This window comes from Marmota monax, unplaced genomic scaffold, assembly GCF_021218885.2.
Source record: "Marmota monax isolate L192 unplaced genomic scaffold, Marmota_monax_Labrador192_F-V1.1 WCK01_AAM20220418_F8-fsc00160, whole genome shotgun sequence".
Lineage (NCBI taxonomy): Eukaryota > Metazoa > Chordata > Mammalia > Rodentia > Sciuridae > Marmota > Marmota monax.
Window position 1 is genome coordinate 751,173 of NW_026694183.1, and position 68,133 is coordinate 819,305.

The window sequence follows — 68,133 nt, forward strand, 5'->3', positions numbered from 1 at the left end:
TTTTCTTAAATAATCTTAGTGTGTATTTTATTAAATAACTTTAGGAGCCCTGAAGAATTGATATCAGGTCAGGGACACTTCTCTTTTTACTACTGAGCTCATAAAGAAGGAATTATTCCTCTCCCTTGTCGACCTTCCCACCAACTCTGTTTTTACCCCAGGATTTCTCTGCAGACATGAGCACACCTGCAGACTTTCTTTCCTTACTGAATCTGCTAAAACAAAAGACCGAAATAGAAAACTCACTGTGCTTCTTGTGTGCAAGGTTCTGGGCTCAGTGTGAGGTCCTGACAGCCAGCATGGAGGGAGGGAGGCAGCTGCACCCTGAGATAAAGGTCTGTGCTCCTGTGACCTCACTTCCCCTCAGGGCTGCAATTATCACTTCACCTGGAGAGGCAATGACAGTGCAGGCCTGGGGAGCCCAGGACAAGGATGAAATACTTTCTCCACACTTGTTAATTAGTAATGCAATTATGAGTTCCTTGTTAGTAAATTCAGAATAAGGGCTGGGGTTGTAGCTCCAAGGTAGGGCACTGGCCAACCATGTGTGAGGCACTGGGTTAGATCCTCAGCACCACATAAAAATAAATAACTAAATAAAGTTTTTAAAAAATTAACAAAAGTTTTGAGTTTTTCAGAAGCTATTGCTTTGGCTTGATCCATTGAAGCTGATAGGCTCTCCTATGGAAGGATAAGGCAATAGAGACGTGTGATCTATATGGGACTCACAGAGGGTTTGTGTGTCTCACTGGACTCCAGGCTTTCCTGACTTGACCCAGGCTTTCCTTGACCCAAAGGATACAAATTCTGCCTTCTTGCTCATACTTCTTTATCCCCATCCTCAGTGGGAGAGCCTGGGATATGGATCCAGGCCTATCAGGTGGCCCTGTGGGCTCATCTCCAGGCAGGATGGGGTAAGGAGAGTGTAGATCATATTCAGGGCCAGTGATCCTGATTGTGACATCAGATGCTGTCATCACAACCATGTCTTAGTGATGGAGCTTGTCACTAGGAAGGAAGACTCAGTTGGGGAGTAGCCAACAGGATGGGTTACTTGGAGAATTTACTGAGGGGCACTGTGTGGAGGCATCAGGGCTGGAGCCTTGTGAAGAGGAAATCTGCCCCAAACACTAGAAAGGACCTGGGTTTCGCTGATGAGGACTTGAGTATGCTGTAACCAGCTCACAGGAGGATGGGTACAAAGGCCCTGTCCACTATTGTTCATGGAGTCTGAAAAGAACCTGTATATGATCCTGTAGATGCTCAAAGATGAGTTGCCAAACAATGACTGCATGAAACACCTGTGTTTCATGTACAGCAGCAGCAGACATGCACGGCAGATCTGCAGAAGACATCAGTCGGAGCTACACATCCATCATACATTTGTGCAATCTGCAGGGCCAATTCCAACTTTCAAACCTGCAGGAGAGGATGGAATACATGGAGTTCCTGGAGTGGGTGGAGGCTCTTCAGCCAGTCATAGTTACCCGCTGGGAAGGATGATCTGGACCCCTGGGCTGTGCTCCAGGCTGTGATCAATCACCACTTGGGGAAGAATGTCTGTCCTGCTTCTATTGTCAATGGACAGTAGAATTCCAAGAACATGGTAGACGAGGGTTTGCCACACTAGACACGAGACAGATAAACACCCTACTGTGAGAACTACATGGCCAGGAGCATTCCTGGCAAGCAGGCTGCTGTCCCGTTGGCCTGTGCCCACCAGCCTGTTGTGATGGCCTGGTGGGGAATAGCGGGGCTCGTCATGATATTTGCATGGTGTGGAGGAGGTACAAGAGAGCTGGATCAGCCATCAGGAGGAGAGGGACATGGATAAAGCCCACCCCTCAGGGAGCTGGGCCTTGAGGCCCCACTCTCCTTCATGCCTCTCCTGAGCCTGAGCCGCTCCTCTCCCTGTTCTTCTAGCACTGAATGGCCCTGAAGTCCTTTGCTCAGCCTTTCAAGGGGGAAACCCAGGGTCCTGCTTTTTGCAGTATTTCTTCCCCTATGAGTCTGGGTGGGAAAGTCAACATCTTTGTATTTTCCTGCCTAGGGTCCCTGGCTCCAGGTGTTTTCAGAAAGCAGAAGAGGATTTATTTTCCTCAGAGGATCGGGATGGATGAGGAATCTCTAATCACCCCTCTCCTCCAAAACCAGGGCAACAGAGCAGGCTGCCTGTGGATTCAAGCCTCACTCTCTGGGGTCAGACGTCCAGAAGAAGTGTTAAGGGTGGAACCAAAACATAGAAGTAAACAGTGAGCCCAGTCATAGGTCACCTTAGAGCTCTAAAGGTGAGTTTAGGCCTCTGGGACAGGCGCATCCCTGTTCAGACTACATTAAATGTGCAGGCTCCACTGGTTCTGCAGGTGCACAGGTTGTAATGCCAAAGACTCCTAGATGAGCCCCTCTCCCACTTCCTCATAATGAGGGTGGCAGGGTGTGGGTGGGCTTTGACTGAGGTTCAAGTGCTTGTCAAGAAGCTGCTCTCTGGCTTTTGCTGAAAAGACACTGCCTCTTGTGGCATGCCCATACTACCACCATAGACCCCTCTGCAGCCTGTGTTTCATTTCGAAATTATCTATTTTTATAAAGTCTTTGGACTTTTAAAAATTGGTTCTTTTTAGTTATTCATTATAGTAGAATCCATTTTCAATAAATATAAAACCATGGATTATATCTTGCTCTATTCAGTCCCCAGTGCCTCCCCTTCCCCTTTCCTCTCCCTAAACCTTGCTTTCTTTACTGCTTTCTGCCATTTTCTCATACTTTTTTAAAAAAGTCATTTCCCATATTCATATATGTATGTAGCAAAGTTATGTCAGATTCATTCCACTGTCTTTTCTTGTTCCACCCCCTCCTTTCCTTCATTCCACTGTCTACTCCACTGAACTTGTATTCTTCTCCCCTGCACCTTTATGGTGGGTTAGCCTCCACATATCAGGGAAAACATTTGGCCTTGGTTTGGGGGATTTTCATATTTCTCTTAGAATCATAGTCTCCAGATCCATTCATCCATTCACTGGCAAATGTCCTAAAGTGATTCTTCTCTACGGGTGAGATACACACCACTGTGTTTGTATACACCACATTTTCTTTAAACATTCACCTGTTGAAGGGCCCCTATATTGGTTCCATGTCTTATTTATTTTCAATTGAGCTGCTATAAATATTGTGTGGTGTGACACTGTAGACTGCTGATTTTAAATTATTTGGATATATACCAAGGAGTGAGAGAACTGGGTTAAATTGTGGTTCCTTTCTTAGTATTTTTGAGAAATATTGAGAAAACACTCCATAGTATCTGCACCAATACAATGTCCTACCAACAACGTATGCATTCCCTAGACTGCTTTTGTGTATACAAGCACCATCTCTTCCCCACTATTATTTTCTTAGAATGGCTTTGTTACATCTCCCCTCCTTGCTATCCTAGTCACATTAGTGGCAACTTAATCACTTAATTATTTTAAGAGATCAAAAAGAAAAAAATATCCACAAAAATTTTGTTCATTTTTAATTTCACATTCCTAAGTGGTATCATTTTGTAATGTTCAGCAAACAAACAAACAAACAAAAAAACAACAAAACAGAAAAATAGAATCACTCAAAGTATCTGAGAAGAACGTCTAATGAGGGGAGAGTAAAAGGAAGGTCATAGAGTCAAAGTTTAATTAGATGTCATTGTTTTCATTTCTATAATGGGATGTAAGTTACTTTGGAAATCATAGTATCAGACTATTTTACAAAAATGACTTTATGTGTATTGCCCAGCAGTGGTAGACGTCTAAACAGAACACTATCACTAGCAGAGAGTTGTTCCTCAGAAGTAAAAAGACCAGCATTATCTGGATCAACCAGCAAACTCTACCATTTTTATCAAGCATCACTTTACCAAATGGTGCCTTCCCAGCCCACAGGATGGTTATCAGAATTACCTAAACTTGCAGGGAGGTGGCCCTAGAGAGTCTGCTGGTTTTGAGAAGGCCTTGGCACCAGTGAGCTGAGAGGGGTCTATGAGAACCACTGATCCTCACTAGAAGCATCCATGTGGACTATGATGGGAATATTAAATGGAAGTCTTCTAGGTTATCCATCTCTTTTACAGAATTGAGGGGCACTTCAGAAAGCATGGCACAGGTAAAGATTTACTGAAGAACATTGACAGAATTTGCACTGGAAGTATGGACAGCCCTTGTCTCAAAAGGTGAGGGAGGTGCCCAGCTGTGAGCTTTCTATGGATGATTGTTGAGGGTGTGCTGGGGCCCTAAATGGAGGAGCCATTGTTGGTTTTTCCTGGTGTGAAAAGCGTTTAGAGGCCACTGTGGAGATCTAGTCACCTCACAATCACATCGTGTGGTGATCATCTTATGTGAGGGTCAGAATGTACCTTGTCTAACCATCTAACCATGCATAACTTCCTGGCACATTCTGTAACTTTCTCAGTGGTGATGTTCTAATTAATGTCTGATCTTTGGTAAGCATACCTTGAATGTTCTGTTTGTCTTGAAGTGAAGAAGCAGCTCAACATAACTTGTTTTGTTTTCAGAGGTCTCCATTTCCTAAGGGTCTGTCCCTTTACTAAGGTCCTGGGACTCTGGGCCTCAGGGCCTCAGTGATGTGGGTCTTGAGAATCAAAGAGAAGGTGTGTGGGGTTGATGGGGAATTTGTGGTGTCAGCAACCTTGGGGTATCTGAAATTGGTAAATGGGAGAATATTCAGGTCACAGATGGAGAAAACATGGGAACAATTATGAATTGGAAGCCTATGGGGTCGAAATTAGGTACTTGGGGGACAAAAGGCCCTGTAATGTCCCCTTTGTGATAGATAATATATTCACAGGTTCTGGGCATTGGGATGTGCACATCTTTGGGGTCATTATCTGGTCTGTCACAACTTCTATATTCAGTGTAATGTTTTTGAGTTATCTGTTCACTTCATGTATCAGCCCTAATTTCTATATGTGAATGGTATTCCAGTGTATGAATGAATACACAATAATTTATTTCATTTTCTTCCTAATGGATACTTGGACCATTATTAATTACACCATTCACAAAAAAAAAAAACTTAATCCAAATGCACCATAGAATTAAATGTAAAACAAAAGCCTTATAAAAAGTCTAGGAGATGACATAGTGACTTTGATTTTGGCAATGCCTTTGCAGGTATACAAACCAAGAACTGTTCACAAAAGAAAAATAGTCAGCTGAACTTTGTTTCAATTAAATATGATCTGTGAAATATACCTTTTTTTGTATTTTGAAATTTATTTATTAGTTTTAATCAGTTATATATGACAGTAGAAATCTCTTCCATTCATTGTACACAAATGGAACAGAATATTTCACTTCTCTGGTTGTGCATGAAGTAGAGTCACACCATTTATGCAATCATGTGTGTACCTAGGATAATGATGTCTCTCTCATTACACTATCTTTCCTACCTCTTTGTCCTCTCCCCATCCCCTTTGCCCCATCCAAAGTTCCTCCACTTATCCCATGCCCCACATGGATTGGCATCCACTTATCAGAGAAAACATTTGGACCCTGGTTTGATGGGATTGGCTTACTTTCCTTATCATGATACTCTTCAATGCCCTTCATTTACCTTCAAATGCCATAATTTTATTCTCTTTTATTGCTGAGTAATATTTCTTTGTGCATATGTACCACAGTTTCTTTATCCATTCATCTATTGAAGGGCATCTAGGTTGTTTCCAGTTTAGCAACTGTGAATTGTACTGCTATAAAAATTAAAGTAGCTGCATTAGTATAGTATGCTGTTTTAAGTCTTTAGGGTATAGCCCAAGGAGTGGGATAACTGTCTGGGTCAAAGGATTGTTTCATCCCAAGAAATCTCCATACTGATTTCCAGAGTGGTTGCACCAATTTGCAGTAGAGTAATGTGAAATACACTCTTAAGAGAAAGACAAGCCACCCACAGAATGAGAGAAAATATTTGCAAAATATATATAAGATAAAAGCCTTTTATACAAGACTTATTATAAGATCTATCAAAACTAATCAAGAAAAAAAACTACTAAGATTAAAAATTGGCAAAAATCACCAAAGGGATAAGCAGATGGCAAAAGATCATGAGAAAAGAGGATCATCGTATGTAATTAGGGACAAGAACTTCTCATCCCAAAGGTTCTGTATTTAATAATTTTTGCTTTAAACCACAAGCTTGACCCAGGGCATCCTAAAGGCCCAAGCTATCACCTGGCACCTGGGCAGATGGTCTGCTATGGGATGATTCTCCTCCTCTGCATCTGGGCCTCAGCTGGGTGCAGTTGGTACAGCTCATGCCATTCTCAGGTGTCCCCGCCATGTGCAAAGAGAAGCAGTGCAACAGAGCCATGCTCAGGGTCAGAAAGAGAGTCAGGAGGCCTGTGATGTTTTGTCCATTAATGTACCCTGTGACATCCTTCATCTCTCCACCCCTGTGACCTTTAGAGCCACCAAACATCTATCATGCCTCACTTGCATTCACCTCTTCCACTCTGTAGGGTGCCCAAATATCCCATGCCCTGAACATTACAAGGACCACCCACTTCACCTTCATCTGCCCCCACACATGCCACCACAAGGGTCTTCCCTCTCCTGGCCTTGTATCTACTCCCAGAACCAACATTTCAGACCCTTCCCTGTGTTCTCTGCCCAACCAGCTCAGTCTCACAGTGGTCAGCTTCCAGGCATCGTCAGATCCGCAGTGAACTAGGTACCTGCTCTTGATCCATTCCCTGTCATGCTGTCCCAGCCTTTTCTCCCATATTTTTTAGCCCACCCATGCCCGTGGCTCTCCCTAACTCCTCCCCACACTTTCTGTGCATCTCTTTCCTCTGTCTGTCTTCTCCCCAGACTTCACCTCCTACACTTACACTGTGTGTCTGCTTTGATCCATTATCGTCCAAGACCCCCCTGCTCCATCTCTATCCTCTCCTCGCAGCATGCCCTTGTCATGTTTTCCACAGAACCTTTACTTCCCTTTGCCCTTTAACTCTACATTGCCAGGTTCTCTTTTGTTCCTGGAACACCTGAAACTTTTATCCTCCTAGAACCCAATATGTTTATACCTTAACTTCCTTGTACATGGTCCCCTTGGTACTCTTAAGCCTGGCATTGCTTTATCCCATGCACAACCTGTACTCGGGTTTACGCTTACTGTTCTGCAAGCCCTTTTCTTCTTTCCTGGATCCTTCTTTAGGCTCTGCACCACCATTTTGTGCCTGTGGTCCCACTTTCCATGTGCCCTCTTGTGTCATGTGTCATGCAGTCATACACTGTCACTCCCTCGTTCTCCACTGTTCAAAATGACTGCTGGTGTTCATTGACAAATGGCTCTTGAGTTAGAGTGTTCACATTTTTATCAAGTTTTAAGTCAGGTAAAAATATTAAAAATGTGTATCAACAAGCTGTCAGTTAAAGTGTAGAAATGCTCTGTGTGTGTGTGTGTATTTTTCAGGGCATATCATTGTCATTTTGATCCCTTCAGTCTCTGCTAGGGTGCTGATTTTCACTGTGCTATAGCTGCACAGAGGTTGCCTTCAGGTCAGCCTTGGAGCTGAGGAAATGGGTATTGGCTAAGCTAAGTTAAAATGAAAGCAGTCTCTTTTATGTGGATTTAATGAGCTGCTCTAGATGGGAAATTACCTTGCTTCTATTTGCCTACATGATGATAGCATTGGGTATGCAGTGCACCATCACAGTGCCAGTTATCAGTGGTCAACTTCAGTTTAAATGGAGAATCCCAGAGAGCAGAGCACTTTCACCCCACTCTCATTAGAATATAGTTTTGTAACTGTTCTACTTTATTGAAAGTTACTGTTATTAATTAATATCTTTCTACCCCTAAAGATAACCTGATCTTGATCATATGTATATATACATATATAGGAAAACAGTGAATGTAGTTCCGTAGTATGTATGTATTTAGGAATGCATCCAAGATGTTTGATTGCATCTGCTGTATAAGGAAAAAGTAATGCATGAGACCCTCCATTGTTCAATGCAGCAGATCTTAATGTGAACAGCCAGGTCCACTACCTACTCTGCTCTGGACCACTCTTTATTTCATCTCTTTTGTCTAAGCATACAAAAGACATATATTAGAAAAAAATCTATTTATTCCACAAATGTTGCAAGTACTTTCTAAGTCTAGTTTCTCCCCTTGAAGATCTTACTTTTACCATATCATTCTGATAACCTGGAAATACTAGCATTTTCCATGGAATTTATGCTAATACTTAAGTTGTTCACTTATCTGGATCTCTTCTATGCTCAATTCAGCATTTTCCATAAGCTAAGATTCTCTTACATAAGCTAAGATTATAAAAAAATTGTAGCTCTCTCAAATATTCCTCATAGATGCATTCACAAAAAATACTTTCTTCTGTGGCATTTTTAGAAGATATAATATGGGTGATAAGAATAGATTTATCAGGGCAATCAAGGGAAAATAAATTTATATCCTGTATAATAATGAGTTTTACTTCCAAAGGTCCTCTAGGAATGTGTGCCCATTAGGACTCTCTCATCACCCACTTGTCAAGAGGCAATGTTCCACCCATTGTTCCTGCTGTGATTCGTCTCATATTCCTACTGCCACCAACAACTTACATTCTACTGAACACTGTCTGCTGTGCAAGGATCTTTTTGTCTTCCTGTGTACAACCCAGCCTAACTACATAAGATGACTGTGATTTAGAAAGTAACAAATACAAGATTTGGAGGGAATAGCTAAGCATCTCTCTACTTATTTTGTATCATAGTTGTGTTTTATTGCCCAGAGTTTGAAAGTGTGAGATCATGCTGCAACTCTTGTATAGATGCCAGTAGAGAGGTGCAATCTCTAGGGAAGACCCCAGGCACTTCTTCCTTTCTTGTGGCATAGAAGGCAGCAGGAGCACTGTTCTGCCAACCAACTTCAGTCTGGGTGGTGTGGAGTGGCCGAGGGGGATGCTGCACAGGAAAGGAGTTTGGCCACACCTGAGGTTCCCTGCACGTAGGGAAACAGAACAGCTAAAAAAAAAAACAAAAAAAAAAACGCCTCACCATTTTCCCTAGAGAGGGATGTTACCTTTATTTCCATTTGTAAAAAATAATTCTGTTACAGAAATGTAAACTGTATATCCTAATCTCCCAAGGCTCTTGCTGCAACAAACTTCAAGTTAACAACAGAACCTTTCAATAAGATGAAACATTCATTATAAATACATGAAGAATTGTCATTTAGCAATATCCACCACTCATTTTTCCTCTGTATTTGTGTCTGGCAGAGTTTGGAGCAGTCCAACCCTTGTTTAACAATTGTGATTTAACTCACTTTGAAGGACAGAAAATAAATTCATTTAGTGTGCCCCAGCATCATAAATAATGGTTACTCTCAAAGGATTGTTGCATCAGGATGAGAACACAAGGTCAATCCCCTCCATTATGCTCACATATGTCCCATAGTCAGACAGCTGTCCCATAGTCAGCCAGCTGAGGACTCCAATATCCATTAGGGTTACAATAGAGAGACAGTGACTCTTCAGGTTTCTCTGTTGTGAGGGTCATGTATAACTAAAAATTAGGCATTTCACAAAAATTTAAAATTTATGTACTTAAGACAAAAGTATTTTTCTTCTTTATCCAGTTGAAACAGTCCTTGGATACTGTGGAGTCATGTATCATGAGAAGAAAGGGACTCACAGTGGGAAAACACAGGGAAATGATGCTGGTGATCCTCCACAACCACCAGTTGAGATTAGAAGAAAGGGCAATATAAACATTTAATAGGGAGGAGAGGGTGTGGAAAGTCACAAAGGTGCCCACCAGGACAAGGATTCTCTGGGTAGCTCTGGACTCAGGGCAGGACCTGGGGGAAACTTTGATGCTGTGAATGTGCCAAACACGCTGCTTGTGCCTGTGCAGAAGGAGAACCATGGAGCCACTGGACCAGATTATGAGCATAGAAAAGACAACTTCAGGAAATACAAATAAGGCTGCATATAATGACTCTATGATTTTGTCTCGACCCACAATAGAACAATACCCATAATCTGTTTTCTCTGTTGTGTTTTCAGTACTGCATTTGCTAAGCACATAAAGAGGAAACATGGAATTTACCATCATGTAAAGTATCCAGCAGAGGGATACAGAGAAGCTAATGTGCTTTGGGGCTATTACTTTAAGATCCCTCCAACAGGAGTTCCTGGGGCTGACCGTGATGTTTTGGAAGATACTCAAGAGGCAGATGATGCTAATGGAAACACTCCTGCCTACTCGCTGAATACATGAAATAAGTTTGCATCCAAGATCATTCAAGAAATATTTTATCCCCAAGGCTGCCATTGTCTGGGGAACTCCATTAGAGAGAATAACAAGGGAATTGGCTATACTCAGATGCTTGAGGATCAAATCCTTGGACCTTAATGGGCACTTGTTGCAGGAGAGGACTAGATAGTAGTAAAGAAGAAAGTAATTTCCCAGAATTCCAACTGTGGTTTGTGATAAGAACATCAATCCTATTGCCATGTCCCTGTAGGCCATTCTGTCATCCATCACAGTACAGTTTGGTTTCTATGAGTGAAATGACTCATTTAAATTTTTGTAGCCAGACACTGTGGTGTGCACCAGTAGACACCAGTGGCTCAGGAGGCTGAGGCAGGAGGAACTCTTGAGCTAGGAGATTGAGATCATCCTGGGAAACACAGCAACAGCCATGGGGATTGGCAAAGACAAGAAGATGCATATGTTCATGGGGAAAAATCCCACCCTATTTTCTTAGAGAAGTTGTCATTAAAGCTCAGATGGTGATACCCTGGGAGAAGCAATGAAAAGTGAGCAGTGGACAGAATGCATAAATCAATCATTTTTCAGGATCAACTAGTATATCCTGATCATATTGAAGAAGAGACAACATCAATCACCATCTACACCATATAAAAATTCAGTTCTTGTTTAAATCTGAAAGAAAATGAATGGAACATGTTCAACAACAAAAGAATATTTTTGTACTACTTGGTAACAAATTGTACATCAAACATCAGACATTCCTGAAGAATACGATTGAAATGACAAATTTTATCTAGTTAAACTAAGATCAATTTGCACATGGTGTTGCAAAGGAGATTAATGTACCAAGTGGGAATAACTTATACAGAATGAACAACAGAATTGAAATAAGCATTATGTTCCAACAAAAACCACAGGAAATCACTATTCAATGAATAACAAATATGGGGAAGATTTTAGTCTAGTATGACCTTTGCATTTGGTTTAAAGTCTTAGTATATAGAGAAATATGAATTAGAAATGAGATTTTATAGATCCTAATAAAATGTAGTGCACTAATCACAGTCAACTCTCTGGATTCAATCAAAGCAAGAGGCACTCAATATTTAGATTGGCAATATAAATATCATTCCAGAGGCAAAAATATACTGGAAGGTATATATAGTTGAACAATCGTACTTAGTCTCTAAACCATGAAACATGATATTGTAGTTTGTGATAAAATGGTGTAGGATAGAAATTTAGTTGTCATTCATCTCAGGTGAAAAGCTTATGTGTACCAACACCTATGAAACCGTTGGTAAAAAGCAAGGTTTTGAAAGGCACTTTGCAAGAAATAATAAAATAGAATCTCTATACTATGAATTTCTGGGCGTTCTATGAATAGAAACACAAAGAAATACATTCCATGGGATTGGAATTAAAATGAAAATGTTAATAACCCAGAGGAAACAAAAAAGACACCTTTGGTTCTGACAACCAATGTTTAATACTCATAAAGTTACTTCCCTTATGTGTTGTGTTCCCAAGTTCATCAGGAGAAGAATTCTCACTACAAGCATCACACCATAAGTGATTCACAATTTCTGTCTCCTCTGAATGAATTGGATACAGATGTTGGTTTGGATTTCTGTTCAGGATAAGGTTATTCTGCCCTTAATCCTCATCTTTATTGTAGGCATGAAGGCATTATAAACACAGCTCCAATAATATGTATGATTTATTCTATGATTTATGTAGTGTCTGTGGACAGAGGTGCTTTAATTACCACAATGCTTCAGCACTTCCACACCCAGGTTTCACTATCAACATCTGGGATTATCAATAATAGTCACACTCACTGAGGACTTTATTGCATTCTATTTGGAGCCATCATGTATTGGCCTCAGGCTAATGCAAAATAACAAAAAATTATTCCTTTCCTTGTCTACAATGACACTAGATCGCCTTCTCTCAAAATCCTTTCTCAGAAATGGGTACTTCCCCAAATTTCTCTTCTTACACACTGAGCTTTTATGACAAAATTAGAAAATACTCACTGTGCTTCTTCTGTGCAAGGTGGTGGGCTCAGTGTGAGGTCCTGACAGCCAGCATGGAGGGAGGGAGACAGCTGCACCCTGAGATAAAGGTCTGTGCTCCTGTGACCTCACTTCTCCTCAGGGCTGCAATTATCACTTCACCTGGAGAGGCAATGACAGTGCAGGCCTGGGCAGCCCAGGACATTGCTGAAAAACTGTCTCCTCACTTGTTAATTAATAAGGCAATTATGAGTTCCTTGTTAGTAACTTCAGAATAAGTGTTGAGGAGTTTTGGAAAGGCTGTTTCATTTCCTTGATTCCTTAAGACTGAAAGTGTATTCTTGGAATGTGTAGGAAATATTGAGCTGGGACCTATGAGGGACTTGGAGATCTTCTAATTCAAAATTTTACTAATTCTAAGTATTCAGATACTTATGCTTCATGTTTCTAACACAGTCTGGAAAAAACAAAGGAGAATGTTAGAAAGCATCTTAGAAGGATTTCTCATAAGGTAAGAGCAAAAGGAAGATCATAGTGTTATAATTGAAATTAGGAAACTGTACTCATTTGTATACTGGAACTTAAAATTATGTGGAAATGATGTTAGGAAAATATTGTAGGCAAAATTATTTTATGAATATTACCCCAGCAGTGGGAGAAAGTCTAATTAGAACATTAGAAGGGAGATGCTTATAACAGTATCTCACAAATAAAATCACCAGAATTAGAGGATCAGCCAACAAATTGTCATTTTTGGTGTGTCATATAAGCAAATGCTACCATTTCCATCCAAAAGCAAAAATGTTTTTCAGAATAATTAAACATACTTTTGCACAGAAGATTAAAGAAGTGTGCACGAACTAGTAACTAAGGAAGAAATATAGAATTTAATGTATCCAGTGATAATTAGTGTTACAGAATGCACAAAAACATCAAATAATTTCAACAGTTACATAAAGACAAAAAAATCATTCAATGAATAATAACGATGGGGGGAAAGTTCAATGTCTTTATTTAAGCACTCTCCAATATAAGCACACAACAAACTGAATTTAAAGTAAAATGTTAGAAAATACCACGATTGGGAAGGATGCGATAGCTCAGGAATCTCATGAACTAGCAATGGTTGTTAAAATTGGGGCAAACATGTGGAAAAGCTGGTGGTGTCCACTTACTGGATCAGATACAAACGTCTATGCCAGCAATTCCAATCTGATGTGTCCGTGTTGTATTTAATGTAAGCAAGACTGGCCCAAGTTTTAGTTCCACAAGGGAAGAGTGAGACGGTGGAGGTAAGGGAATGGGAAGCAATGAGAACTGAAAATGGAGAAAATTATATTCCATGCATGCATAATTATGTCAAAATGAGCCCCAGTATTATGCATAACTATAATGCACAAATAAAAATTAAAAAACAAATAAAGGAGGAAAAATTGTTATGAAAAATCAAAACAGATGCTAGGAAACTATGTACTTTTAACTTGACAATGGGTGGAATAAAATCCCCTCTAAACAAAGATTTATTTCCACAAAGAAAATATTCTTTTGTTGCAACTGCAGGAATAAAAGTGTAGTGGAATCTATAAATGAATTATTCATATATATTACCTTGGTACTGAATAATCGCACATGAAGTACTAATATCTGATAAAATAGTTAAAGATAAAAATGAAGTCCTCACTGATTTCACAGCTACATTGGTCAAAGTTTCAGTAATGAAGCAGGATTTGTGGAGGACATTCAATACACAAGATGTATCAGTAGAAGTTGGCACATGTGCATTCTTCTGCATTGAATAAATTGAAATAAAAAGGAAATTATCATGTGTGTGATTAATATTGAAGTATTATTAAACCAGAGAAATTACCAGATTAATTTGTCCTGACAACCACTGTCCAATTCTCATCCTTATAATGTTACTTTCCCTTGTGTGTTCAGCAGGGAGAGAAGTTTTGCTCAGCCATCTCAACACAGGGATTTCTCTCCACACGAGGTGGATTGTAACGTACAATTGGAAAAGAGCATCTTTTATTCCCAGGTCTGGGCTTCTGTACATAAGGAGGTGATCCTCACAGTTCTATCCTTATCTTTACTCTAGGCATGAAAGCTTTATACACACAGACATCATAGCACTTCAAAATATATTATACGATTTTCTAAAGTAATGTGAAGAGCAGATTAGTTGCTACTATAGTCATTGAGCCCCTTCTATGTAAGAATTTACTATTGATGGTATTATTCACCTATAAACATCCTCAGTGTGTATTTTATTAAATAACTTTAGGAGCCAGGAAAATTGGAATCAGGTCAGGGACACTTCTTCTTTTACTACTGAGCTCATAGTGAAGGAATTATTTCTTTTCCTTCTTTATCTTTACCCTGAATCTCTTCCTAACCCAGAATCTGTTTTTCCCTCTGCTGACACAAGCACTTGCTCAGAATTGTTTTCCTTACTGACTCTGCAGAAGTAGAAAACTGAAATAGAAAACACTCACGTTGCTTCTTGTGTGCAAGGTGGTGGGCTCAGTGTGAGGTCCTGACAGCCAGCAGGGAGGGAGGGAAGCAGCTGGACCCTGAGATAAAGGTCTGTGCTCCTGTGACCTCACTTCCCCTCAGGGCTGCAATTATCACTTCACCTGGAGAGGCAATGACAGTGCAGGCCTGGGGAGCCCAGGACAAGGCTGAAAAACTTTCTACACACTTGTTAATTAGTAATGCAATTATGAGTTCCTTGTTAGTAACTTCACAATGAGTCTTGAGGAGTTTGTTTCTTTTCCCTGATCCCTGCAGGCTGACAGGGTCTTACATGGAAGATTCAGAAATATTAAGGTGTGACCATGGGGCCAAGTGTTTGTACATCTTACTGGACTTCAGAATTCCCTGAGTTCTTCTACGTCCAATCTTGTTAATAAATATTCAGATATTTGAGAACTCTCTGTTTTTTAAGTGTAGGTACTCAATGCTATAAATGTTCCTCCTAGAATCCCTTTCATACTGACCCAGAGATTGATATATGGTATCTCTGTTCTCACTTGTTTCTAAGAATTTCTTGATTTTATCCTATCATGTATTCTACGATCCATTCTTTATTTAAAGGAGTATGGTTCAATCTCATGTATCTTTTTTTTCATTTTTCTTGTGGTTGATTCCTAGGTTCCCTCTACTAGATCTGATAAGATGTATGATATTTTATCTTTTTTTTGCTAAGACATCCATTGTGACCTAGTAAGTTTTTCTTATGGTGTTTAATATTTTTTTCTTTATTTTCTATCTTAATTATGATGTGCTTGTAGAGTTTCTCTTCGATCTTGTCTATTGGGCTCCTATGTGATTTCCCATATGGTAGAGAAATTTTTCTGTCACTCTCATTGTGGAAGAATGTCATTGATATTTTGGTGGGTGTTGCACTGGATCTGTAAAGTGGTTTTGGTTGTATGGACACTTTTATAATATTAATTCTGCCAACCCAAGAACATGGGAACTCTTTCCATCTTCTAAGGATCCCAGAAATTATGTCTAGTTTTTGTAATTATTATGATTTTCTTTGTTCCCTAAAATGTGATCTATTTTAGAGTATGTTCCATGGGACACTGAGAAGAAAGGGAATTCAGTTGTTAATGGATGAAATATTTTCTAAATGATTGTTGGATTAATAGTGGTTTTTAGTTGTGAAGAATCTTCATTTAGTTTATGTCTGGATGATCTCTCTAGTGGTGAGGCGGTGTGTTGAAATCACTCAATATTGTTGTCTTGTGGTCTACTAGATTATTAATATTGAGAAGGGTTTATTTTATTCCATTGATGGGCTCTGTTTTTGTCTTGTTAGTGATTTCTAATTCCATTTCTTCTGTGGGTAATATTTCATTAAATGTATCTTGTACTGCTTGCTTAGTGGCTATGAATTCTTTTAGTTTCTGTTCATCACCAATTCTGAACTATAGTTTTCTATTGACATAGAAACTATGACACCTATTATCTTTCAGGGATCCTTATGTATTTTTCAGATCCTTTTGGCTTTTAAGTTTTGGGCTACTAAATCAGTATAAATTTTAATTGTTTTACTTCTAAATGAGATGTGCCATTTTTATCTTCATGTTTTCAAAAATTCTAACAATGTTTTCTATTTTAGGAATTTTAATTTGATGTGTTATAAAGAGGACCTTATTTTGGATATTATCTATTTGGATTTTAAAATGCCTCTTGCATGTGGATTTCCATCTAATTCCTAAGATATGAAAACTTTCCTCATACTATTTCTTTGAAGATGTTATGAAAACTTTGTAGTATTTTTTAATTTTTTTCTTTTTAGATATACATGACAGTAGAGTGTATTTTACATATTATACATATATGGAGTATAATTTGTTCTAGTTAGGATACTATTCTTGTGATTGTACTGAAGTGGAGTTTCATTGGTAGTGTATTCATATATGGATATAGGAAAGTTGTCAGATTCATGCTACTGTCTTTTTTATTCCTATCCCCTCTCCCTTCCCTTCATTCTCCTGTGTCTAATCCACTGAACCTCTACTCATCACCTCTCCACCCTGTTGGGTAATAGCATACGCATCTTGGGCTTCATCTATGCCAATGACTTTTAGATGGGTCTCTTAACGTTATATTTCTTGAATATTCTAGTCATGATTTTTATGCATCTTTTATTTATTGTCAAATTTATTTTCTAGATTGTATAGTTTATATTTGAGAAGAGAACATCTTTCTCCTTTTTTATCTCATATATTGGTGATGCTTTCCATGAAATTTTTATTTTGATTTATTGAGTCTTTCATAGGTTTCTTTTCCCCAGAATACAACTCTTTATTGAAATGATATTTCATTTTTGATATTTTATCTCTTAGTTCCTTCCTTTTTTAAAGTATAAACCTTCTAAATTCTTTATCTAATATTTTCTGCACTGTGTTGTAAATGGAGTCAGGTTTTGCAGTGTAGGGGACTTAGGGGAATGGGGGTTGTTCCCTGAGTTTTTTATATTGTTTGAATTTCTACACCTATAGAGGGATGATTACATCTTCTACTTTTATGCAAGTACTATTGAGTGAGCTTCTATCTGATAATTGCTCCAGGCTGGGAAATTTTCTAAGTATTGACACTCCCCTGCAGCTTCGGCTATGCCCAGTATCAACAACACATGTATATTTCAGCTCATGTGTATGTTTCAACACAAGAGTGTACACACCCATACTCAGGCATACTGGAGCTTATACATACATACCATCATTCCCAGACTCTTGCTTTCACCTCACACACACTCACAATGCAGACACCAACACAATGGTCATGTCCCACTCTGTCACATAATCACTCACACATTCATCTTCATTGTGTGTCTCAGTACCTTGTACAGATATGTAAGTTTGTGCTTATTTACAAGCCTGTGAATTCCATAAAGAAGTTGGCCTTGTATGTTCTTTACATTCTTTTCATCCTGCCACACACAGAAAGGACAGCATTGTCCACATGCAGCATTTAAACAGGCTCTGGTGTTTGCTGTGAATGCACAGGGTATAATGTGAAAAGCCAAAGTGATCTCTTGCCACCTGCCCATGTTGGTGAGATGAGCTGGTTTCAAAAGAGCAACATTGGGAAGAAATCATACCACACACAGACATGAGGTTTTCAGGTCGAATGTAGGACAGCTCTACGACCAAAAGGGTCAGCTTCCATGCTAGACAGTGCTGGAAAGACAGCCTGCACTGGAATGTATTTTATAGGGGGGACACACAAAAGAGCTTTGCTGGAATGTTCTTCACCAAATAAGGCAGAGGATAGGGTTTCAAAAGAAAGTTGCCCAAACCCATTGGGAAACTCCCAAGTCAGGGTTAGAACAAACTTCTTTGCCGAATGAAGGTGGAGGCCACTTGCTTCACACAGTGCCTGTGAGGGGATGTCAGACCAAACATCCCCTTTACTCAAGGGTGAGACAGGAAGCTAGCCCATGGGCAGGCAGCCTCCCACAGTGATCAAATTTCAGGCATCCTCAGCTCCTCCATATCCTGCATGCATGACCTTGACCCACGACCCATAACTCCATACGCCCTGCCCTTTGCTCCTGGGTGCTTTTGCCCACTCATGCCCAAGGTCCCATCCTCTGTCAGGCTCCCTACCTTTCCTGTGCAGGTCTTTTCTCCCTCCCCATGTCTATCAGGTCCCCCTGGCTCCACTTTCTTTATTTACACCTGTATGTGCCTTAGTCCGTTGCTCACCAAGATCGACCTCCCCGTCTCCTGCTCCTTTCCCCACAGCACACTTCATCACATTCCCACGAACCATAACCTCCTTTTGCCTTTGAACCATGCATTGTCATTTTACCCTCTGTTAATGGGACACCTTGTCATCCTCCTCCTCTCCAGAACCCAATATCCTTAACTTCCTTGCACACACGATGTCTTTGTAACCTAGGTCCAGCACTGACTTGAGCCCCTGAGCAACATGTGGTATCCTTCTGTCTTCTCACTCTCCACCTTCTGCTCTTCCCCCAGCACTTTATAAACCCACCCTTCAGGGTCTCCGCTCCACTGTCTTAACCCTGTCATCCCATTTTCCTGTGTCCTCTGTCACTCTCATCTGTCACACAGTCAGGCACTGTCACTCTTCTAAATGCTTCACTATTAAACAATTGCTGCTGGTTATTGTTGACATGTGCCCCAAGAGTTGGAGTGTGTGCACAGTGATCAAATTCTGAGGCAGGTCAAATGGAGAAAAATTATGAAAAATGAGTTTCAGACAAGTTAGTGAAAATTCTCTCTGGATATTTTTTTTCTGCTTTTCAGCACCATATCTGATCCCTTCAGCCTCTGCTAGGGTATTGATTTTTGGTTATGCTATAGTTGAACAGTGGTTGCTTTCAGGGCAGCCTGGGAGCTTAGGAGATGGAAATAGGATCAAGGTAAGTAAAATGAGGGAGCCTCTTGTTCCTTCTGGTGTGGACTTGATTGGCTGCTCTAGATTCCAAACCACATTGTTTTTAACTGGGGCCTCCAAACTACTATAGGGTTCAGTAGTGTGCATGGGTTCCGAAATGCATTGGGGATCTTGGACTGCGTTACCCTGCACAAGGCAGGATGCCTGCATGACACTGCTTCTCTGTGTGGTGCACTGGGTTCCAACCTGCAGGGCCACCACCATCAACCTACTGTTGTCTGGACCTCTCTTTAATCTTCATCCTCTGATCACACTAATGATACAATTTTGGAAAAACATATCTATTAATTCCACATCTAACCCAGATAACTTCTGGATCTGGTTTCACTCTTCAACAAAAGCTCTCCACAAGATAGGAACATTTGAGATAAATACATGGATAATTGTTATACTCCTTTATCCACCACTCATTTATCCACTGTATTTTCTTCTGGCAAATGTTTTCAGGAGTACACCACTTGTTCAGTCATTGTGATTAAACCAACTTTCAAGGACTGGGAACTCCTTTATTTGATCTGCCTCCAGCTATATGAATTCCAATGACAATCTACAGGTTGCTGTGCAACAGCATGAACACAATCAGCTTTACTTCCTTCCACAATGAATATGTAGCTCCCACATTCAGGCAGCTGAGTACACCAATGTCCTTAGGAGTTTACAATAGAAAGGCAAGTGACTACTTCATAGTTTCTGGACTGGTGTTTTGAGCATGATGAATGACTAAACAATTGCACATTGTCTCAACACATACTATTCACATACTTATTTCAGAATTAAGAATTTTATATTCCTTAGGAGCAGAGCCTGGATAGAATGGAGTTATGGTTCATGAGAAGAAAGGGGCTGACAGTGGGAAAACACATGGAGATCAGGGCATTGGTGTTCACCAACCACCAACTGGGATTAAAATGAAGGGTAACACAAACATTTAATAAGGAAGAGAGTGTGTGGAAACTCACAAAGGAGCCGACCAAGACAAGTATTCTCTGGGTGGCTCTAGACTCAGGGCAGGATCTGGGGGAACTTTTGATGCTGTGAATGTACTGAACCCTCTGCTTGTGCCTGTACAGAAGGAGAACCATGGAGCCACTGGACCAGATCATGAGCAAGGAAAAGACAATCTCAGGAAATACAAATAATGCTGCATATAATGAGTTTGTTATGTTGTTAGGACCAATGTAAAGACAGTACCTCAAATATCTTTTCTCTGTCAAGTTTTTGATATTCCATTTGCCAAACACATAGAGAGGAAAAATGGAATTCACCACCATGTACAGGATCCAGCAGAGGGAAATGGAGAAGCCAATGTACTTGGGAGCTCTTTCTTTGTGATCCTTCCAACAGGAGTTCATGGGGCTGATGGTGATGTTCTGGAAGATGCTCAAGAGGCAGGTGATGACAATGGACACACTCCTGCCCACTCGCTGCATGTACAAAATAAGTTGGCATACAAAATCACTGAAGAAGTACCTCAACCCAAAAGCTGCAATTGTCTGGGGAATTCCTCTGCCAAGAATGACCAAAGAGTTGGCTATGACCAGGTGCCTGATAATCAAATCAGTGGTCCTTAATATACAGTCATTGTAGAAAAGGACTAAATGATAATAAAGCAGAGAGAAATTTCCCAGAACTCCAACTGCAGACTGTGATAAGAGCATCAGTCTCATGGCCACGTCTCTGGAGTCCATTCCCTCTCTCAGCACATATTCCTTTAAGTGATTGCAACCTTTCTTCCTGTGAACAAAATGACTCATTAAAAATTTTGTAGTGAACCCAATAGTTTATATCTGTAGTCACCAGCTCCTCAGGAGGCTGGGGCAGAAGTGTGGTTTGAACTAGGCATTAAAACTCAGCCTGGGAAATATTGCAGTACCTGTCTGTGGGTGTGTATTTTCACCAAGTACAACATTCATTGTTAAAATATCGAGATGTACATATGAATGGGGGAGTTCCCAGATTCTCTTCTTAGAGAAGTCAACTTTAAAAATCAGGTGATGATAACCTGGAGGAAGCAATGGAAAATGAGAGCAGTGGAGAGAAAGCATAACTCAACATGTGCAGCATAAACTGATATTTGATAGTTATTTTGTAAAAAGATAACTATTTTGATCCCCTCAGTGGAAATGAGTCCTTACTTTTTCATTATCTTTTATTCTTTTGTTTTCCTCCTATTTTATGCATTTTGCTGTGCTCACTGGTTCACACATATATATATACACACATATTTGTTTATTTTTCCCTCACCGTAGCATTTTTAAATGTCTATCATTTTTAAAATTTTTCCTTGCCTTGTCTATTGAGGGTTGGGGTTTTGATGAGTAATCTGGGTTTGTTTTCTCTTGTCTGTTTCTATGGTTTATTTTCTCTCTTTTCTTCTGTGACAGCCAAATTCTACTATTTTCTCTTGCATTCTCCCTTTGTTACTTTTAACTTTCCATTCTTCTTTTTTAAAAATATTTTTAGTTGTAGACGGACCTTCATTTTACTTATTTGTATGTGGTACTGAGATTTGAACCCAGTGCCTCACACATGCTAAGCAAGTGCTCTTCCTGACTAAAACTTCAGCCCTTTCCCTCCTCCCTTAAACCATCACATGCTATATCTCTTCTGCATTCTCTCTGTTCAATCTTTCAAATCATGAACTCTTTTCTACCTTCTTATCAAATGTCCTTTTCTCTTAGTTAACTCTGTTCTTACCATCTTTTAGCACTAATTGTTTATATAACTCCTGACCCCACCATTAATGCTGTTGCAATTAATACTGCTGTGGGTCCCATTCTTGACACCTCTTGTTGCTTTAATGGCAGATACAGTTCATGGTTACTTATTGGTTTTTTGTTGTTGTTGTTGTTTGTTTGTTTGTTTGTTTGTTTTTTCCTGCTGGAAATTGCTGACCCTACCATTTCTGTTTTTTGTTGCAATTAACAATGTAAATGGCATAGTAGGAACCAAGTATTCAGTTTAATGCTGTATAATGTTTACATAGGTTGTTGTTTATTGTTCATTTGCCCCTTTTCTGTGAAGTGCTGGAGTCTATAATGACACTATGAGTTCACAGGGTAGAAACTCTGCTGCTGAAATAAATTCAGTCAATGACATACAAATTAATTACACTCAATCTTCAGCTATACCTTAATATAAAGAATAAAAGAGACAGCTTAACTAATGACCAGGCCCCAAGTAGAAACATCTAGGGGTGGGCCCCCAGGTCCCATCTATCAACATCCAATGCTGTAGTTGAAACATAGAGAAGTAACCCAAAGACAGCACACCCATGAGAAGTTCTCAATACAGATCTCTCTAGGACACTTTTTTTTTAAAATAGACCATATTCTAGGTCACTATGTAAGTCTTACAAATACAAAAAGAAAAATGCTATTATCTTGTGAATCCAATCAGATCAGAATGCAATGAAACTACCAGTCAACAGCATGATATATAGAAATCATAAAAATACACAGAAATTGAAAAATACATTTTTAAGTGAGGGATAAATAATAGAATAAATAACAGAAGAAATAAAAAGTTTTTAGAAATAAATGAGAACAGAGATAAAACATACTAAAATTCCTGGGACAGTATAAAGGCAGTTCTAAGAGGAAAATTCATAGCATTGAATGCCTTCACTAAAAAATATCAGAAATATCCCCAATAAATAATCTAATGCTAAAAATGAATACCCTTAATTCACCAAAGTAGGAGGTTACAAGATCAATGTTCAGAAATCAATAGCTTTACCATATTCTAACAGTTACGCTGCTGGGAAAGAAATCAGGAAAACAATCCCATTCACCATAACCTCAAGAAAAAATATATAACTGGGAATAAATCTAACAAAGGAGGTGAATTATTTCTATAATTAAAAGTACAGAACCCTGAAGAAAGAAATTAAAAAGAACCTTAAAAATGTAAAGACCTCCCATATTCTTGGATAAGCAGAATTAATTTTATCAAAATATCTGTATTTTTAAAAACATTATACAGATTCCTTGAAATAATCATCAAAATACCAAATAACTTTCTCCATGGAACTAGGAAAACAGTCCTAAAATTCACTTGAAATAATAAAAGTCCCAGAACAGCCAAAGCAATCAGGAGCAAGAGTAGTCCTAGAGAAATCATAATACTGTACCTCAAATTATACCACAGAGTTATAGGAGAAAAAGAGCAGATATTGGCATCAAAAAGATATGAAGTCCAATGAAATAGAAGACAGACAGTTACAGCCAACTGATACTTGATAAGATTGGCAAAAATATATGTTGGGAAAAAAGAGCCTTTTTAACACATGGAACTGGGAAAAATGGATAACCATGTGTAGAAGAATAAAATTAGATCCTTATCTCCTAACCTGATCAAAAGTCAAATACGTGGATTAAGGACTTAGGAATTAGATTATTTGGGTGAGTTTTTGCTGTTTTAGTAGGAATTGAACCCAGGGGCACTTAGTCTTCAAGCTACATCTTCAGCTCATTTTTATTATTTATTTGGAAACAGGGTCTCTCTAAGTTGCTTAGGACCTTGCCAAACTGCAAAGTCTGGAAAAACTTTGCTACTGCTAGAACAAGAAATAGACTCAACAAGCAACATATTGGTGCAGACACCAACTTTCTTAACAAGACCCCATAACTCAAGAAATAAAACCAAGAGAGATGACATCAAATTAAAAAGCTTCTTAATATCAGTGGAGATCATGAAGAGAGATTCTGCAGAATAGCAGAGAACCTTTGCTGTATTCTCTTCTGACAGAGGATTAACATGCAGAATACATAAAGAATTCAAAATGTGTAACATCAAAAGTAAAAACGACACAATACAAAACAAACAAGTGTCCCATGGGTGCAGTGATGCAAGTCCGTAATCCCAGCAGTTTGGAAAGTTAATCAATAGGATTGGGAGTTCAATTCCAGACTTTGCAATTTGGCAAGGTCCTAAGCAACTTAGAGAGACCCTGTTTCAAAATAAATAATAAAAATGAGCTGAAGATGTAGCTTGAAGACTAAGTGCCCCTAGGTTCAATTCCTACTAAAACAACAAAAACTCATCCAAATAATCAAATCAATAAATGGGTTAATGAAGAGGCATCCCCCCCCAAAAAAAAGAAATATAAATGGCACTCAAATATATGAAAAAAAAGTGTTCAACTAACTGGAAATCAGGGAAATACAAATCAAAAGTACACTAACATTTCATCTCACTCCAGTTAGAACAGCAATCATAAGAATACAATAATAAATGCTGGCAGGTAAGTGGTGAAGGATGTTCACTCACTGTTAGTGTGACTGTAAATTAGTACAACCACTTTGGAAAGCAGTATGGATATTTGTCAAAAGATTAGAAATGGAACCACCATATGACCCAGCTATCTCACCCCTTGGTATTTAACCAAAAGAACAAAACTGACCTACTATAATGTTGCATGCACATCAATATTTAGTGTAGAGCTATTCATCATATCCAGGTTATGGACCAGACCAGGTGCCCATCAGGAAATGAAGAAATTAAGAAAATTATTCACAATGGAGTTTTATGCAGCCATTATAAAGAATGAAATTATGGCATTTCCAGTAGGTGGATAAAACTGGAGAGCATCATGCTAAGTGAAATAAGAGACTCAGAAAATCAAGGGGTGAATGGTTTCTCTCATAGGTGGAAGCTAGTGTGAAGTAAGGGGATCAGGGGAAGGCGTCTTACAAGGGAAGACTGATGGGCCAGGAGAATCAGATTAAGGGGGAGGGAGAAGGGACAGAGAAGGGAGGAAATGGGGAATGAATTTGACAATATTACACTATGTCCATGAATACATAGGCCACAATTAATTCCACCTGTATGCATATCTATAAAGAGCCAATTAAACTGATAAATAAAAGGAAAACCAGCACAATTGGCAAATAGAAATGGAAAGAAGGAAAAGGAGAGAGAAAGAGGAAGCACTGGGGACTGATACGGAGCATGTTTGGTTAAGTCAAAATGAACCGACTATACTGCAAAACTATAATGCACTAATAAAAGCAAAACTCATAGTAGAACAAAAATATAGTAGAATAAATAAATAATTATTGGAAAATACTTTTTTTTCTAAACCATGATGCATGAAATACTAATAGCTGATAAAATAGGATAAAATTAAGTCCCTACAAATTTCATGCTAAAAGCTTATATTGACCAATACCTATTAAACTTCTGATAAACAAATGCAAGTTTTGAAAGGCAAAAGAAAGATTTACATGGAATATGAAGACCAGGAATTCCTGGGCACTGTATGGATTGAAACACAAATCAATACATGCCAGGGACTTGGGTTAAGGTGAGAACATTAATAAACCAGAGGAAACAACACAAAGCGCCTTTGGTCCTGACAGCCACTGTCCAACACTCATAAAGATATGTCCCTTACCTGGTGCATTCCAAGTTCATCAGGGGAGGAATTCTCACCTCGAGCATCACACCATAGGTGATTCCGTGAAGACACAATTTTTATCTCCACTGAGTGGATCATAAATGGATGCTGGTCTGGATTTCTGTTCAGTATTAAGACATTCTCTTGGTTTTATCCTCATCTTCACTGTAGGCATGAAGGCATGGTAAAAACAGCTACAGTGATACCGATTTGGTCCATGATGTACTGTGGACAGCAGGGTGCTTTAACTACCATAGTGCTTCAGCACCTACACAACCAGATTTCAGTACCAACATCTGGGATTATTAACAATAGTTAACCTCAGTGAGAACTTTATTACATTCCATCTGGAGCCATCCTGGGTTGACACCAGGTCAGAGACACGGCCCCTGTTACTAACTCAGCTCATAACCCAAAAATTCTTCCTCTTCCTGTGTACACAGGCTCCAAATCTATTTCTACCCCAAATTCTCTTCCTCAAACTGCCCTTCTTACACACTCTGTCTCAGAGACACAAACAGAAAACACTCACTGTGCTTCATGTGTGCAAGGTAGTGGGCTCAGTGTGATGTCCTGACAACCAGCATGGAGGGAGGGAGGCAGCTGGGCCTTGAGATAAAGGTCTGTGCTCCTGTAACCTCTCTTCCCCTCAGGGCTGCAATTATCACTTCACTTGTAGAAGCAATGACAGTGCAGGCCTGGGGACACTGTTGAAAAACTTTATTCTCACTTGCTAATTACTAAGGCAATCATGTGTTCCTTGTTAGTAACTTTAAAATAAATGTTGAGGAGTTTGAGAGAGGTTGTTGCTTTTCCATGATCCCTAGAGGCTCATAAGGTCTCATAAGGAAGGTTCAGAAAATTTTGAGGGTTGACCTATGAGGGACTTGCCAAGAATTTGTGTGTCTCACTGGACTCCAGGCTTGCCTGAGTTCTTCTACCCTAATTATTGTTAATTCTTAATATTCAGATATTTGAGTTTCTGATTCTCAAAAAAAAAGAAAGAAAAGAAGAAGACAAAATAAATACATATATACATAAATAAAATGGGCAAAATATGAGAAGGATATCTAATGAGATAAAAAGGAAAAGCAAAAATATAATGTCATGATTTAGAATGACCTGGACTTATTTGTATAATTGAATATGACTTAATTTGAATATTATGATATGAAATATTATAGGAAAATTAATTTATGAATATTACCCCAGTGGCGGTAGGAAGTCAAATCAAAACAGTATCACTAGAAGAGAGATGTTTATGACACTCTTTCACAAACTCACCAGCATTAGAGGATCATATTTATTGAGTCTCATACAAGCAGATGCTACCACCTCAATCCAACAGCACTAAAAGTTTTTCAGAATCATTAAACATACTTTTTTAGGCAAATTAAAGAAATTTGCATTGATAGGTAACTAAAGAAGTAAGGAAAATGGTGAATTTTCATGGTCAAAAACAATCGTTTGGTTTATGAAAAGTTGAACTATGTCCACCCTCTATTTGTCCATGAGGGTTTTATGCCAAAGTAGAGGTTGATGGACACAGGAAACAAAAGATAACAATCACCTCTGACCCATCTGTCAGTCTGGGGATTCCCCTCAATCACTCTTGGACTCCAAAACTCCCTAGAAGCACTCATGACATCCACAGAAAACTGTTGTGCCCATGATTACCATCCATTGTAGGTTAGGGATGCATGTTACAGCCAGCCCAGGGAAGACTCTGACAGGCAGAGTCTAGGAGAGGATCCCTCTAGCCCATGACCAGCCTTCATTAAAAAAGGTGCAAATCATGAGAAAACATTAGGGAGTTTTCAATGAAAGAGACAAGACCCTAATTACCTTTAAAACCAGCTCCAGGATGGCTTCTCCTAGCTCCAGCCTCCAACCACCTATTGTGGTAGGGAGGTTTACTGAAGAGGCTAGCAAGAGAGAGAGAGAACATGCCAGGGAGTGAACTTTTATTGGGGAACAAAAATTTCAGGGGAAAATCCCATCCAATGAAATTAAGGGGGGTAGCATCCCAAGGTCAGGGGCAATGGTTGAGTCTTTGGGGGCAGTGGCCAGACACGCCTCTGCACGAACAAGCCCTCAGACCTGGAGAAGGGTGGGAAAGCTCTGACACAGCTGTGTCTAAGCGCCTGTCACCCACACAGGGAGCTAACTCAAATCATGTGTGAAGATGGCCTCCTACATATTCCCTCTTTTTTCTTTTAAAAAGCATGTGATGATTTACTCTCTTGAGTCTCTGCACTATTGCTCTGAAGATTTGTCATCCTATAATTAAACACAAAAGAGAATTAACAGCAAAGAGAACAATCCAATAATGTACCAGGCTGAGTGTTTAAGAATATTTCCAGGGTTAAATCCATTTAATTCCTTCAATATTTGATTAGCCAAAGAAGAATGATCTGAAAAATCAGCTCTATTATTTTGAATATCTTGGATATGGTGATGGAGTTCCAAAAGATCCAAGCTATTATTATTATTTTGCCAAATATCCAACAAATGGTTCTTAACCTAATCTCAATCCCAGAGAGAAGCATTGTACTTGGCAGCAGTAACACACACATATTTATAATTTGTGTGGCATTTAAGCCTTTCCTTAAACTTTAAAGCCAAAATTTCATTACCTATTTTATAACAGTCACCTCTGAAGTGTTTAACTTAGTCTCAATCCTTTCATTAGTATTCACTTGATTACACATAGCCTTGGAAGTATTTTGGGCTAAATTATTAAGAAATTTTTTATGTTGCATATTTTGAAATAAAGTTATTGAGGCTGTGACAGTGGATGCAATGAAAGAAACCAATGCCAAAACTCCCACAATTATAATTTCAATGGCATGTCTAGGTCTCACTAGCTGGGTATGAATTTGCTGTAAGACTTGAAAAACCAGCATCAGCGTACCATGGCTCTGAAATATTAGCAGGCAATAAAACAAAAGAGGGCTGATGAAGTACCAGCAGTCCTTTTCCTCTATTATATCTAGTAATACAATTGGTTGGGTTACATTTGTTACATGTTACAACATATCTGTCATCTATCCAATTAACTTTTACATTTCTAATCATTAAAACGTAAGGAGATTTTGAAGCCAGATTTAATGTTAGGTAGTCAGTGTAGTTAGATAAATCGGGTCTAATGCCGAGTGAAATCTAAAATGGAGGCCATGCTGGCAATGATTCCGGGAAACGCAGGACAACTCATGGAATGTTAATGAAGTCCCGAAAAGGCCCTAGGCCAAAGTCCACCTCAAAGAAATGTCAATGAACAGCCCCCAGCAAAAAGGTGCTGACTCAGAAGTCCTTCCTGACCAGATTACTTCTTTGGCCCACCTGTGTCCCACCCCTCGGGCCTTCCCACCTACATTCCATCACTGAAAGAACTATAAAAAGGGGAGACAACATCCCTTCCACGGATTCCACCTCTTGGGTCCCCTTCTTCCTCCGGGAGAAGTCTTTTCTGCTGTCCTTTAATAAACTTCTAATTTCTACTCTGACCTTGCCTTGGCATGCTTCTTTGGTGTTATTCTTCAACATTGGGGAAGCAAGAACTCGTCACTGGTCAACAGCGGTAACAATTTGACACAGGCTCATAAACCATAGCAAGATCCCTCCTTACAGCTCTTGCCAAAAATTTTGGTAAAGGCTTGTCTGTAAAATGTAAGAACTCTGAGGCAGCAATTAAGTGCCAAGCATCTTTTTTAATACCATCTTCACTATAAGTCAAAATATTGCTAACAAATCCTGCTGGTGTCTTAGCAGAACTTTTTTGTAATTGTCTTTTATCAATTTTTGGAGACCAGTCTAAAATATACCCACTATCTTTAAACACCTTATGTTGTACAGGAAAAGTATTTACACAATCTATCCATCTAGGAAAGGTGCCAATCTCAATTGTAGAACTACTAGGACAATGAGGTATTCATGGGGGTTTTGCAGAAAAGACTGATTTGTTATGGGAAAGTCTCATTTTGATCACTGATCTAGTATAAGGTTTTAAGTCTCCATAAACAGTATGATTAACAATCTAGATCACCCAATCACTGTCTTTTCCTCAAATGATACTCTGAGACAGCCAGCATGTTTATCATGGAACCAACACAAAGGTAATTGGGCACTGTAGCCAGAATAATTAAATCTAGTCACATGATTGGGAGTAATATGAATATCTGTAAATCCTCCCATCATGAATGAGTCATTAGTAAACACTGGAATAGATTCTCCAGTCCACACAGCTGGGTGTACCAGGGGTGGATCTGGGAAATATGTCCAGTAAGTGTCTGCTTGACTCCCTTTTGCCTGATAGCCCCGCAGGGCAATCACTGTAGCTATCATCATCAATGAACTCTCATTCCTTCCTAGGAGTTGAATTATTTGCTAAGCATGTGTTGTCAGCTTCTTCACATCTTCCCATGAGATCAGATTTTTAGGGGGGGTCATGCTGGTTCCTCTTCATTCTTCTTCGGTATCTCTTCCTTTTGAGTGGAGGATTCTCTGGGTCCATTTTCAGTCCTTGGAATCTCGGTTCTATCTCTTCCATGTCTGATTGTGTGTTCAGGCACCCAGATATAACGGAAAGCAGAAGAATACAACTGACACTAGGATTGATGTATGTATACACATGGATGTATAACCAACATGATCCTGCAATCTGTACACGTGGAAAAATGAGAATTCATACCATATTTGAACCAAATGTATGATCTGTCAAGATCATTGTATTGTCTTGAGCAACTAATAAAAAAAGAGGAAGAGAGAATTATGTAGCTTAGGATAGCAAGAACATATAAGTACAAGAAAATTCAAAAGTTAAGTTTGAGCTGGCACAGTGACACACACCCATAATCTCAGGGACTCAGGAGGCTGAGACAGGAGGATCACAAATTCAAAGACAGCCTCAACAATTTAGTGAGGCCCTGTCTCAAATTTAAAAATTAAAATTTAAAAAAAGTTAGTTTACCACTAACTCAGTGGTAAAGCACCCCTGGGTTCAATCCCCAGTGTGGTGGTGGTGATGATGATGATGATGATGATGATGATGATGATGGAGGAAAAAAGGAAAATAGAAAAGTTTGGGTTAAAGATCAGGAAAATCAGTCAGATGCAGTGGCACTTGCCTGTAATCCCACCAGTTCGGGAGGCTGAGGCAGGAGCATCCCAAGTTCAAAGCTGGCCCCAGCAATTTTGCAAAGCCCTGGGTAACCTATCCTGTCTCAATAAATAAATAAATAAATAAAAAGGGCCAGGGATGTGGCTCAGTGGTTAAGTGCCCCTGGGTTCAATCCCTGGTGCCAAAACAAATAAACAAACAAAAAAGATCAGGAAAATCTTCCTAAGACCTATCATTTTGCCGTTCAGTCTCCTGAGGAAATGATAGACACTTTATCTCCAGAGGCAGATATTTAAAGTTAGTAAAAACAAATAAATAAATAAAAATTTAAAACAAACAAGGCAAGGTTGAGGCTATTTTGGGGAGTCATAATACTATTCCCCCCTTTTAATTTTTGTAATTGCAGCTTAATAGATAAATGAGCTTGTTCCACAATGGCTTGACCTTGGGGGTTATAAGGAATCCCTGTTTATTGTCAATTTGAAACTCTTGGCCAAATTGTTGAAAATAAGAGCTTACATAAGCTGGTGCAATATCTGTTTTAATCTGTAAAGGGCATACTAACACAGCAAAGGCTTCTAGGCAGTGAGAAATTACATGCTGAGTATTTTCTTTTATACGTGCTGTGGCATAAAATAAATCTGGGATGTGTATCAGCTATCACATGTACATAACATTGCTTACCAAATTGAGGAATATGAGATACATTCATTTGCCATATTTGATTTGGTTTTCATCCACAGGGATTTACTCCTGATGGTGGAGATGGAGTGTGAATAACACACTTAGGGCAGTGACTTACAATTTGATGAGCTTGTTCTCTGGTAATATTAAAATTTTTACGTAGGCTTGAAGCATTTTGATGATGTAAAGAATGTGAAGCTTGTGCACAATCATATGGAGACATCTGTTGACAAACATCTACCAATTTATCAATCTTGTCATTACCTAAATTTAAAGGTCCTGGAACGTTAGTGTGAGCTCGTATGTGACCTATGAAACATGGGTATTTTTGCATTTGCACCACATTTTGTAGATTATGAAATAATTTAAATAGCTCCTGTGATGAGGTATAACCAATAACTGAAGTTTCAATATTTTTGGTAACTCCGACTGCATAAAAGCTGTCAGAATAAATATTAATATGCTCATTTGTAAAGTAATTTAAGGCACAAATGAAAGCTTGTAGCTCTGCACTTTGGGCAGAAGTATATGACGTTTGTATTACCTCTGTGTGAACACAACTATAAAAACCTGATTTACCTGAGCTTGAACCATCAGTGAACACTGATAGGGCTCCATTTATGGGCTGGGCATGTACAATCTTTGGAAAAATAAGTGGTGTTATTGATGCAAATTGAATAATCTTATCACGAGCGTAATGACTTTCTATCTGACCAGGAAAATCAGCAAAAGCTATTTGCCATAAACTAGAAGCTTGGAAAAGCCAATTATTTTGATGAACAGAAAATGAATAATTATAATATCAGGTTCAGACCCAATTAATTGTAAAACTCTCATCTACCTTTAATTACTAATTGAGCAATAAGGTCATGAAAAAGGAATTAATGTCTTTTGGGGAGAGTGGGCTAAATGAATCCACTCAATAACTCCCAATCTTTGCCATATAGCACCCATTGGGGTATGCACAGTTGGAAATATTAATAAATATATTAGTTCTTGAGGATTAATTCTAGTAAGCTGTGCATTTTTAATTGCAATTTCAACCTTTTTTAAAGCTGTTCTGGCCTCTGTTGTCAGCTGACGTGGAGAGGTTGGAAAAGGATCTCCTTGTAATATCTGAAATAAAGGACTTAAATCAGAAGTATTCAGCTTTAAGGATGGCCTCAGCCAATTAAAATCTCCTAATAATTTTTGAAAGTCATTAAGTGGGAAGGGATATAAATCCTCCAAATATAAACTTAACATAACCCCTTTTACTTTAAACTTTTTAAATTTGGATTCATCAGGCCTTAGTGCTGCGGAAAGGCACATGTGTCCAAAAAATATACATAAGCCAAAGGTACTTTGGAAGGATATTCTAACTGGACAATGGAAAGGTCCTGACCCAGTGATTGTCTAGAGTCAGGGGTCTGTTTGTGTGGTTCCACAGGGAGAACAGCAGCCGATTTGGATTCCAGAGAGACTAACTAAAGTGATTTCTACAGACCAAAAAGAAGATGATTTGGCTCAAATCCATAACAGCTGATATCCAGAACTCCAGTTCAGCTATCCTTACATCTGCAACAATGGTTCTCCCACACCTGGAGGCTAATGAATAATGAGCACCATTAAGGCCTATTTCAAATGTAAAAAACCTTGAGGCTTACTTGTGGGAATACCTTCAAACCCATATGCAAGTTACAGGAAGAAGGATGAGATATCTAAGAAGAGTCAAACCCAGGTGATAGCCAGGATGCTTTTTTCTATTTTATTTTTTGAGCTCATATGGACCTAGGTTATTGTTTTTCTGATCAGTTTTATTTTTTGATCAACTGTGGAGTTTTTAAACATTGCAATGGAGATTTCCCCTGAGTAAAGCTACAAGGCCTCTACTATTGTGTTATGTGTGCACACTTGTGTTATGTGTTGTATGTCAGTATGTGCATATGTCTATATATCATTTATGAGGAGTGCTCATGAAAAATTTTTTAAAAAATGGATCCAAATATCTTTTATTGACGTGATTTTAAGAGTTTAATTTAAATTGGGTAAACAGATGAAAGTAAAGATATCTCTTAGATTAAGCTTACAAGTTTTTCTAGGTGTTCAAAATGTTGATGTCTATGAAATAATCTATGTAAATTCAGAAATTTACAAGGATTGTTTTAAAATGTGAACAAAAAAGAAGGTTAACAGAACTGTTTGTTTACTTTCACCTTTGCTTTTCATTATATCTAACAATTTTGTTCAGGATAATGTACTAAATTGATCAGAAAATTGTTTTCTTAGTGCCTGCTGGAATGCTTACACAATTTTCTTTAGCCATCATAATTTTCTTTAGCCATCATTGCCAGAATTCCTACCTCCATCCCAGTGCCAGTGAAGACAAAAATAGAAGAATTTCCAGTATTATTGAAACACCAAATGAGATTTCAGAATTACAGCTACCGTCATGATAGCTGTTGCTGTTTCGGCTGCTGCTACTACAGCTTCTGCAATAGCTACCACAACAAACTGTATAAACTGATGCATCAATGAATAATGTAACTCAACAAGTAATGCTCAATCAAAGAGTCGATTTACTTGAAGAAGAAATAGATATATTAATGGATTCCTCTGCTTTAAGCTGCTTACAGAACTTACCTGGACTGTGTATCATTTATATGCATTATGAACTAATCTATGGATAATTGTAATAGTACAAGGGTATCTTTGCTGACAGTGTCATCGGTGGTAAAATTTTTCCAAGGGCTTCTTACTTGGAGCCATTATTCACTTGGTATCGTGGCATTCTCCTTCTGCTTACGGCAGGTTATTTATGGTGTTTGTATAAAAATCACTATGGGGGATCCAACATGGCAGCGGGCGCAGAGAGATCAAGTCTCTGACCTCTTCAGCTGCGCGGGCATAGGGAGTCGTAAACTGTCTAAATGCTGTTTGCTCAGGATCACTAGGCAATGCTGAGCTGACGTGGATCTGGGGAGAACAGTCTGGGCCTCTAAGAACACACACCTAGCCCAGATCGGCTGCATTCAAGCTCCCGTTTGCCTGCTTCTCACAGCCAAACTGCTATGACTCAGCAGTAACTATCCCACCAAAACAACTGGTCGACCCTTCTGATCCTACGGAGGTAATTGCCAACCAAGCCTTCATAGGCAGTGGCCACAGGATTGAAACGGGGCTTGGGAGAGACAGTCAGGACCCACCCGTTGCATTGGTCACCCGGCAAAGGGAACAAACTGTCACCATTTGCATGGGATACCACCATGGCAGAGAACTGACGTCACCAAAACGTGGCGGAGCAGATAAATTCATTGAAATCAGCGGTGACAGGTGTGTAATCCCCTAGCCATCCCTCTCCACACAGTGGGGAAACCTTAAGGGCCCCTCCCAGCTCTCCTGTAAGGGCCCCTCCCAGCTCTCCTGTGAGTGCGATAGCCAGACCAAGGGAATCAGGAGTGGTGCGGGACTCGTGGCGCGGAACAACTGAGGTCCCTTGCACCAGCTACCAGGGCTGTGGCTACCGGAGGGCAAGCAAATTCGCTGGGGGTTCTCAGCCCCAAGCCCTACAAACTTAGGGTCTGAGGGAATGGTAGACAGGGAGAGTGTGCCCAGGTGTTCATGAAAACAGAGCTCCCAGGAGCAGCAGACCTGGCGTGTAGCCAATATTGTGGTGAGCATCACCGGTGAGTGGGGCCTGGCTTGAGGAAAAGTGGGGAAGCGACTAGACACAAGAGAAGGCCCTAGGCACTCAGGATTGGAGACCCGCCCAGTCTGGGAGGAAGAGCTGCTGCACAGTGATTGGTTCCCGCCTATTAAGAGGAGAAGCTTGGCCCAGTGAGCACAGCTCCACCTACTGGAAGAGAAGTTAATCAAACTCTAAGACTGCATTTATTAATTTTTTTTTAATTTGGGTTTTTTTTTTCATTTTAATTTTTTGTTGTTGTTTTTTAATTTTTTTTAATTTTTTTAATTTTTTTAAATTTTTTATTTTATTTTTTAATTTTAATTTTCATTTTTTTATTATTTTTTTTAATTTTCTCTTTCTTTTTTTATTTTCTATTTTTTCTTTGGTCTTTTCATTTCTTTTCAATTCTCTTATTCCCCCTTCCTTGAATTCTACCTGCTTACTCTCATTCTCTTTAGTGACTTCTTCCCTTCCCTTCTAATACCTTTACTCCCAAGCATCAAATAAATTTATAGGAGTAAACAGTAAGTCAGCAGTAAAACAGAACAAGAAGTAACATGAGCAGCATGAAAAAGCAAGGAAGAAAAGGAGTACAAACAATGCAGGACAGCCTAAATATTCAGGAGAACCTAGAGTCATCAGAAAAATGGTCATATAAGGAACTCAAGGAATACCTTAGACAGATGGAATGGAACCTTAAAGAGGATACGAGACAGCAAATTCAAACAGTGAAAGAATACATTGAAAATTAATTACATAAACAGATAAAAGAAGAAGTTAAGCATCTTTATCAGGAGATAGAGATTATAAAGAAATCAAAGAATCATTCTAGAAAGGAAAGAAACTATAAACCAAATTAAAAACTCAAATGAGTGTATCACTAACAGAGTGGAGCAAGTAGAAGCCAGAACATCAGATAATGAAGACAAAATATATCATCTTGAAAAGAGTCTAGCCAACTCAGAAAGGCTGGTTAAAAATCATGAGAAAAACATCCAAGAGATATGGGATAACAAAAAAAAAAACAAATTTAAGAGTCATCAGGATAGAGGAAGGTGTAGAGATTCAAACCAAGGGAATGAGTAACCTGCTGAATGAAATAATTACAGAAAACTTTCCAGAAATAAAAAAGGAAATGGATATACAAATTGTAGATGCATACAGGACACCGAGCACACAAAATCACAGTAGACCAACGCCAAGACACATTGTTATGAAGATATCCAATATACAAAACAAAGAGAAAATATTAAAAGCTACAAGAGAAAGGAGGCAGATTACATTCAGGGGTAAACCAATAAGGTTAACAACGGATTTTTCATTACAGACGCTGAAAGCAAGAAGATCCTGGAACAACGTTTTTCAAACACTGAAAGACAATGGATGCCAACCAAGAGTTCTGTATCCAGCAAAATTAAGCTTCAGGTACGACAACAAAATAAAAATCTTTCATGATAAACAAAAGCTAAAAGAATTTGCAACCAGAAAACCAGCATTGCAAAGTATCTTGAGCAAAACACTACAAGAGGAAGAAATGAAAAACAATAACCAAAACCATCAGTGGGAAGTGCCTCAGAAAAGACAGAGGGTGGGGGGAAAGCTAATCATGAAGAAACAAAGTAAATTAGAAAAAAAAAAGATAAATAATCAAACATGGCAGGAAGTACAAACCATATATCAATAGTAACTCTAAATGTTAATGGCTTAAACTCTCCAATAAAGCAACATAGGCTGGTAACATGGATTAAAAAAACAAATCCAACAATATGCTGCCTCCTGGAGACACATCTGATTGGAAAAGACATACACACACTGAAGGTGAAAGGTTGGGAAAAAATATACCATGCACACGGTCCTCATAAGCAAGCAGGGGTGGCCATCCTCATATCGAATAAAATCGACTTCAAGACTAAGTTAATCAAAAGGGATAAGGAAGGACATAATATACTGTTAAAAGGAACCATTCACCAACAAGACATAACAATTATCAATATTTATGCACCAAATAATGGTGCTGTGACGTTCATAAAACAAATTCTCCTCAAGTTCAAGAATCAAATAGACCACAACACAATAATTATGGGTGACTTCAACACACCTCTCTCACCATTGGACATATCCTCCAAACAAAAGTTGAATAAAGAAACTATAGAACTCAATATCACAATCAATAACCTAGACTTAACTGACATATATAGAATATATCAACCATCATCAAGTGGATATACTTTTTTCTCAGCAGCACATGGATCCTTCTCAAAAATAGACCATATATTATGCCATAGGGCAACCCTCAGTAAATATAAAGGGGTGGAGATAATACCATGCATTTTTATAATCATAATGGAATGAAACTGGAAATCAATGATAAAAGAAGAAAGGAAAAATCCTACATCACATGGAAAATGAACAATATGTTACTGAATGATCAATGGGTTATATAAGACATAAAGGAGGAAATCAAAAAATTCTTAGAGATAAATGAAAATACAGACACAACGTATCAGAATCTATGGGACACAATGAAAGCAGTTTTAAGAGGGAAATTCATCGCCTGGAGGTTATTCCTCAAAAAAAGGAAAAACCAACAAATAAATGAGCTCACACTTCATCTCAAAGCCCTAGAAAAGGAAGAGAAAAACAACAGCAAATGTAGCAGAAGGCAAGAAATAATTAAAATCAGAGCGGAAATCAACGAAATGGAAACAAAAGAAACTATTGAAAAAATTGACAAAACTAAAAGTTGGTTCTTCGAAAAAATAAATAAGATCGACAGACCCTTAGCCATGGTAATGAAGAGAAGAAGAGAGAGAACTCAAATTACTAACATACGGGATGAAAAAGGCAATATCACAACAGATGCTACAGAAATACAGAAGACAATTAGAAATTATTTTGAAAACCTATATTCCAATAAAATAGAAGATAGTGAAGACATCGATAAATTTCTTAAGTCATATGATTTGCCCAGACTGAGTCAGGAGGATACACAAAATTTGAACAGACCAATATCAATGGATGAAATAGAAGAAGCAATCAAAAGACTACCAACCAAGAAAAGCCCAGGACCGGATGGGTATACAGCGGAGCTTTACAAAACCTTTAAAGAAGCATTAATACCAATACTTTTCAAGTTATTTCAGGAAATAGAACAAGAGGGAGCTCTTCCAAATTCATTCTTTGAGGCCAACATCACCCTGATTCCGAAACCAGAAAAAAGACACCTCAAAGAAAGAAAACTACAGGCCAATATCTCTGATGAACCTAGATGCAAAAATCCTCAATAAAATTCTGGCGGATCGGATACAAAGGCACATCAAAAAAATTGTGCACCATGATCAAGTGGGATTCATCCCTGGGATGCAAGGATGGTTCAATATACGGAAATCAATAAATGTTATTCACCACATCAATAGACTTAAAGATAAGAACCATATGATCATCTCGATAGATGCAGGAAAAGCATTCGACAAAGTACAGCATCCCTTTATGTTCAAAACATTAGAAAAACTAGGGATAACAGGAACTTACCCCAACATTGTAAAAGCTATCTATGCTAAGCCTCAGGATAGCATCATTCTGAATGGAGAAAAATTGAAGGCATTCCCTCTAAAATCTGGACAAGACAGGGATGCCCTCTATCGCACTTCTATTCAATATAGTTCTCGAAACACTGGCCAGAGCAATTAGACAGATGAAAGAAATTAAAGGCATAAAAATAGGAAAAGAAGAACTTAAATTATCACTATTTGCGGGGACATGATTCTATACCTAGAAGACCCAAAAGGGTCTACAAAAAAACTACTAGAACTAGTAAATGAATTCAGCAAAGTGGCAGGATATAAAATCAACATGCATAAATCAAAGGCATTTCTGTATATCAACGACAAAACTTCTGAAACGGAAATGAGGAAAACACTCCATTCAAAATATCCTCAAAAAAAATAAAATACTTTGAATCAACCTGACAAAAAACGTGAAAGATTTATACAATGAAAACTACAGAACCCTAAAGAGAGAAGTAAAAGAAGATTTTAGAAGATGGAAAAATATACCCTGTTCATGGATAGGCAGAACTAACATCATCAAAATGGCGATAATACCAAAAGTTCTCTATAGGTTTAATGCAATGCTGTCAAAACCCAACGGCATTTCTTGTAGAAATAGATAAAGCAATCATGAAATTCATTTGGAAAAATAAAAGACCCAGAATAGCAAAAGCAATTCTAAGCAGGAAGTGTGAATCAGGCGGTATAGCAATACCAGATTTCAAACTATATTACAGAGCAATAGTAACAAAAACAGCATGGTACTGGTACCAAAACAGGCAGGTGGACCAATGGTACAGAATAGAGGACACAGAGACCAATCCACAAAGTTACAACTATCTTATATTTGATAAAGGGGCTAAAAGCATGCAATGGAGGAAGGATAGCATCTCCAACAAATGGTGTTGGGAAAACTGGAAATCCATATGCAACAAAATGAAACTGAATCCCCTCCTCTCGCCATGCACAAAAGTTAACTCAAAATGGATCAAGGAGCTTGATATCAAATCAGAGACTCTGCGTCTGATAGAAGAAAAAGTTGGCTCTGATCTACATATTGTGGGGTCGGGCTCCAAATTCCTTAATAGGACACCCATAGCACAAGAGTTAATAACAAAAATCAACAAATGGGACTTACTTAAACTAAAAAGTTTTTTCTCAGCAAGAGAAACAATAAGAGAGGTAAATAGGGAGCCTACATCCTGGGAACAAATTTTTACTCCTCACACTTCAGATAGAGCCCTAATATCCAGAGTATACAAAGAACTCAAAAAATTAGACAATAAGATAACAAATAACCCAATCAACAAATGGGCCAAGGACCTGAACAGACACTTCTCAGAGGAGGCCATACAATCAATCAACAAGTACATGAAAAAATGCTCACCATCTCTAGCAGTCAGAGAAATGCAAATCAAAACCACCCTAAGATGCCATCTCACTCCAGTAAGATTGGCAGCCATTATGAAATCAAACAACAAGTGCTGGTGAGGATGTGGGGAAAAGTGTTCTCTTATACATTGCTGATGGGACTGCAAATTGGTGCGGCCAATTTGGAAAGCAATATGGAGATTTCTGGGAAAGCTGGGAATAGAACCACCATTTGACCCAGCTATTGCCCTTCTCAGACTATTCCCTGAAGACCTTAAAAGAGCGTACTACTTGGATACTGCCACATCGATATTCATAGCAGCACAATTCACAATAGCTAGACTGTGGAACCAACCCAGATGCCCTTCAATAGATGAATGGATAAAAAAAAATGTGGCATTTATACACCATGGAGTATTATGCAGCACTAAAAAATGACAAAATCATGGAATTTGCAGGGAAATAGATGGCACTAGAGCAGATTATGCTTAGTGAAGCTAGCCAATCCCTAAAAAACAAATACCAAATGTCTTCTTTGATATAATGAGAGCAACTAAGAACAGAGCAGGGAGGAAGAACAGGACGAAAAGATTAACATTAAACAGAGACATGAGGTGGGAGGGAAAGGGAGAGAAAAGGGAAATTGCATGGAAATGGAGGGAGACCCTCATTGCTATACAAAATTACATATAAGAGGTTGTGAGGGGAATGGGAATATAAACAAGGAGAGAAATGAATTACAGTAGATGCGGTAGAGAGAGAAGATGGGAGGGGAGGGGAGGGGGGATAGTAGAGGATAGGAAAGGTAGCAGAATACAACAGTTACTAATAGGGCATTATGTAAAATTGTGGATGTGTAACTGATGTGATTCTGCAATCTGTATTTGGGGTAAAAATGGGAGTTCTTAACCCACTTGAATCTAATGTATGTAATATGATATGTCAAGAGCTTTGCAATGTTTTGAACAACTAATAAAAATAAATAAATAAAATAAAATAAAATAAAAATCACTATGGTAGTTATCCATAAGTATGGCTAAATATATTGGGCCAGTAGTCAAAGATGGGTAAGATCCAATTACAATGGTACCAACCTAAGCCAGGAGGCTGACGATTTGAAGTCAGACCATCTAATGACGGGTAAGGACCATATGTAGTATTGGACAACCTAAAACAGGCATGGTCCCTAAACCACATACTTGTTGTTTAATAAAACAAAAGGGAGGAGATGTTAGGGACCACATATCAAGTCAAGATGGCGCATGGCAGTTTGCCAGGAGGACTGGTTTGTGAGTCACAGAGCCATTAAGATGGTAGGGATTCCTTATTGGCTGATTGCTGTAACTGGATGATGCTAATTGAGTCAAGCTGTGTGTAATCAGTTAGGTATATATACCTCTGCTGTTTTGCAATAAGGCGGCTCCTGCTACCTTGGGTGTCTGCTACCTTGAGTTCCCGCTCAGTTCCTGGTGAGTTTCCCTGTACGGGCCACCAGTTGTCGCAGTCTGGCTGGGAAAAATAACCGGGAGGTGACAAGCAACTTGAAGGTTGAAGCAGGAACTGCTTTATTGCGGGGAAACTCACAAGCAGGTACAGAATCCAGCTCAAGTATATGGAGAAACCAATGTATATTTGGGAGCTTTCACTTTAAGCTTTGAAAGGCTGGAATTCTCAGGACTAATCTTCATGGCTTGGAAGACACTCAGGAGGCAAGTGCTGCCAATGGACACACCCCTGCCCACCCTGTAAAGATAGAAAAGCAGCTTGCATCCAAAATCACTGAGGAAAATCTTTCACTCCAAAAGCTGCCACTGTCTGGGGAACTCCTCTACCCAGAAGAGCTAACAAGTTGGCCACAATCAAGTGCTGAAGAATCAAGTCTGTGTGTCTTATCTTGAACCCCATGAGGTAATGGACCAGATAATGGAGGAGAAGAGAGGAATTACCCAGAGCTCCAAACAGTCTGTGACAGGAAGATAATACCTACAGCCATATCACTGGCTGCCATCCTGCCAGTTCTCTGCTGTGCCAGCCAGTGGGTACAGCAGGGAACACGAGGACTAGACTCTATATGTCCTATCAACCAAAATCCAGTATTGCCCACTCTTCAGAGTTACCACTCTGAAAACTTACAAATGGTCTTATTTCACTAGCAGGTTTTAATGAGGTTAATATGGAAAGTCAAGGCAGGAAGTGTGTGTAAATCCCTGTTTTGAAGCCAGCACATGGTGATTCATCTTCATGACATGACACAGGAGCTGAGATGACCGGGAGAACTTGTGCACACATATGTTTAGTCTCTGTCTAGATTCATACTCTGATCAGGTGTACAGAGGGGTCTTGAACCTGGCTGAGTGCTTCAGAGAGCACAGCAAGAACCATCAAGCTTCCCTAAAGGTCACAAGCAGGTTCTTCTATCAATCCAGCTCATATTTCCTTCAATATTTCTATATTCATATTGTGATTAAAATCAGTACCATTTTTAACTTTTTATTGTAAAATATTTCCACTTACTTGAAAATATTTATTTGGTGTAAAAAGTCACTTATGAAGGAACATTTAGATATTGACTTTAATGACAACAGATGCACTTAGGAACTACACCACTACAGGCACCTGTGCCCTGGTTAGTCCCATGCAGGGAGGCAGGACTGACTTCACATCAGGACAGCTACCCCATGACTCATATGGTTGATTGTTAGGAACACAAGCTCAATGGCCCTTATAACAGATATTTTGACACACTCTTAGGACATGTCGTACATCTTGAAATACAAAGAAATAACACGTGACTAAAGAGTATAGTGTAGAAATAAAATATTCACTTTTTAGAAGACTCAGATATGAGTTAATTAATACCTAAGAAAAAATATTTCAAAAAAACAAGATTAGTGAACAATAATACAATAGGAGCCATCCATGAAAATTGGTATGAGTGAGTATTTAAAACTTGAAATACTAGAATTGTTGCATTCATATGAATGCATATATTTTTAAAAAATTATTAGGTAAAAAAATTTAGGTCCACTTGTTTCTTAGCAGATGGTGAAGAGCTTTCCTATGCCCCCTGCACATTCATACCCTGCTCGACTATCAGATTTCTATGCCACATGGGGCATTCACTACAATCAGAAGATATCCCACAAGAAAAAAAATTAAAGCTCTTACAGTTGGTAATAGAATTCTGTAATATTCTTGTTGACTTTTCCATACATGTCCCTTTCTACAGTACAGAGGAATGGCCTCATTATCCTTGAATTCTGATGTGTTCAGGATTGGTACAATTACTCTCTCTGCTGGCTGCACCATGCTGAATCAGAGAAAATGTTCTGCCCAAGCAGTCATCATCAGCTCTCTCTATGCACAGAACTAAGAAGATTCCTGTCAGCTCCTCCTACTCCACATAACACGCAGGGAGATACTATGAGTCTGGACCTAGAAATCATGAAGATTTAGTGTAGACTTCATGTAAAGGAAACTGAGCAGCTAGGTGACTTTAAAACAACCTCTTTTTACACGTTCAAAATCACAATTAATTTTCATGTGAACAATAAACCACAGCAATTCCTGTCAGTAAGTATCACATTTAGTTAAATTAGGATCCATGGTGGCTTGGCATTTAGGCTAGGACCCATTTACCTTTGCTATCTAGAGCTATTCTTCATCAAACATTTCAATACTTGTGTGGCTCTGGCTTCTGAAGGGCTCAATCAAGTGTCCATTTTTGGCTGTGATCACTTACCCAAACTCTTGATGGGTCTCTTCTCACAGATGCTGCTCTCAAACTCACCCTGAATCACTCACCAGGCTCTTCCTCTCTGCCAGGCTGGTGACCTCAGTGCAGAGGCCTCTCTGACCAAGATGTGTGCTGCAGGAAGGTGGACTGCTCCTGAGATATGGGTCTGTGGTTGTGTGACCTCACCTCACTGTGACAGCAGCAGCACTGGTTGTGCAGGCTGGGGGAGCTGAGGACACCGATGAAAACTTTCTCCCCAGGTGACACTTATGAAAAACAATTTTAAACTTTCTTCATAACATGTCTTCAGAGGATATTCTAGTGTTTGGAGAGACTCTTACTTATCCATGAACCTGGGAGACCAACACGATGTCACTTGGAGGGGTTGGGAAATACTGAGGTCTGTCATATGAAGAGCTGGCAGTGAGCTTTGCATGTCTCATATTATTTCTTCCTTCCCTGGGAAGATTTCTACCCCAAATCTAGGTGCTTCCAATTCTTCATTTCAATGAACAGCACCAGATTGAAGGTATGAGCAGAGAAATGAAGAGAGAAAACACATAGGAAGGATATTATACAGGTTCAAGGAAAGGAGAGAATATGATCCTAGTAGTTCACCTTGGAAGGCACCAAATTCTTCTCACAAAGATGAGTGAATTCATTGGATACATTTACGTAATTGAATGTTAATTCGTATCATAATTTTGGGAATAAATATGCCCTGTCAATATTGACCTCCACTACAGACAGGAGGGAGAAACAGAGCAATATCCATCAAACAAACATAATATAATAAAAGGCTCCTTCAACAATGTCATAAACAGGATTTTCTGACTTGTCTGAGCCAAGATTTCTGTAAATATGAGAAATCCAAGGGATACTAACATTAATTCAGTAGCCCCACAAGGTGACCACAGAACAGGAGTCCTTTCAGTTACTACACTCCCTACAGCCCTGCAAGGACAATGTATACACAGAGGCACCTTAACTAATGCTGTGAGATTTACCATCCAGGTGGAAACCTGTGGTGTGCACAAAGATGAGTTTTGGGCAGTGACAATAAATGGGAGTGAGACTGAAGTGCTTAAAAGAATAAGGACATAGGAAATGGATGGGCAGGGAAAAAGATGGTAGAGCTCCTGTGATATGAAGGAGAGAGAGTGCAAAAGAGAGAAGGTAAATGCAAAAAAGGCAAAAACTCATTACTTATCCACAAAAAGCTCATAGACATGCCTAGGTGTGGGCACACATCAGGTGAGGAGCCAAGGGACACAAGGACATAGGGTTAACCAGGTAAGAGAGACATGGGGTGCAAGGTGACACAGAAATGAATATGCTTCTGGGGATGGGGACAGAATACAAAATAATGTTGAAGGTTGCTGAATGTAAAGCCTCTGAGGTGTTCATAGCTACACGTGGTGGAAAGATGTGAACAAAACCAGGGGAACTTTGTTCAAAACAGGCCCAGAATGTTTCAAAAAAGTGAGTGTATGCAGACAGAATGAGCCTTGGAGGGGACAAATTAATTAGACAGAGAACAACAAAAGAGCTGAGGAAGGTGGTGGGGGAAAGAGCTAAGGGGGCCATGAGGCTAAAAGTGGAAGGAAATACAAATGTAAAAGTGTAAACTTCTAGATTTCAGGACTAATATGAGTTCCCACAAACGTGCTGTAACTTAGTGACAGAAAAGACACCCGTGAAACAGGGAAAGTGTCTTGATTGAGGACCAGGCACATATGGAAGAAAGAATATGAACAGCTGTGCCCCAGGAGGAAGGTAGAGGACGATGGCCCTGGCTGCAGTCACTTTGCAGCCTGAATTGGGTGTTGAAAAGGCTGAGAGTTGACCTTGGACATTTGGTTGTGTGGGGCCCAGGGGCCCTGGGGACAGACAGAGGTAATGGAGTTGAGAGTGGATACAAGAGAAGACAGAGCTCTCATGATGAGTCTTGATGGGTTAATGGAAGGCAGAAGGGCTGTCCTGAGGCCACTAGGAGAGACATCACTGAGAAATGGACATTAAATATGTCATAACACAGCTGTGTGTGGGTTGGGCATGGAATGGATTCATGGCTCTGAGGGTTGGGGGAGCTTCCATGTGTGACTACAGCTCAGAGTGACGAGCCAAGCCTCCCTGAACAGTAGGGGAACATGTATTCAGACACAGCCCTGCTTATGGATGGGTGACTGACAACTGAATTTGTGTACATTTGTGGTGTACATGAGGAATTCACATGGGTAGATACTATGGACTGATTACTGAAAACCAGGTAATTTACCTACATATCATGTAATATACTTAACTTGCGTGGGGGACATTGAAGATCTCTCAGCAAATTAGAAGCACACAACACTGTCTTGCTATCTGCAGGTTCCATGCTGTACAGCAGATCCCCAGGGTTTATTCATGTAGTAATGGAACTTTGTGCACTAACAATAATCCCACATGTCTTTCACTACCCACCTCTTTACAGCCCTAGTTGCACTCTGTTTCTGTAAAGTTAACTTTTGTAAAAGTTAAAAGTTTGGTGTCTGGTGGGGCAATGTTCAGAGGTAGTGGAACTTTTATGAGATGACCCTGGTGGAGGTTGACAGATAACTGGGTCTTTGTCCATTGAAATAATCAAGGTATTTCTCATGAGATTCTCCTAATTCTCATGAAAGGGTTGATATAAGGATCTGCTCTCTAGTTTTCAAATTCACCATGTGATCTTTCACACACACATTCCTCTCATGTTGCCCACCATCTCATTATGACACACAATGCAGCCACACATGAACTGAGCTAATGTGGGTGGCATGCTTATGAGGATGCTAAACTGTGAAATATGATCTCTCTCTCTGTGAAATACAAAACAATATAAAATAAAGATACTGTGTCCACCTAAAACTTAAAAATAAATAAATACTTAAAATTACCCAAATTCTTGGGTTTTCACATACAAGAGGCTAATAAACAAGACTTTATGCTATATCTATATGAGATCATTAGACTCTTCTCTCAAGATTGCACACACCCTCTTTGATCCTGATTTCAGCCTCCTCAGATCATCTCTTCCTTATGATGATCTACATTGTCATTCTGTATTTTAAATAATAAAGCTTTGGGGCATCAGTTCTTCTGACATCCATATGCTCACACCACACCTGGGACTTTTATCTGGCAAAGAAGTACAATCTAGAAATAAGGCAGTGAGACATCCCAAGGCACAATAACTGGAACACATTCATTAGAGTGGGACAAGTTTACAGTTGGCTTTAGCATTGTATCACAAGGAGGATTTTTTCAAAAAATATAATTTACATAGTATTGACAATATTCATGGTTGAGTGAGCACGATTTTGTGATGGGAGCCCTTAGATGACCTGTCCCTCACTTCCCATTTGATGGCCTTATAACTCACTCCCATGACTCCTCTCCATATAGGTTGAAGATCTGGGGACTACTCAGGCACAGCTCTTCCAATGGATCTCCAGAGCCTTTGATGTTTTAGATGTTTCTCTGCCTTTCCTGGACTCTCAATTCTCTCTGCACTCAAAGACATTTTCCACCCTTAAAGTCGATGTTATCCCAGGCTGCTTATTAGTATAAACAACCTTGAACAGAAATTCCATAGAAAAAACAGAACATCCATCCTCCTGTGAAATGTGCATGTCACAGAAAAATTAAGAGAATTTTCTTTCCATCAGGCCCACATGTGTATTTATATACTCAATTCATGTACACATTTTTTTTAAAATAAAGGTGTATTTGGATTTTGATGTTTTAGTGAATTTTAACATTTTTATTTCTTTTATATGTACATATCTGTTTCAAGCTCAGAATCCAGAACCAGGGACTCAGGGCAAGTCAAGTCTTGAGATATTTAGCAGAATGTCATTGTAGTACTAAGGGATACAAATAGGGCTATAAACTCTAAACAGTAACCACTTTTCCTCATTTTTCATTAGGGAATAGCCAATAGTCCATTCTTAAAGAAAACATACATAGAACCTCTTAATCTGCAAAAGATAAAGTGACCCAAATTATATGCAGGCCACTTTAGGAAGCTTTCCATTGCTCTGACAAAGGTATCCAACAAGGATTACCTAGAATAGGAAAGATTATTTGGGCTCATTGTCTCAGAAGGCTCAGTGCATTGATGACTGACGTCATTCCTCTGGGCCCAATGTGAGGCAGAGCATCCAGGGAGATGGCATGGAAGAGGGTACCTGCTCCCCTCAAGGCAGACAGGAAGCAGAATTGGAAGACAGGAAGAAGCCACAAGGAAAGATGCCCTCTTCCAGTGCTCACACCCAGTGACATATCTCCCCCAGTCACACCACACCTGACTTCAGTTCCAAGGGATCAGTCCATTCAAACTAATATGGATGGGTAAAGTTACAGCTATCACAATGGAATCATTTCAGCACTGAATATCCCAAAATTAACACAGGATATTTATATCCAAGCCATAAAATAGGCCAAACTACTGTATAACTATAACATAGCTGGATATATATTAAAATGTTCATTTCTTGAAATGTATCTCTCTCGGTCCTTGGATTAAAAAAAAATCGCCCAGCTCCCCCCACATCACCAGACATCCCGGTGCTTGAAGCAGACCAACTCCATTTTGGAAAAACATCCTCACCACTTTAAGGTGGGCGTGGCTACCAGTTTGGATCACCATTTGAGCAGGCACATGATTTCCAATTCCTTCCCCCTCCCCAATGGTGTTAACTAGGCACAGTGGCCACCCAGCACAAAACAGCTCTCAGTTGGATAGGAGTGCAGTGGGGACAGGGCACCACCCACCTTGAGTGATCCTGGGGGTGAGAGGTCCAGCAGTTGGGACCTGATAAATAAGAGAATGGAGGGGACTAAAGTCTGGAGCATAACAGAGAGAACAGGATTTGGGAAATCTCCAGGCAAGAGAGGGAGACAATACCAGTGTCTAAAGTCAGACAAGTGGTCACAAAAAAAGACCCGCAAGGCACTATTTCCATGCTGGGACTGGTGAGCAGCACTCCCCACTTCCAGATGCTCCACACCAGGTCCAGTCTTCACAACTTGGTTGCTACACCATCCTGAGGGCAGGGACACCTACTGGATGAGACGAGAAAGAAATGGATCTCTAAGAGTATCTTTTCTTTCTTTTTTCTCTTCTTCTTTCTCTTATACACCTCTATTCTCTGGTCCTCACATCCCCAACATATGTAAAACCAAGAACTTTGCATGAAATGGGACTTTGAGAACTGAGTCACCTAATTAATATAATATAAAGGAATTGCATAAGCCCTTTTTTCTTCTTTTTTTTTGACTCTTTTTCTTCTCTTGTTTTTTTCTCTATTTCTTTCCCTTTTTTCTCTTTCTTCTTCCTTCACCCTTCAAATTATACTATTTAAACATCTTGTATTTTTCTAAAAACATATGTGTTTGTTTTATGTACTCTCTTGTCTTCTCATGTAATTGTCTACCCCAAATTACCTCCTATCTATTCTCCTGCTACTAACCCTCTTCACTAGATTTCTCCTTAACATTTCCTAAGATATATTAACTATATATGCTCACATCTTTTCCCCTCAATATATCGTCTTATGCCTGACCCCAATTCATTGTCCACTGCCAGAAACTCTAAACCGATTTATGAAACTAGTGACTATATTTAAAATAATAATTGAATCCAACATTTCTGGACATTGAGACTAAACTGTAAATGTCTTAATAACAACAATTTGTTCATAGGTGATGTATTGTTGATATTGGGATCTGTTGAGATTGTCCTTCCCCACAAAGGAGAGAGCTTGGAAATCTACAAGAGCACTACAATTCTATAGGGTAAAAAAAAATACCAGATCCACAGAGTGGAAAGGAAGACACATGAGCAACATGAAAAGACAAAGGAAGAAAGTACCACAAACAAATCAAGACAACACATCATTAGAACCATTGGCAGCTACAGCAGAAAAATTACAAAGATTTCAGGATATACAGGGTTAAAAACTTTTGGAATCTCAAAGAAGACATAAAAGAAAAAATACAGGCAGTGAAAGGCCACTTCAACAATGAGCTACTGCTGGAGTCCAGCTCCAACGGGGGTCTCAGGATATGAACGGATGGTGAGGAGTCGGTGAAACGGGTGGAGAAACAACACAGACACCAAAATGAAGGTGCTGAATCCCAATCTTTACCTGTGAAGTTAATCATATATACTTTTCATTTTGGCAGGCTCACAGTACTTTGTGGTTACAAAACAGGAATCATTATTCAAAGAAACAAAGTATTATGTAACTACAATTAGAAGAGAAGAATGTATCTTGGCTTATGCATAAGCAAGCATTTTTCCTTTCAGTCGCATTTTGCTTTTGAGCTGTTTCTGCTTAGTTAATTTTTAATAATAGTTATAAAGGTCCCAAAATATTGGCCTATACCTTGACTATTCTTTCTTGACTTACTGACTAGAACCGGTGTCATGGTTACGGCCAGTGGTTATCTTGAAAAGAGAGGCTACTAATTTTAATCAAACAAGAGTAAGAGCACAAACCATTGTGCACAGGAACAAGAACAAGTTGCCTAGTAATAAACACTAATCTGTCTTCTTAACATTAATTCTTCTTCTCTAGATTTTAATTTAATTTCTCAAAAACTTCCTTGACAGGAATACAGGGAGTTTTTCATTAAACATTAACAATTTATGCTCCACAGCTGAATCATTTAATTTAGAGCATACATATCTATTCTTTAGAAGTAGTTGCATTAATTGGGAAAGTCATGTTTTTTCCTTCATACTTAATGGTCATATGAGAAGTTGCAACTATACTTATTAAAGGAATACAAAAACAGCTGATTCCCAGAAACATACTGCGCTCCTCCAGAGTATGGAAACTTGTGCCATCCACCTCAGTAGGGCCTTGCCATTGCCTGAGTCAGGGGAGGGGTGCAGCAAGCTACATAAACAAATCCAAGAAGCAAAAGATCACCTCCACAGAGAGAAGAGGTTCTACAAAAAAAAAATTGAAATCCTTGAAGTAAAAGAAATAATAAACCAAATTAAAAACTCAAATTAAAGCATCACCAACAGAATAGACCACTTAGGAGATAGGACTTCAGACAATGAAGATCAAAAAAGTCACCTTGAAAAGAACATAGACCACACAGTGAAAATTATAAGAACCCATGAGCAGAACATTCAAAAAATATGGGATAGCATAAAAAGATGAAATTTAAGAGTAATTGGGATAGAGGAAGGCATAGAGGTCCAAACCAAAAAAATGGACAATCTATTCAATGAAATAATACCAGAAAACTTTCCAAACATTAAGAATGAATTGGAAATCCAAATTCAAGAAGACTACAGGACACCAAATGCACAAAATCACAACAGACCCACACCCAGGCACATTATAATGAAAATGCTGAACATACAGAATAAGAAGAGAATTTAAAAAGCCACAAGAGAAGGGACTCTGATTACATATAAGGGAAAATAAATTAGGATAATGGCAGATTTTTCAACATAGACCCTGAAAGCTAGAAGATCCTGGAACAACATATATCAAGCTCTGAAAGATAATGGGTGCCAACCAAAAATCTTCTAACCATCAAATTAACCTTGAGATCAATAAATGGGAAGGAATCAAACTAAAAAGTTTTTTTTCTCAGCAAAAGAAACAATCTTTGAGGTGAACAGAGCCTACATCCTGGGAGCAAATCTTTACCCATCAGACATCAATAGAGCACTAATCACTAGGGTATATAAAGAACTTAAAAAGCTAAGCACCAAAAAAACAAATAAACCAATCAACAAATGGGCCAAGGACCTGAGCAGACACTTCTCAGAAGAGGATATACAATCAATCAACAAATATATGAAAAAATGCTCATCATCTTTAGAATTAGAGAAATGCAAATCAAAATTACTCTAAAATACCATCTCATTCCAGTCAAAATGCAACTATTATGAAGACAAACAGCAATAAGTGTTGGCGAGCATGTGGGGAAAAAGGTACATTCATACATCTCATACATTGCTGTTGGGACTGCAAATTGGTGCAGACAATATAGAAAGCAGTATGGAGATACTCAGGAAATCTGGGAATGGAACCAACATTTGATGCAGCTATGCCTCTCCTCAGACTATACTCAGGGAACTGAAAAACAGCATATTCTAGGGACACAGCAACATCAATGTTTATAGCAGCACAATTCCAAACAGCTAAACTGTGGAGCCAACCCAGATGTCTTCAGTGGATAAATGGATTAAAAATGTGGTATATATACACAATGAAATTTTATTTAGCAATAAAAGAGAATAAAATCATGCCATTTCCAGGTAAATGGATGGCATTGGAGAAGACATGCTAACTGAAGTTAGTTAACCCCAAAAAACAAATGATGATTGTTTTCTCTGATAAAAGGAGCCTGACTCATAGTGGGGTAGGGAGGGGAAACATGGGAGGAATTGATGAATTCTAGTTAGGGAAGAGGGGAGGGAGGGAAAGGGAAGAGGCAGGGGATTAGAAAGGATGGTGGAATGTGATGGACATCATTATCCAAAGTACATGTGTGAAGACTCGAATTGGGTGTCAACATACTTTATATACAGAGATATGAAAAATTGGGGTATATATGTGTAATAAGAACTGTAATGCAAAAAACTGCATGCATAAAGACATGAATTGTGTGAACATACATTATATACAAAATATGAAAAATGTGCTCTATATGTATAATAAGAATTGTAATACATTCCGCTGGCATGTATTTTAAAAAATAAAATCAATTTTTAAAAAAGAAGAAAATTAAAGGGATAAAAATAGGAAAAACTAAAATTTCTTCTTTGCAATTAATATAATCCTGTGTTGAGAAGGTACACACAAAATACTTGCAAAATATTTGTAGAGGTGATAAATTCAGTAAAGTAGCAGAATATAAAATCAACTCAAAAATCAGTCAATTTTCTATATGCAAACAATGAATCTACAGAAAATGAAATTAGAAAAGTAATCCCATTCACAATAACACCAAAATTTGAATGCCTAGGGATAAATCTAACCAAGAATATGAAAGACCTCTAAAATTAAAACTAAAAAACAATAAAGAAACAAATTGAAGTAGAATGCAGAAGATGGAAAGACAACCCACGTTTTGAATAGGAAGAATGAATATTATAGGACTGAACATATAATCAAAACCACTTTAAATCTTTAATGCATACTAACGAAAATATCAATGACAATCTTCACACAATGATAAAGAGACACAAAAGAGTTCTCATAAGAAATGAGATAGAAATCAACATATAGGAAATCATAAATGACCACAAATAGACAAGAGGAAAATAGATATTCCAAGAAACATCATAATCATCACTGAAAATTAAGACAGAATATTAAAATCTACAAAAGAAAAAAGCATCAGATCACATTAAGAGGCAAATCATGAGATTCACCTTTGAATTCAATGTCTTACATACATAAAAACTTACATACATACTAAGTCTGCAAATAAATGGTCTCTACTACCCAATTAAAAGACATAGATTAGCAGAATAAATCAGAAGGCAAGACCCAACTGGATGTTGTTTGCAAGAGACTGATCACATAGGCAAAGATGCCCACAGGCTGAAGTTTGTAAAAAGACATTTACATATCACACAAATGGAATCAGAAAACAATCAGGAGGAGCTGGCTATTCTCAGATGAAACCAAAGGAGATTTCAAGCAAAAAATAACCACAGAAGGAGAGTACTTTCTCGTAAAGGGAACAGTTCAACCAGAAGAAATAACAGTAGTAAATACACATGCTCCAAATGACAGGACACGTTAAATAAAATAATTCTTGACATTAAATTCCATATAGACAGCAATAAAATAATACCTAGTGATGTTAACATACTTTTGTCACCAATAGATAGGTCATCCAAAGATAAAATCAACAAAGATATTACCAAGTAAATAATACTACAAACCAAAGGGACCTAATATACATTTAGAATACACCTCTTCCTCTCACACACATTCTTCCCCTAATATCAACCAGCATCTTTTGACATAGCCCAGAATACTCACAGGAACTGAGCAACTGTTGGTGCCATACTTGCAATCTTCCAAACCATGAGATAAACCCTTCTATCTTCAGGGAACTGAGCTTCTGGGGATTTGTCATAGAAGTGGGAAAACGGCTACTAATGTTATCTCCTATCCCTGTGTGAGAGGCAGAGACTCTTCCCTCTGGAAGATTCCCAGTTCCACATCTGGCCTTCGGGGTCTCCTTACTTCAGTCTCCTGGGGTCATCTCTCCACCTGGGATGGGCTAAATTCTTCTGTATCTTTGAAACCTACAGCTTCATGGAACAGGTACCCAAACTCCTTCTCTCCTTGAAGCTTGTTCTTGGACACACAGCACCCAGGAGGGTTCACAGGTCCACAAGCACAACCTGAGGATGAGGAAGGGAGTTCTCCGAGGCCTTGTGTCTGTGGCCCGTTTGTTGTAGTGGGACAAGTCTACAGTTCCCTCTGACATGGGCTCATGGGCAAGGTGCACTTAAATACATGTGTAACCCAGAATGTGGGCAACCAGCATTCATGGTGGAGGCTGCATGGCCCTGTTCCCATGAGAGTCATTTACTTCAGATGGCTTTATATCTCCTCTAAACATCTGTTGATCTAGCTTGAGGATCTGGACATTGGGGCATATCATCTTCTATGGATCTCCAAAATTCTTGCTGTTCTTTGGTTTCAGTCTTGTCTCTCTCTACAGTAACCAAACCTGGATTCTGCCCCAAAATTTGACACAATTTCTGTAATTGAAGTCTCTCAATTACTTTTAATATCCATGAAAGAACAGGATGTGTCAAAAACAGCACATGCACCCACCCTTGAGAAATGAGCACACACAGGAAACTAAATCAATGTGAAAAAATATCAAGACCCATTTCTTTACAGTGTTCATGCTAGAAACTGTTTCCATGAGTGAATACTTTAGTAAAACAGTGATTCAACAAATTCAGTCATTAGGACCAACTTGGATTTATTTGCTTCAAGCAGCATTTAATAGAGATTGATGTGACTAGGCATTCAGACAAGGAAGTTAATACATGTAATCTGAGCTACTCAGGAGCTTGGGCAGGAAGATGGCAAGTTTGAAGCAAGCCAGAGCAATTTAGTGAGACCATGCTACAAACACAGTGTTTTATAAAGGAGGCTGGGATGTAACTAAATGGTAGAAAACTTGCTTCACATGCAGAATGCCTCATGCTCAATCTCCAGCACAGCAAAAACAAACAAAGAAATAAATAAGAAAGCCAAAATCAAAGTGACATTAAAGTATTCTGTGCACAAGAATGAAGTGAACCCACCCTACTCACCTGCACCATTCCCAGGCCAATTTTACACGCAACCAGCTGAAATACCCTTGTGTCACCCTAGAAAACTGTGTGAAGTGAGCAATTAAATAGTTGATAATTGTGCATAAACATACAATCAACACACTTGTGATAAGATTTGGGAGGGTTGTGCTCCAGAGCCTGGATTGAAAGGAATCTAGGTAATGTAAAGACATGATGTGATCATCCAAAAAAACACAGAAAATATCAGAGAAATCTTCACCAACCACACATAGGATTATACAAAGCAGGAAATGAGATGCAAAGGGCTTGTTGCAGAGCTCATGAAGCCCAAGGTGGTTCTGGGGCACAGCCAGCACCATGCTCTTCCACCATGTGACCAGCGCACTGGTTTCATTAAAGAGGTTCTTGGCATAAAAGTTAGCTAGCGAGATCAAAATAAACACACAGACTCAATTACCTTTTTCTATGACCAGGTCCGAGACGGCTCTCACCTCTCTGGCTCATACCTCGAACCACCCGGTAGGGCGGCAGGGATTACTCAGGGCTAGCAGGAGAGAGACAGAGAGAGCATGCCAGGGAGTGGCCTTTTATTGTGGAACAAGAAATTCAGGGGAGAATTCCATCCAATGAAGGTTGAGGGGGGCAGCACTCCAAGCTCAGGGTCAGTGATTGGCCTCAGGGTCAGTGATCAGTCACATCCTGACATGGACAGGCTCTCACACCAGGAGAGGGTCGGGAAAGCTCCGAAACAGTTTAGCCAGAGCGCCTCACACCCAATCCGGGAGTTGCCCAATCACGTGTGAGAATGGCTTCCCACAATGCTCCACCCTCCACACAGCAGAGATTCCCAGTGCCTTCCAGACATTTTATTTTCTTAAACAATGAAGAAGTTAAAGATGTCTGCAGACACATTAAGAGAAGTTACCAGCAGAATGTTAATATTTTCAGGAAATAGGCTGAAAAGTTTCTTACTTGGATGAGGCTGTTACAATCTACACCATCTGGAAGTGGGGTAGGTAAACAATAAAACATGACCAATTACCTGGTAGATAATGTGTGCCCGTACATATCAGTGGATCAAATGGTTGTAATGCTAAAAGAACCGCAGGGCCACATGGAGAGGGTGCCCTTTAGAGCTGGGAATGAATATGGAGTCCCAGCAGTCAGGAAGTGGAGAGAAGCTGGAATGAAGGTGTCCATGTGTACTTCAAGGAGCCTGCAAGTCATACAAGCTGCATAAAGAGCTATTCTTTAATTCTAGATGGTCACTTGACTGAACACAAAGGATTGAACACAAGTGCAGAGGAGGAGTTATCCAGAGCATTGCAAAAAGCCTTGGCTGTGCCAACAAGCACATCTCATTTCTGACAGATGGTAGAGGCCAGTGCTGCAGGGGAAGCAGATGTGGGTGCAGCTGTGTTGGGGAGACCAGTGATGGGAGTTAACAGATGAGGACCTTCCACAACCTCATGGCTTCCCTAGCACACCCTACCTGCCTCCTCAACACAGAGGAGGGTTCTAGGAAGACCTAACTGCACCTCACATTTGTTCCCTTGGGTATGGTTTTATTCTGGGAGTAAATACCTCACTCATACGTATGTATGTATGCCATTTATGTATGTATATGCTCAAATTAATCTTCATGGATACATAAGCCAAGCAAATCTTCAGTTGTATAAAAACAAAACTTTTTAAAAGATGATTGATATGTAGAAATTCTTTGAGAACAGAGCTCTAACATTTATTGAGGATAAGTGCAGTATACAGAGAAGAATTGCTAAAACACATATCAAATGCTTTATTTATCAGGGTGTATATGAAAATGGAAAGCTACTTTTGAAAGTTATGTAGAAGCCTATTGTTTTCAATTCCAGAATGACTTTAGAGATGTTCCTAATAATAATTCATTGCCTACATTAATTGTGAGTTAGGTTTACAACAGCTGCATTTTACATTTTCCTTCCTGGAGAGAGAAGACCAGTATATTTGTTTCTTCTTGGAAATCATGAAGAATTTGGAAGAAAACTATCTGTTACTTCAGGAGAAAAGTGCTTATTATGTGGCACCCACAGTGGCCACATCAATGAAAATGGTGCACTGAGGTAGCAGTCTCATTAGAGATGTAGTTCTTGATGTTTAATAAATCAGACCTTATCCTGCTGCTTCTGATCAGCAGTGATTGTAACTCTGTCATAACACAGTTTAAGAACATATGCCAATTGTTATTTACTATGTTAAAATTCTGTAGAAATTAGTTCCTTACACCAAGAAGAGTCCTCACATGTAGCATTTTCCTCTCAATTGAATGTGAGACATGTAAATTTCATAAAAGCATTATTTTTTCAGGTTTAATTCTAATAAAATTTTGCTTTTCTTCATGTTAGGTTAATAAAAGCATTTTCTTTTGAAAAATATAAAAATAAAAGTTCGAGTACCTGATGGGTTGAAATTCATAGAAATATTTGGTAAACACTGGTCATACATGCTAAACGGAAGCCTATATAAACCTATAATCAGAAAAATGTGTGCAATTTGTAGATGTTTATACATAAAAATATGTTCACATATATACATGTATGTGATGAAACACATGAAAGTATCATGAAAACATGTCACACATCCCACATGTCAATGCTGATCATGATGCTCCAAACTGAGAGAAAATAATATGTTCTACTGATCAGTTTCTGCTGCATATCCAAATGCCTACACAATGCCTTATAAAGGAAGGAAATTTATTGAACTATATTCTGGAGATTCAGGAGCATGGTGCCTGCATCTGCTCAGCTCTGATGAGGGCCTCATAGGAGATGGAATTAAAAGGTAAAAGCAAGTACAATAGAGACCACAGAGCAGGACTTGAGTAAGAGACAGTTGAGACAGCTGCACTGGCCATAGTGCAACACATGTTCTCATGGAAACTAATAACCCATCATTAATCCCTGCCAAGTTGATCTTCCCATGACCAACCACCTTGTATTTCATCCACTTCTCAAAGGTTTCACCATCCAAGAAATCACACTGGGGTAAAAATTTCCAACACATGGAATTTAGGTTGGAAACATAAATCACATCCATACTAGAGCATGTGTGCATCAAGAGAGAAATACTATAATTGTTTGAAATTCCTGCAGTTAGATTCTATCATCAACAACATGGGAAAATACAAATTTGAAGCATATGGTTTTTCTTTTTTTTTCTTTTGTTTTAATTGATTTTGTCTTTTTAAATACATGCAGTGGAATGCATTACAATTCTTATTACACATATAGAGTACAATTTGTTATATCTTTGTATATAAAGTATGTTCACACCAATCCATGCCTTTATACATGTACCTTGTGGGGTTTTTTTGCAATACAATTCTTATTACACATATATACCACAATTTTTCATATCTCTGTTTGTATATAATGTATGTTGACACCCAATTCTAGTCTTCACACATATACTTTGGATAATGATGTCCATCACATTCCACCATCCTCGCTAATCCCCTGCACTCTCCCTTTCCCTCCCACTCCTTTTCCCTATCTAGAGTTCATCAATTCCTCCCATGCTCCCCCTCCCTACCCCACTATGAGTCAGTTTCCTTATATCGGAGAAAACATTCAGCATTTGTTTATTTGGGATTTGCTAACTTCCCTTACCATTATCTTCTCCAACGCCATCTGTTTACCTGAAAATACCAGAAGCATATGGAATTTTCAAAGTCAAATATGAAACAGATGATGTTGAATGACTTTATTTATGTAAAGTGCAAAACGTTGAAAGTGATCTCTACTGTTTGAGGTCACATATTGGTCATTATTGGGAACACATACAGGAAAGAGGAGTCACACCGATTAGGATATTGTTTTACCATGTAGCAGCTGCTTCCACAGGTGTTTTCAATTTGTGAAATTTGATTAGAAACACATGCTAACACATACATACAAACATTTCAATGATACATATCACTTATTTAATATTAAGTACTGAACTAAAATTTATTAATACAAAGTGTTGTAAACAAACGAGGTAGATATTAAATAAAGGTAAAAATTAGCTGATGAAAAGAAGAAATATTGCATTGTGAAAATCACAGTACAGAAATCAATAAATTCAATATAAGCTGTTTAATAAAGAGGACATCAGTAGACCTTTACTTCCCATCATGTTCAAGATTACATGAAAAATGCCTCATTTCATTGCAAAATACTTGATAGTGTTCATCTTGAGACTTCCTTCAAAGGACACAGGGAAACATAAACATAATATGTAGATAAATGAAAAATATGTGTCACTTGTAAATAAAGAAAGTAAAATAAAGAAAGCAGATTTTATGCTGAAGAATTTGGCTGTTGTTATAATTGGTCTGAAATTTATATTTATTACATATGCTTTTCCCAAAATACTTTTGGGTGGACATTAAAGCCAAATCTAAGTGGTATACATGTGGACTTACTCAGGTACACATACACAAACACACACACATGCACACACTGTAATAAAAAAGCACATGTGTGTTGATTGTCATTCTTAGATATACAACTGTATCACTATTCTTTTAATTTGGGATTACAAATGAAAAAACACGAAAGAATTGTGCAAAGCCTACAATTTACATGTTCCTCCTGACACCAGGGATTTTTCTATTCCTTATTCCAGAAAGACTGAGCCTGGATGCACTGGAGTTCCTGCTCATGAGCAGAAAGGGGCTGACAGCTGGGAAACTGCCAGCAACTATGGCACCCATTTTTACCAGCAGCCAGTGGGGATTATAAATAACAATCATACAAATTTGGAAGATGCAGGAAAGTGTATAAAAAGACGCAAAGGTGCTCACCAGGAGGAGGATGGTTTTGGTGGCTCTGGACTCAGGGGAGGACCTGAGGGAGCTGGTCTTATGAACGTACTTCATTCTCTGCTTGTGCCTGTGCAGGATGAGCACCATGGAGCTGCTGGCCCAGAGCATGAGCCCCACACACAGGGCATCAGGGAATGTTAGCAATGCTGCATGCAGTGATTGTGAGGTTTTGTCAGGATGAACAGAAGAACAGTATCCATAATCTTTCATGCTTGTGATATTATTGTTGCTCCTTTTTCCAGTCATATGTGAAATAATTATAATATTTACAAGCAGGTACAGAATCCAGCTCAGGTATATGGAGAAACCAATGTATTTGGGAGCTTTCACTTTAAGCTCTGAACAGCTGGAATTCTCAGGACTAATGTTCATGGCCTGGAAGACACTCAGGAGGCAAGTGCTGCCAATGGACACACCCCTGCCCACCCTGTGAAGATAGAAAAGCAGCTTGCATCCAAAATCATTGAGGAAATCTTTCACTCCAAAAGCTGCCACTGTCTGGGGAACACCTCTACACAGGAGGGCTAACAAGTTGGCCACAATCAAGTGCTGAATCATGAAGTCTGTTTGTCTTACCTTAAACCCCATGAGGTAATGGACCAGGTAATTGAGAAGAAGAGATAAATTACCCAGAGCTCCAACCACAGTCTGTGACAGGAAGATGATACATACAGCCACATCACTGGCTGCCATTCTGCCAGTTCCCTGGTATCCCAGCCAGAGGTTCCTGGAGGGAAACAGGAGGCCTGGGCTGCACATGTCCTATCAACCAAAATTCAATATTTTCTACACTCCAGAATTTCTATTCTGAAAACTTATTTAAGGTTTTATTTTCACTAGCAGGTTTTAATGAGGTTCATGACTAGTTAAGAAGGAAGTGTTTAAAAATCCCTGTTGTGAAGACAAAACATGGTGATTCCTGAATCTTCATGACATGATACAGGGGCTGAGTACACCAGGAGAACTTGTGCATACACATGTTAAGTCTCTGTCCAGATTCATACTCTGATCAGGTGCACAGAGGGGTCTTGAACTTGGCTGAGCATTAACTACAAGCATAGCAAGAACCATCAAGCTTCCCTAAAGGTCATGAGCAGGTTCTTCTATCAATCCAGCTCATAGTTACTTTCATTTGTCTATATTCCTATTGTCTTCAAAACCAATAGTATTTTCAACTTTTCATTGTAAAATGTTTTGATTTAGATGTAAATATTTATTCTATGTACAAGATCAATTATAAAGGAACATTTAGATATATTAATAATTGCAGATGCACTGAGGGAATTCTAGCCCTGCAGGTACCTGTCCCATGGTGAGCTATCTGCAGTGAGGCAGGAATGGCTGAACATCAGGACAGCTACCCTATGACTCATGTGGTTGTGTTTTAGGAACACAGCTCAGTGGCCCCTGTAATAGGAATTTTGCCACATTCCCAGGCCATGAACTGTTTCTTGGAATACCAAGAAGTAACACGTAATTAAAGAGCATAGTATAGAAACAAAATATTCGCTTCTTCAGGAGATAAAAATATGATTTTTTTAATATCTAAGAAAAAAAATTTTCAAAGAGGAAGATTAGTAAATGATACTACAATAGGATCCATCCATGAAAATTGGTATGTGTGGTCATTTAAAAATGAAAATACTAGAATTTCTGCATTCATTTGAATGTATATATGTTTAACAAAATTCATTGGGTAAAAAAAAATAGGTTCACATGTTAGTGAACACATGGTGAAGAGCTTTCCTATGTCCCCTGCACATTCATACCCTGCTCCACTATCATATTCCTATGCCACATGGTGCATTCACTACAATCAGAAGATATCCCACATGAAAAAATATAAAGCTCTTACAGGTGGTAATAGAATTCTGTAATAACCTTATCCACTTTTACATACATGTTCCTTTCCACAGTATAGAGAAGTGGACTCACTATCCTTGAAGTCTTAGGCTTACATGATTGCTACAATTACTCTCTCTGTTGGCCACACCACGCTGAGAGTCAGAGAAAATGTTATGCCCAAGTAGTAACCATCAGCTCTCTCTCTGCACAGGGCTAAGAAGATTCCCGTGATCTCCTCCTACTCCACATAACAGGCAGGGAGATACTATGAGACTGGACCTAGAAATCATGAAGATTTAGTGTAGACTTCCTGTGAGGGAAATAACCTCCTGGTACACCTTGAAAATCACATTTAATTTTCATTTGCACTAAACCACAGCAATCCCTGTCAGTAAGAATCACATTTAGTTAAACTAGGATCTATGGTGGTTTGGCATTTAGGCTAGACCCATTTATCTTTGCTACCTAGAGCCATTCTTCATCAGCCATTTTAATACTTGTGTGGCTCTGGCTTATGGAGGGTTCAACCAAGTGTCCCCTTTTCGGCTGTGATCACTTACCCAGACTCTTGATGGGTCTCTTCTCACAGATGCTGCTCTCACACTCACCCTGAGTCACTCACCAAGTTCTTCCTCTCTGCCAGGCTGGTGACCTCAGTGCAGAGGCCTCTCTGACCACGATGTGTGCTGTAGGGAGGCGGCAAGCTCCTGAGATATGGGTCTGTGGCTCTGTGACCTCATCTCCCCTGGGACCTGCAATTACCACTGTGCCAGCAGGAGCAATTGCTGTGCAGACTGAGGGAGCTGAGGGCACTGCTGGAAACTTCCTCCCCAGGTGTCACTTATGAAAAACAATTTTAAAGTTTCCTCATAACATGTCTTCAGAGGATATTCTAGTGTTTGGAGAGACTCTTACTTATCCATGATCCTGGGAGACCTACAGGATCATGGAGAGGTTGGGAAGTACTGAGGTCTGTCATATGAAGGGCTGGCAGTGAGCTTTGCATGTCTCATTATATTTCTTCCTTCCCAGGAAGATTTCTACCCCAAATCTAGTTGCTTCCTGTTCTTCATTACAATGAATGGCACCATATTGAAGGTATGAGCAGAGAAATGAAATGAGGGAAAACTCATAGGAAGGATGTTAACACAGGTACAAGGAAAAGAAAGAATGGATGCTAGTATCACCTTGGAAGTCACTGGATTCATCTGCACAAATATGAGTAAATTCATTAGATACATTTACATAATTCAATGTTAATTTATATTCTACTTTGGGAATAAATACTTCCTCCCAATATTGACCTCCACTACTGAAAGGGGGAGAAACAGAGCAATATCGCTCAAACAGAATGAAATAAAAGTCTCCTTCAACAATGACATCAGCCATATCAATTTGACATGTCTGAACCAAGATTTTTGTAATATCAAATCTAATATTAATTTACTAATTAACATTAGTAACATTAATTTCCAATTAATTATAAATTACTTATATTGGTATTAATAATTACTAATATTAATTCATCCCTGCAAGGAAAATATATACACTGAGATACCTTAAGAAGTGCTGTGAGATTTACCATCCAGGTGAAACACAGGTGTGTTTTGGGCAGTGACACTCAATGGGAGTTATATTGAAGTGGTTAAAATAATAAGGACATGATGAAATGGTGGACTGGGAAAGAAGCCTGAATTGGGTGTTGAGAAGGCTGAGGGTGGACCTTGGACATTCGGTTGTTTGGGGCCCAGGGAAGTGGACTGAGGTAATGGAGTTAAGAGTGGATACAAGAGAAGACAGAGCTATGATGATGAGGTAGAAGGGCTGTCCTGGGGCCACTAGGAGAGACATCACTGAGGAACGGACATTAAATATGACACAACACAGCTGTGGGAGGCCATCCTCGCAAGTGATTTGAGTTACCTCCCTGGCTGGGTGAGAGATACTTAGAGACAGCTGTGTCAGAGCTTTCCCTATCCTTTTCCAGGACCAAGGACTTGTCCATGCAGAGGCGTGTCTGGCCACTACCCTGAAGACCCAATCGTCACCCCTCACCTTGGGATGCTGCCCCCCCTTAATCTTCATTGAATGGGATTTTCTCTGGAATTTTTTGTTCCCCGATAAAAGTCCACTCCCTTGCATGTTCTCCCTCTCTTGCTAGTCTCTTCTGTAAACCTCCCTATTGCATTAGATGACTGGAGGTGGTAGCTAGGAGAAGCCATCCAGGAGCTGGTATTAAAGGTAATTAGAGTCTTGTCTCTTTAATTTAGAACTCCCTAGCATTTACTCATGAATCAAACCCTCTTTAATGAAGCTAGCGCTGGTCGTGTGGCAGAAGTGGTGCCCCAAGTAAGGCTCATGAGTTAATTGACTACGTTGAGTTAGGAAGTGTGCTATAGAAATACAGAATTTGTGTCATTTTTAGGGTCATGGAAGTACCAGGCAATTTTTGAAGCAAAGGGACATTTAAAAAAAATTTAATGATGGGGAATTCAACTTCTACTGATAAAGACATGTATTTGACTATTTTAGAGACAGTAATTAATCAAAAGGGAAAGCAATTTAAAAAAACTCAGTTGCTACAATTCTTAAAGGTTGTAGGTGAATTTTGCCCTTGGTTTTGTGACCAAGATTCACTAAATTTACATACATGGGCCAAATTAGGAAGGAAATCACATAAAATTTGCCTTTCTAATGAATTACCTGGAAACTTTGAGACTATTCAAAAGGTTTGGACTGCATTAGAGACCTGTCTTTTTGATTACATGGACCATAGTCCTTGGCCCCCTGAAGATCTATTGAAAGGTATTCAGAGAGCCATTAATTTTATTCAAATGGAAAGATTGCCTGAGGCTAAGGAAATCTCTTTTCCTCTAAGCAGGTTAAAAACTAAAACAAATTATATTCAAACAAAAAATCTCAGGCAAAACCGAAAGTAAAAAACTTAGCCTTGGCTCAACCAAACAGGAGTAGTCCAGAGGAAAACCATAGAGAGGAAAACCATAGAGAGGAGGCCTTCAGGGGTATAGAAAGTCCTTCTCCCAGAGAGAAAAATCCAGAGGAGACTCATAGAGAGATAGAAAGTCCTCTTTCACAAGACTTACAAGCTCAGATTCAAGATGGCAACAGGGAAGAATCCACCGAGGAATTGCAGTCTGAAGGAGAAGAATGGGACAATGAAGTCCAGTATTTACCAGGGAATTTTAACAGGCTGTGCTTAATAGCACCTGCCCTGGCTATTTGAATTCAGCCATTGTCTGTTAAAAGGACAAATTTTAACAGATACCCTGAACTGGCAATGACTTTTCTTACTCCATTCCAGCAGGGAATTAGAAAGGCACAGGAAGCTGGGGAAGATACTAATGATTTTCAACTCTTCACAGTTTTTAAACAGGTTAATGATCAAGACCATTGTGTTTGCATTCACATGTAATTCCTTTTAAAATTATTAAAGAGTTAAAAAGATGCCTGTGAGTTCTAGGGTCCAAATTCACCATTCATGCAGAGCTTGCTTGAGACTATTTGCTCTCAACCGCTCCCACCGTGTGATTGGATTTCCATTGCTAGAGCTTGCTTGAGTGGGGGGAATTTTTTTGCTTTGGTGTGATTGGATTTCCATTGATAGAGCTTGCTTGAGTGGGGGGAATTTTTCATATTGGACAGACTTGTTCAGAGCAGGCAGAAAGTAATCGGAGGCAAGATCTTCAAACACCTGTTGACACGTTTTTAGGAGTGGGTGAATTTCTTGATTTGGAAAGGCAGCTAAATTATGAATTTGCAGTGTATGATCAGATTACAGCCTGTGAAAAATGTGCCTGGAAACAGATTGCCTCCACGGACCAATCTAACTTAGTTTTGACTAAAGATAAGCAAGGTGCCAATGAACTTTATTCTGATTTTGTAGCGTGACTCTACCAAACTGCAAATGGCTCCATTGGAGATCCAGGTTCTTGTGAGTATATTGTTAATCAGTTGGCATTTGAAAATGCAAATAAATATTGTCAAGATGTTCTCAGAGCCCATAGAAAAAAAGGGACAGTTTCAGAGTGTATTCACTTATGTTCTGATATTGACCCAGCCCATTTACGAACAATTACACTTGCAGTGGCTATAAAACAAACTCTGCAGCCCCAAGAATTAGTATGAAGACCCTGTGGGAGATGCTTTCATTGTGGGAGGAATGGCCATTATGTGCAAAATTGTAATGTCCATGATTTTAAGCCCAGGGCTCCCTCTGCTTTGGTAGCAGATATTACAGAGTTGAAGACCATGTGGCAAGCCAAGATGGCGCTGATCAGTCCACCTTCTGGCCCTCACTTCCACCTAATAGAGAGTCAAAAAACTTCCGGTCAGCCCATCCCCAGGCCGGAAAAACAGGGAATCAGAAGAAAGATTGTGCAATTTAACATCATCACAGCTGACCATAGAGAGCCTCCATTTTTACCGGAGTGGATCTCACAGACAGTTTCCTTATGACCCACAAATTATCTAAATAGGGAGGATCCTGATGGGAACAGTGGAGTTTTTAAACCTTATATGTTAGAGTCCTTACCAGTAAACCTATGGGGAAGAGATATATTAACCAAAATGGAATTATTATTAGTAACTCCAAATTCTATGAGATCATTTGAGGAAATTAATCATGGGCTTCTTCCTTGAGACAATGAGGGAACTTATCAGGGAGAGTATCTGCTTACAAACCAGTCTCCTCAACAGAGATTAGTAAATACTCCAAACCAAAATTTTTACTAGGGGCCCTGAGTGTCTCTCCAATCCAAAAAACAGCAGAAAATATCACCTGGCTCACAGAAGAGCCTATATGGATTTCTCAGTGGCCCATCTCAGGGGAAAAACTTAAGATAATTCATATGTTAGTTGAGGAACAACTTCAGGCTGGTCATATAAAATCAATGTTTAGTCCTTGGAACACCCCTATCTTTGTTATTAAGAAAAAGTCAGGTTACTACAGGATTTAAGGGCAATAAACCATGCAATTCAGCCTATGGGATCATTTCAGCCCAGACTTCCTTCCCCCACAGAAATTCCCTTAAATTATAGCTTAATGGTAATACATCTAAAAGATTGATTTTTCTTGATAAGGTTGCATCCTGAGGATTGTGAAAAATTTGCTATTAGTGTGCCCCAGCAGTTAATTTTAAAGAACCTGTTAAAAGATATTGCTGGAAAGTTTTGCCTCAGGGAGGCATAATAGTCCAACTTTATGTCAAAAATTTGTGGGTCAAGCAATAGCTCCTATAAAAAATAACTTTCCTGATGCATATATTATTCATTTTATGGATGATATATTATTGGTTCATGCTAATTTGGAAGTTCTTTCAGAAATTTTTACTCAGATAGAAGCTTCACTTACAGCAATGGGTTTGTGCATTGCTCCTCAAAAGATACAAAAGATGCCTCCCTTTCAATATTTAGGTCAGATGATTCAAGGATATATAATCTGTCCTCAAAATCTACAGATATAAGTTAAGGAATTACATACCCCTAATGACTTTCAAAAATTATTAGAAGTTATTAATTGGCTGAGGCCATCTTTAAAACTAACTACTTCTGATTTAAGTCATTTATTCCAGATATTGCAAGGAGATACTTCTCCAACCTCTCTTCATCAGCTGACAATAGAGGTTAGAGCTGCTTTAAAAAAAAAGGTTGAAAGTACAATTACAAATGCACAACTTACCAGAATTAATCCTCAAGAACTAATATATTTATTAATATTTCCAACTGTGCATATCCCTATGGGAGCCATAGGGCAAAGATTAGGAGTTATTGAGTGGATTCATTTAGCCCACTCTCCCAAAAAGACATTAATTCCTTTTCAAGATGCTATTGCTCAATTAGTAATTAAAGGCAGAATGAGACTTTTATAATTAATTGGATCTGAACCTGGTATTATAATTATTCCATTTTCTGTTCAACAAAATATTTGGCTTTTTCAAGTTTCTAGTTTATGGCAGATAGCTTTTGCTGATTTTCCTGGTCAGATAGAAAGTCATTACCCTCATGATAAAATTATTCAATTTGCATCAATAACACCACTTATTTTTCCAAAGACTGTAGGTGCCCAGCCCATAGATGGAGCCCTATCAGTGTTCACTGATAGTTCAAGCTCAGGTAAAGCATGTTTTTATAGCCATGTTCACACAGAGGTAATACAAACCTCATATACTTTTGTCCAAAGAGCAGAGCCACAAGCTCTTTGTGCCTTAAATTACTTTACAAATGAGCATATTAATATTTATTCTGACAGCTTATATTCAGTCAGTGTTAATAAAAATATTGAAACTTCAGTTATTGGATATACTTCATCACAAGAGCTATTTAAATTAT

The 68,133-nt window shown here is 38.9% G+C and overlaps 3 protein-coding genes across 3 annotated transcripts; all 3 read right to left on the reverse strand.

The window, feature by feature from the left end:
- Positions 1 to 8,774: 8,774 nt before the first annotated feature.
- LOC124107790 (vomeronasal type-1 receptor 4-like) lies at positions 8,775 to 10,529 on the reverse strand. The gene is made up of 2 exons (XM_046465987.1): positions 9,609 to 10,529; positions 8,775 to 8,957 (listed from the first exon to the last, which is right to left on the reverse strand). Exons 1-2 carry the CDS (start codon positions 10,527 to 10,529, stop codon positions 8,775 to 8,777), a joined length of 1,104 nt encoding a protein of 367 aa, XP_046321943.1.
- A 9,496-nt stretch (positions 10,530 to 20,025) lies between these two features.
- LOC124107791 (vomeronasal type-1 receptor 4-like) lies at positions 20,026 to 42,031 on the reverse strand. Its single transcript, XM_046465988.1, has 2 exons — positions 41,984 to 42,031; positions 20,026 to 20,877 (listed from the first exon to the last, which is right to left on the reverse strand). Exons 1-2 carry the CDS (start codon positions 42,029 to 42,031, stop codon positions 20,026 to 20,028), a joined length of 900 nt encoding a protein of 299 aa, XP_046321944.1.
- A 17,663-nt stretch (positions 42,032 to 59,694) lies between these two features.
- Positions 59,695 to 60,633, reverse strand: LOC124107792 (vomeronasal type-1 receptor 4-like). The gene has a single exon (XM_046465989.1). The coding sequence runs from the start codon at positions 60,631 to 60,633 to the stop codon at positions 59,695 to 59,697; it is 939 nt and encodes a 312-aa protein (XP_046321945.1).
- Positions 60,634 to 68,133: the final 7,500 nt, after the last annotated feature.

Bases quoted from the DNA above. Each gene is read 5' to 3' on its own strand.
- LOC124107790 (XM_046465987.1), bottom strand. From the start codon at position 10,529: ATGGCCTACAGGGACATGGCAATAGGATTGATGTTCTTATCACAAACC. The intron at 8,958-9,608 runs GTCTTAAGTACA...TTTCCTGTGCAG, and splicing joins TAAAGAAGAAAAATACTTTT to CATCCCCCTCGGCCACTCCA.
- LOC124107791 (XM_046465988.1), bottom strand. From the start codon at position 42,031: ATGGCAGCCAGTGATATGGCTGTAGGTATTATCTTCCTGTCACAGACT. The intron at 20,878-41,983 runs GTTTGGAGCTCT...CTCTTATCACAG, and splicing joins TTATCTTCCTGTCACAGACT to TCTGCAGTTGGAGTTCTGGG.
- LOC124107792 (XM_046465989.1), bottom strand. From the start codon at position 60,633: ATGGCAGCCAGTGATGTGGCTGTATGTATCATCTTCCTGTCACAGACT.